General features: G+C 41.8%; 2 protein-coding genes and 1 pseudogene across 2 annotated transcripts; 1 reads left to right on the top strand and 2 right to left on the bottom strand.

The window, feature by feature from the left end:
- Positions 1-17,418: 17,418 nt before the first annotated feature.
- On the bottom strand, positions 17,419-23,155 carry LOC132605089 (uncharacterized). Its single transcript, XM_060318364.1, has 2 exons — positions 22,425-23,155; positions 17,419-17,701 (listed from the first exon to the last, which is right to left on the bottom strand). Exons 1-2 carry the CDS (start codon positions 22,987-22,989, stop codon positions 17,667-17,669), a joined length of 600 nt encoding a protein of 199 aa, XP_060174347.1. The 5' UTR covers positions 22,990-23,155; the 3' UTR covers positions 17,419-17,666.
- A 25,341-nt stretch (positions 23,156-48,496) lies between these two features.
- On the top strand, positions 48,497-50,161 carry LOC132607841 (uncharacterized). The gene has a single exon (XM_060321917.1). It carries the CDS (start codon positions 48,497-48,499, stop codon positions 50,159-50,161), a length of 1,665 nt encoding a protein of 554 aa, XP_060177900.1.
- On the bottom strand, positions 49,014-49,107 carry LOC132608470 (small nucleolar RNA R71; annotated as a pseudogene).
- Positions 50,162-72,089: the final 21,928 nt, after the last annotated feature.

Below are 72,089 nucleotides of genomic sequence, written 5' to 3'. Positions count from 1 at the left end.
AGAGGAGTTAACCCATGTCATTAGATGATAAACAAGTGATAATAATTATAACCCATCAAGTATAGAAGGCTTATTAGCTCTAGGGTTACTATTACAAATTCCACCATTGCATACCCATAAGGAGGATAATAATCATGAAGATGATACAGAATGATAGAAAGGGATAGATGAGACTTACCTCTTAAGAGTTTTTTTGCCCTAGCTTGGAATTTCACCCTAGGTGCTTGTGGGGAACTATGTTGGAGATTTATGAATAAAGAATGTGAGGCTGAGTATTTAAAACACGGGTTATTGCTTTCCGTCGACCGCTACGGCGGTCAAACAACCGCTGCAGCGGTCCCGCTATAGCGGCCAAGTGACTTGTATAGCGGACCCAAAGGAATCTTCTCACTGCCATGGCGGTATCGCCGTAGCGGGCCATCACCCGCCACAGCGGCCACAGGAAGAATGGATAGCTGCTGGAAGCGGTCCACCCACCGCTATAGCAGTACCGCCGCAGCAGTACTCCCACCGCCGTAGCGGTGCCATTTGGGTAGTGAGCTCAATTTTTTGTCCAGTTTTCCCCCCTTCCACTCGACATTTCATCCGAGGCTTCACAAACACAAACTAATCATGCACATGTACATAAAAACGTCATACGAATCCACTCGTGGCCTCGGAATTTCCAATAGAGTTCTAATTTTCTACGCCACTCCCGACAGACGAATACAATCAAATAACATCCGCAAACAAGTCAAATTTCAGCTCTTAAGCTTACAAAATGGGGTTCAACTGGCTTGTTCTACCCTTGGAAAGGGTCTGTTTGGTGCGGTGGTCCTACATTTCCCATAACGATTGGAAGGGTCGTTACACAAGATACCAATTAAAACAACATTCGTCCCTGAATGGACAAGGATGAGAAATCTAGGGGGAAGTTACCTGTCTCGGCGAAAAGCTGAGGATACTTGATGAGCATATCAGATTCTGTTTCCCAAGTAGCTTCCTCCACCAGACGATTCTTCCACTTAACTTTCACAGAGTCTATTTCCTTAGACCTCAACTCGCGAACATCCCTTTCTAAGATGGAAACGGGCTCTTCCTCATATGACAAATTTTCATCTATCAACGCCGAATCCCAATTGATTATGTACGAACCATCACTGTGGTACCTCTTCAACAACAAAACATGAACTACCGGATGAACGGCTGATAGACCCGGAGGCAAAGCCAACTTATAAGCCACCTCCCCCACACACTTGAGGATCTCAAACGGCCCAATGTACTTTGGGATAAGCTTGCCCTTCTTTCCGAACCTCATGAAACCCTTCATGGGTGAGATCTTCAACAACAATTGCTCTCCCTCTTCAAACTCAAGATCACGGACCTTGCGGTCAGCATACTCCTTATGCTTGCTCTGCTCTGCCAGAAGATTGGCTTGGATCACCTTCACCTTCTCTAGGGACTCTCTCAGAAGATCGATACCCAGGGTCTCACATCGAACACATCAAACCATCTAATAGGAGACCTACACATCCTTCCATACAACGCCTCAAATGGGGCCATATCAATACTCGAGTGGTAGCTATTATTGCATGCATATTCGGCCAGAGGAAAGAATTGATCCTAATGCCCACCAAAGTCTATCACACAGGCACAAAGCATATCCTCAAGAACCTGAATAGTCCGCTCAAACTGCCCGTCAGTCTGAGAGTGGAAGGTTATACTAAGATCGAACTTTGTACCCAACTCCTCATGCAAACACTCCCAAAACTTGGATGTGAACGTGGTGCCCCTGTCGGACACGGTGGAGATAGGAACCCCGTGAAGCCTAAGCACCTTACGAATGTAGACTTTAGCCAATTTCTTCGTATCATAAGTTATCTTCACCGGAATAAAGTGGGCAGACTTAGTCAAAATGTCAACAATAACCCAGATAGAGTCAAACTTCCCTAGCATCTTCGGAAGACCCACCACGAAATCCATGGCTATTATTTCCCACTTCCACTCAGGAATGGGCATCCTCTGAAGTGTACCCCAGGTTTCTGATGTTCATACTTCACCTGTTGGAAATTCAGACACTAAGCAACAAACTCTACTATGTCACGCTTCATCCTAGTTCACCAGTAATGTTGCCTCAAATTACGATAAATCTTAGTAGCGCCAGGATGAATAGAATTCCTCGAACTATGAGCCTCTGTCAGAATGGTCTTGATCAAATCGCCACACGTGGCATACATACACGCCCTTTCATTCGTAGCACGCCTTCCCCATCAATCACGGCCTCCTTGGCCTCACCATGCAACACCTTGTCACGAATTTTGCACAGCTTAGCATCTTCGAACTGCTTAGCCTTAATCTGCTCCAGAAATGATGACCGAGCCTCAACATAAGCCAGCACCCTACTTGTGTTAGAAATATCCATCCTTATAAAACTGTTAGCCAGAGTCTGAACCTCTCTAGCCAACGGACGGTTCGAAGAAATCAAACGAGCCAAACTTTCCATACTAGCCGACTTCCTGCTCAAAGCGTCAGCCACTACATTTTCCTTATCAGAACGATACAGAATGATGATGTCATAGTCTTTCAGCATTTCCATCCATCTCCGCTGCCTAGAGTTTAGATCCCTCTGAGTGAACACATGTTGCAAGTTGTGATGGTCTGTGTACACCTCACAATGGACACCATACAAGTAGTGCCTCCAGATTTTCAACGGAAACACCACCGCTGCCAACTCTAGATCATGAGTAGGATAGTTTTTCTTATGCACTTTCAACTGCCGAGAAGCATAAGCAATCGACTTTTTTTCCTGCATCAAAATAGCTCCCAAACCAGAACGTGAAGCATCACAATAAACAACAAAATCCTTGCCCTTCACGGGCAATGCTAGAATCGGTGTTATAGTCAACAATGTCTTGAGTTTTTGAAAGCTCTCCTCACACTCGTCGGACCACTGAGACGGTACCTCCTTCTGAGTTAAGCGGGTCAAATGAGAAGTAACAGAGACAAACCCTTTCACAAACCGACGATAGTAACTAGTCAGACCCACAAAACTACGGATCTCGGTCACTGATGTGGGCCTAGCCCATTCCCTGACTTCCTGAATTTTCTGAGGATCCACTATACTACCTTCATTCGAAATAACATGCCCCAAAAATGACACAAAGGACAACCAGAATTCACACTTGGAGAATTTATCATACAACTCCTTCTCCCGCAGTACCCCAAGACAAATTCTCAAATGTTTCTCATGCTCCTCCTTACTTCTAGAGTACACTAGGATATCATCAATGAATACTATTATGAAAGAGTCCAAATAGGGCTTAAACACACTGTTCATCAGATCCATGAACGCAGCTGGGGCATTAGTATGCTCGAAATACAAAACCAAGAACTCATAGTACCCATACCTGGTTCGAAAAGCTGTTTTGGGAACATCCTCCCCCCGAATCTTCAATTGATGATACCCTGACCTTACGTCAATTTTGAGAACACAAAAGCTCCCTGTAGATGATCAAACAAGACATCAATATGAGGAATGGGATACTTATTTCGGACAGTTACCTTATTCAGTTATGGTAATCAATACACATGCGCATAGAACTGTCCTTCTTCTTAACGAACAACATAGGAGCACCTTAAGAAAAGGCACTCGGGCGAATAATCCCTTTATTAAAAAGATCTTGCAACGGCTCTTTCATTTCTCTGAGTTCTGCTAGTGCCATTCTATAAGGTGGGATAGAGATAGGACGAGTCCCTGGGTCTAAATCGATCCTTAAATCAATGCCACAATCTGGTGGCATACTAGGAAAGTCCACGGGGAACATATTTACAAACTCGCGTACTACTGGAATCGAATCAATACATTGAGTATCTGCACTGGTATCACGAATATGTGCCAAATAAGCTAGATAACACTTCTCTGCTAGCTTCCTAGCATGAACAAAGGATATAACTTTCTTAGGGAGGGGACTAAGGTTAGTCTTCCACTCGAGTCTAGGTGCCCCGAGCATAGCTAAGGTAACAGTCTTAGTGTGACAATTATGAATTGCATAATGCGGGGACAACTAACTCATGCCCAGAATAACATCAAAATCTACCATGTCTAAGATCATCAAATCCGCCCAGGTACTATACCCCATAAAAGTAATTGCACAAGAAAAGTAGACGCTATCCACCACCATAGAATCCCTAACCAGAGTAGATACATAAATAGTGGCATCAAGGGTATCACACATCATATCAAGACCCACAGTAAAATATGTAGGCACATAAGAAAAAGTAGAGCCGGGATCAAATAAAACAGAAGACATCCGGTAATAAATTGAGATAATACTTGTGATAACCGCATCGGAGGCCTCAGCCTCGGGTCTACATGGGAAAGCGTACAAATTATTGTGCCCTTCTATATACTGTGAACCAATGTGATTACCATGACCAGTCTGAGCCCCACCCCTGCCGAGCAGATGTCTGCCTCTACAGCCTGGGGACCGCCTCGGTTAGGCTGGGCACCACCCCTTCCCGAGGTGTGGCCGCCTCGCCCTGCCGGTGCACCGTCTTTACCACCTCGATCTGGTGCAAACAGAGCTCTAAGTCTAGGGCAATACCTCCTAATATGCCCCATCTTACCACACTCGAAACAAGCACGGTCCAGCGTATGTCGCTGAACAGAAGCTGATAAATCAGTATAGCCTCCATACTGTCCGGAAGCTTGATAGTTTTCCCCTGATGGACCCCTAGCTGACACCTGCATCGCAGACTGAACTGGACGCCCTGAATGTACCTGCAAACTCTGACCCCTCGAGAAGGAGTTGCTAAAAATCCCACTCCTTCAGGACTTCTTCTCTACCTGCTTCACATGACTCTCCTACTTAATGCCCTCAACAACACGGACACGCTCCACTACCTCCTACAATGAAGCCTCAGTGGCTACAAACTGAAGTGATGATAGCTGAAATCCAGTGTTCAAACCCTTCACGAACCGCCGGATCCTCTCTCCCTTAGAGCGCAGCAACTGAAGAGCATATCGGGACATGGAGTGGAAACGGGACTCGTACATAGCAACAGACGAGTTCCCCTGATAAGTAGTAGGAAACTCATCCTTCCTTCAGTCCCTCAGAGCACGCGGGACATACTTATCCAAAAACATATAATAGAACTTAACCCAAGTCAACGGAGGAGACCCAGCTGGCCTGCACTCCACATATGCCCTCCACCATAGCTTGGCATCACTCAAGAACTAGAAGGTCACAAACTCTACACCGTACTTTTCCACAGCCCCCATCTTATGGAGCCTATCGTGACATTCGATGATGAACTCATATGCATCCTCTGACTCAGTACCATAGAACACAGGAGGATTCATTTTAGTGAACCTTAAAAATAGATCATGCTCCTCGCTGGTCATTACCGGCCCTGCAACTAGCCTCGAAAAGGCCTCAAAACTAGAAAATTCCTCCAAGCGAGGTGCCACTCCTGCGCCCTTACCTGCTAGACCGGCTGGTATTGCTCCGGCCTATGCTAACCCGTACAACCAATTTAGCACTTGTGCCATAGCATCTGGTATACCCTGAGCAGCTGCAGCTCTTGGTAGAACTGGTACTGCCGCTGGCTGAGCTGGTGCGGTATCATGCCCAAAAACCTACCCAGACGTGACTGGCATCCGACGTCATGGACAACATCGAAAGAACCTAAGAAATGCAATAATAATACATGAACCCATCACGTTCAATATTCGCCTCCAACAGTTTATAAAAGAAATGTAAACAAATCATGAATATATGAATTAAATCAGCGGAAGTCTTTATTAATCAAATACTTAGTCAAACATAATAACGTGCCCGAGAGTTAATAATAACTCAACAACTAGCCACAAGAATGTATGATATGGAGCTTCTAAGATAAAGGAATAATAGTTTGACTCATCGGGACGCAGCTCAGAAAAATAATATAATGAATAAACAAAAAAATAGGGTGTCCCATGAATGAACGTGTGGGCTCACCAAATCAGTAGCAATAGCAAGTCCTTCCTAAATGCCCGGAGTATCAAGAACCTGCTCTCCTCCGTTACTTAACATACCATAAAAAACAACAATGGTATGCCTGAGTACTTCGTACTCAGTGAGTGCCTCGGGGACAATAAGTAATAAGAAAATAGAGTACAATAATACATAAAGAAATCAGTCCTGAAAAACATGTGAAACCAATGTAAGAACAGTTATTTAGTTTTTGTATCTCAATAAGAATTATCAAAACCGATTATAAGGCCTCTTATTAAGGTACAACTTCAAATATGCCTTTCAATTGATCATAATTAACAACAACAATTCCATGAGAAAATAAGAATATCACATATGCCAATACAGGCTCGAGAATCAAGCACATCGAAGGGATGACCATAGAGGTTCCCTAGGGCCCGTTTGGATTGACTTATAAGTTGCTCAAAACAGCTTATAAGCTGTTTTCAGCTTTTTGAGTGTTTGGCTGGCCAGCTTAAAGTCATTTGGTGCTTAAAATATGTCCAAAACAATAATTAGGCCCTTTTGGCTTAACTTATCTAAAGCAGCTTATAAGCTGAAAACAGCTTATAAGCCACAAAAAATAAGTTGGGCTACCCTAACTTATTTTTTTTTTTGACTTATAAGCTGTTTTCAGCTTATAAGCTGCTTTTTTTAAGCCCATCCAAACAGGCTCCTAGTCACAGCGCACCACACCGGAACATGTAATTCTCGGTGGCTATCCTTCCTCCCGAATAGCTAGGCATAAACTTCACTTTGGGTACAGAACCCGGTAATGGCCACTCTTCCTCCTGAATGGCTAGGCAATTACCACACTAGGATCCATAGTGACTACCCTTCCTCCCGAGTAGCTAGGCCAAACACAACAACAAAGTTCATAGCATAGAAGCCGATTCACAATTTATCTCAAGGTAGTCACATCATCAATTAGCATTTAAGTTCATCATGTCATTACAAAGATACGTCGTTTCATTGATAATCTTGAAAACCTTTCCACTTCCTTAAACAAGGTTCAATTGTCATAGTTTCTCATGAAAACCTCATTACCAACCATTAACCCTTATTATTGATCATCTCTTATAGAGGAAAAACAGTTGGGATCATATATACATGAATAGGGTATAGCATAATTAAGGTCTAATGTGGGCTTGCCCCCTCACACACACCAACCATGATAAAAACCTAAATTAGGGTTTCAAAATATGAGAAGTTCACCTTTCTATTCAATAAAGAACTTCTGAAAAGAATTCATGCATTCCAAAATAAGATTTTCAAAAGAGACATACCTTAATTATGCCTTACGTAATTCAACAATTTACTTTTACAACGAAGAACACCCAAAACCCTAGCATGAGTCACCTTGAGAAGGATTACTTTGCAAACCTTAAGGTTTGGCGACTTCGAGAAAAGGTTTTCGTCCTTAGGGTTTATGAGAATGAGAAAAATTCATAAAATTAACGGAATCCCACTATTTATATACACAGCTGGCGGCTGGTGAAATACGACCAGGAATATGGACCGTAATTCAAAATACGGGCCCTATTCTGTGGCCGTATTTAACAATAATGAAAACAATGAGCAGTCTTAGGGAATAGGTGAAATACGTCCAGAAATACGGGTTATATTTCAAAATACGGGCCGTAAACTCTGGCCATATTTTACATTTGACAAAAACAGTAAAGTCCAATTCTCCAAGACACTTTCGTACTTAACTCGGATCTACGGAGTGTTACGTTATCCGCCCCTTATGATCATTTGTCCTCGAATGAGGATCGTAGCCTAGAAAGAATTCACTAAACCACAAGTTGTTTCAAACAACACAAAGATTCATCTACGAATAATTTGAATGCTAGCTCATACCTGCCATAGGGAACAAGTGAGGATATCTTTTCATCATGTCCTCCTCTGCTTCCCAAGTAGCTTCCTTAGTATTATGGTTTCGCCACAACACTTTAACCGACGCTACATCCTTTGTTCTCAACCTTCTAGCTTGACGATAAAAAATCTGAATTGGTTCTTCTTCATAAGACAGAGCTTCATCAATTTCAATATCTTCATGGTGCAACACATGGGAAGGATCAGGTTTGTACAATCACAACATCGAACTGTGAAACACTGGATGAACCATGGATATCTCAGCCCGTAATCTCAACTCGTAAGCTACGTTCCCAACCCTTTTTGTAATCTCGTAAGGACCAATATAGAGAGGACTAAGCTTGCCCTTTCTGCCAAAATGCATTACCCCCTTCATAGGTGACACTTTTAAGAAAAGCATGTCACCAACAGCAAATTCCAATTCCCTACGCCTCATGTCCATATAAAACTTTTATCTACTCTGAGTGATCTTCAGTCGCTGGACAATAAGATTTACCTTCTTAATCGCCTCGTGAACTGAATCAGGACCCAACAACTCTACTTCCGTTGGTTTAAACCAACCAATTGGAGACCGACAACGCCTCTCATAAAGAGCCTCATAAGGAGCCATCTGAATACTCACTTGATAGCTATTATTATAAGCGAATTCCACTAGAGGTAGGTGTTCATCCCAACTTCCTCCAAAATCGATTGCACAAGCACGCAACATATCCTTTAAAGTTTGAATAATTTTCTCTGCCTACCCATCAGTTTGAGAATGAAAGGTAGTGCTCAATTTCACTTTAGTCCCCAAACCTTCTTGAAACGTCTCCCAGAAAAGAGCAGTAAATTGCGTACCTCTGTCGGATATGATGGATGCCAGAATACCGTGCATCCTAACAATCTCCTTCAAATATAACTTGGCATTCTCCGTCGTGGCATATGACGTCTTCACAGGAAGAAAATGGGCAGAATTCATGAGTTCTATCCACGATCACCCGAATCGAATCATACTTGGCCCTTGTGCGAGGTAAACCTGCAACAAAGTCCATATTTATCATCTCCCACTTCCATTGAGGAATCTCAATGTTTTGAGCCAAGCCACCAGGCCTTTGATGTTCAGCCTTCACCTGTTGATAGTTTAGACACTTAGCCACAAAGTTAGAAATATCAACCTTCATGCTCTTCCACCAATAGTGTTGTTTCAAATCCTTATACATCTTGGTGGATCTCGGATGAATAGAATATTTCGAACTATGAGCTTCCATCGTTAATTCTTGTCAAAGACCATCAACATCGGGAATACACAATCTTCCTTGCAACCGCAGAACACTATCGCCCGTTCCAACAGTGAATGAAGTGTACTTACCCCTTTCCACTCCATCTCGCAATTTCGCCAAAAATTCATCATCATACTGCTTTGACTTGATCCTCTCCAAGATATCAGATCGCGCTGACGTGACTCCCACTAACTCACCCTCTTCGGTTTCATCAAGTCTGACACCAAGACTAGCAAGTCGTCGAAGTTCTCTTCCTATAGGCATGTCATGTGCACGCAAATACGCCAACGTGCCCATGGACTTCCTACTCAAAGCATAAGCAACCACATTGGCCTTGCCACGATGATACAAAATATTCAAGTCATAATCTTTTAACAACTCTAACCACCTCCTTTGTCTGAGGTTCAACTCTCGCTGCTTGAAGATATATTGCAGAGTCTTGTGATAGTAAAAACATCACAATACTCACCATGCAGATAATGACGCCAAATTTTCAAAGAAAAAAACACAGCAGCCAACTCCAAGTCATGAGTCAGGTAATTCTTCTCATGCTTTTTCAACTGTCGCGAAGCATAAGCAATCACCTTACCATTATGCATTAACACACAACCTAAACCAATTCTAGAAGAATCACAATACATTACATATCCATCAAACCTAGAAGGTAAAGTCAAAATAGGAGCCGAAGTCAATCTTGGCTTAAGCTCTTGGAAACTCTTTTCACAAGCTTCGGACCACTGAAACTTAGCAGTCTTCTCCATCAACATAGTCAATGGAGAGGCTATAGACGAAAATCCTTCCATAAAATTTATGTAATAATTTTCCAAGCCCAACAAACTATGAATATCAGTCACACTGGTGGGTCTAGACACCACATGACCTGAGAAAGCCACAGACTCAAGCCAGAATTCACACTTTGGGAATTTCGCATAAAGCTTGTTCTCCTCGAGTGTTGTCAAAGTTATTCTCAAATGATTAGCATGATCCTCACGACTTTTAGAATACACCAAGATATCATCGATAAACAAAATAATGAAGCGATCTAGATAAGTCTTAACCACATGATTCATCAAATCCATAAATGCAGCAGGCGCATTAGTCAACCCAAAAGACATCACTACAAACTCAAAGTGCCCATAACGAGTGCGGAAAGTGGTTTTCAAAATATCCTCCTCCTTTATCTTTAATTGGTGATACCCAGACCTTAAGTCAATCTTCGAAAAGAACGTAGCACCCTAAAGTTGGTCGAATAGATCATCTATCCTAGGCAAAGGATATTTATTCTTAATGGTAACCATATTAAGCTGGTGATAGTCAACACACATCCTAAGAGAACCATCCTTCTTCCTAACAAACAAGACAGGAGCACCCCAAGGTGAGGAACTTGGTCGGATGAAGCCCTTATCCAACAAGTCCTTTAACTGATCCTTTAATTCCCTTAGCTCCACTGGAACCATACGATAAGGTGGAATATAAGTAGGTTGGGTGTCGAGAATAACATCGATCCCAAAATCAATAACTTTATCAGGAGGAATAACAGGAAGATCTTCAGAAAATACTTTTGGAGAATCACTAACTATGGGAACAAATGCAAATTCATGTACTAGGGCTTTTGTATAAGTAACAACAACCAAATGGTAATTACACCCCTTAGTGGTCATTTTATGAGCTTTAAGATAGGAAATAAATTTTCCCTTGGTTTAGCAATTTCACCCTCCCACATAATAATAGGCTCATCAGGAACGGTGAAACGAACTAACTTATGGCGACAATCCACATTAGCATAACATGCGGACAACCAGTCTATCCCCATAATTGCATCAAAATCCACAATCTCAAGTTCATACAAATCAGCCACAGTCTCATGACCTTTAATCACAACAACACAATTTTTATACACTCTAGAAGCAATAACAGGAACACCAGAAGGTGTATCAATATCAAAGGGTTCCAACAAAGGTTCGAGTTTCATACCCATATCAAGAGTGAAATAAGGCATCACATAGGATAAATTTGAACCCGAATCAATCAATGAATAAGCATCATGAGAACAGATGGTAAGGATACCTATAACCACAGAGTCAGAAACCTCAGTTGCCTCCCTACGAATCAGCCCATAAAGTCGAGCTATCCTGTCACGACCCAAACCCCGTGGCCGCGACTGGTACCCTAACTGGGCACCCATACGTACCTACCTGATCGAACTCGAACCATACAGAGTTTTTTTTTTTTCCAAAACAGAAGTACAGAAGTAGGCCGATACAATTACGGCACGCGCGTAACTTACATATATATATACATATACCTGAACATACAGACATTTACAGATAAGCCGATAAGGCTAACATACAGACGAAACCCGTAACCCACATATCCATCTACAGGCCTCTACAGACATGCAGGATCATATGACGGGACAGGGCCCCGCCGTACCCAGAATATACATACATACGGAGTACACAGAAGACAGAAAATATATACCAAAAGATATGCTCCGAGTCAAAGGAGCTCTTCGAATGGCAGAGTCAGAACCTACACTGGCGGCGTGTCACCTGGCGCGTCTGTACCTGCGGGCATGTAGCGCAGCCCCCGAAGAACGGGGGTCAGTACGGAAAATGTACCGAGTATGTAAAGTAGAAACGTAACAGATATAAACATAGTCCGAACTAGAGTCACAGAAATATAACGGGCAGAATCATAAGTCAAACTAACGGACAGAGTTATGATCCAGACAGACATACAGAATCGTGTTACACACAAATGAACAGGATTATAGTTCGGACAGACAGACGGAATCATAATACGGACAGACGAGCAGAATCTGAATCCATACGGACATACAGAAGCAGAAGCCATACGGACATACAGAAATAGTTGTAACACAGACGGACAGACAGTAGTATGACGGACAGAATTATGCATGCAGAGTAGCACAGAGTCATACAAAATCATACAAAGGCGTGTGCTTTATAAATACAGATGGCACACACATATATTCATACAGATCCCGGCCCTGTCTGGGGGCGCGGTAACAGAACCCGGCCCTCTTAGTACGGGACGCGGTGGACAGACAGAATCAAATCAGATCATATGCCATCCTGGCCGCCATCCCCATACACAGATCATACAGACATACAGATCCCGGCCCGTACGCCGAGGGACGCGGTGAACAATGCAGAGAATTATGCACGATAACAGAACCTGGCCCGGGTCGCAGTGAAAGAATGCATTGAGACAGACACGAATCGATAAATGAGAAACCACCTACCTACAGACTCAACATACAGACTCGATCAAATTGAAGGGTGCCAAACGGCGAGCCAAAATCAGAATATCCAGATAGTATGCATAGTACGCGCCTATATCCTAGTTGGGAAGGCACGACAGATTATTATCAGAATGGGATTCTCAACTGTTCAGAAATCATATTGTATAAATTACACAAAAATAGCCATAATATACATAAAACAATAGTTCAGAAGTTTTTGGAGAACATCGGACCAAAACAGATGTATTTTAAAATCGTACCGGGAGTATCGGGCCTTGTGGGCCCACCTCGGACCCACCCGAGACTACATACGTAAATTATTGATAATTGACCTTATGAGGTCACCCATACTCATTCGGAAGTGTTCCGACTCCGTTTGGGGAAATTTTTGTGCAAAATCTCACTTTAAGGACAATTTGTAAGAAAATAGGTTCAATTGAATTGAAGGAATTGGAGCGGTTTTCCGTCTCGAATTCCGGGGAACGGAGTCGGACTTAAGGCTCGCGGTCGAGCCTACCACATCCAGAACATGCCTAGGAACGTAGAGAAGTGCTTCACATACCTCGATGGGGCCTTATGCTCTCTTGGCGTCAATCCAAATTTCGCCCAAAATCTGGAAATGGTCAAGTTTACCATTTGGTTAGTTCCATTCTTTCAATATTCTAACTTTACACATAATTGCCTACCGAAATTTCGGCAGCATTTCCTCTGTATATACGACATCCCCGAGACTTAGCTCGGCTCAATTTAGCAACACAACAACCCAGAGGAGACATCCAAACAACAACAAACATCAATAACCACTAAATCATACGCTATGGCATTATTAGCCACCCTTCGACACGACGAATCATCTTTCGTTTCAAGCTTACATTTCCAACCAAAACTTATTATTTTCATATCCATTATCCATCAAAATCATTACGACACACATCGGAGGAATCCATAACATGTTCACATAATATTCACAAGATATTCATAAAATTCACAAACATTCAACTTTCCATCAAGTCACTACTTTTCCAATCCCTTCCTAACTTTCAACATGCAAACTCATCAACACATTTTTATATTCCAAGTTCATTGTCATAAGCATAATTTGCCTCTTAACACTTTCATTTTCACTTATACACAAATCATAACAAAGTTCAATAATTTCCTTCAACAACTTAATAACCAATCTTCCATAACAACACAATTAACATGCTAACAAGATTCAATTCACCTTAACTCAATTAGCACACAACCAAAAATCAAATTCATATTTCATATCAAACCTAGCACCACACGGCCACCTCCCACACTCCCAATTTTTCACTAATTCATTCCACTTTCCTTTCTAATATAATTCCCATCATATTACAACTAGATTACAACAAGAATTCAAGCCATTAAAATCATGCAATTTCATGTACATATTCGGCCAACACACCCCTAGTTCCAACACACAAAATTTCAATGTTTTTCATTCATTCACACATACTACAACATACATATACCATTTATAACACAACAAAAGCATGAAATTCTCACCTTTCTTCAAGCCCTTCACTTGGAGGATGAAAGTGTTTTCTTGCCACAATATTTATACCAACTTGAAGAGAACCTTGAGCTTAGTACAAATCTCACAAAACTTGGATTTTTAGAGCAAAGATTTGGCTCCCAAAATTTTTCTTTCTTTTCTCTCTTCTTTTCCTCCTAAACCCGAAACGCCTCTTTTTTTTTTTCCTTTGGTTTTTGCTTTGCTTCTTGAACCTTCTTAGGATAAGTATACTTATAATTCCACATGGAAATTAATCACTTAAGGGGCTTGGACCCTTTGGCCGGTTGGGCCTCCCCTTGTTGGGCCTTGTTTCATTAATTTTTATTGAGCCCAAATTGGTGGTTACATATTGTAATTCATGGGGCAAGTTTCCAAAATTCCAATTTTTGCCCTTGGCCACCTTTCGTAATTCCACACCATTGTTTTTATACCCTACACATTCATACCAAGAAATGTCCAATTGTGGCCTTATCCATTACAAGTCAATTTACCTTGAATTTTTCGAATACACAAAAATGTCGGATGTAACATTCTCCCCCCCTTTAGAACATTCGTCCTCGAATGTTAAATTTACCTTATGGGGCGTCATACTACTTCGGGAGGGTTCTCTTTACAATCGTCCTTTACCGACTTTCCGACATGGCTTCTCTGCCAACATTATGGGGTAATTTTTCACATCACTGATTTAAATACCTTCATAATATATCTTCTCGTACCCCACGCAATCGTCGAACCATAAGCTATATTCTTGTAACTGACGAACGCTTTCCAGACGTCCTAGTCCGTATCATTTCTTGTTACACTCCGGAGATTTCTACCACACCAATATAATCCCACTTCATACCAGACACTTCTTACCAACAGATTCAGGACTGGAACCGGACGCGTAGAAGCATATCGGACGGATTCGTAATCGGAAGCAGACATGCCAAACTATGGCGGATAGATTCATAATCAAAAGAAGAGATACGGAAGTATGTCAGACAGATCTGAGATCAGAGTCAGATGTATAAAAAGGTATCGGACGGACTTCGAAATCGGAATCAGGCTTACAGAAATGTATCATACAGAGTCACACTTAGAATCAGACATGCGGAGATGTATCAGACAGATGCGTGACCAAAATTAGACGTACGGAGGCACACCAGACGGATTTATATCCAGAGTCAGACATACAGAGGTGTGTCAGACAGATTCGTAATCAGGTTTAATCGTACAGAGACATGTCAGACAGGAACGTATTCAGAATCAATCATACAAATCGTCTTGGGTGTCGCTTATCGACTTTTTCAAAGTTTCTGCTTACTCGCTCTACTTATCTCTCTCCTTCCCTACTATCCATACTCTCTTTCCTTTTACAACCATCGCCATACCAGACTAACTTATGATGTAATTGGGCTTTTTCTATCCCCTGACAACATTCGGGTCGTCGCTGACTGTTATCCAGATTCGCTAAGTTTTCCGAGTGGTATCGCACCTTTCCTTTTTGCCCATTTAACCCGCGTCGGTCTGTGTGGTATCTGTAAAGGCGCTAATTACTCCATACATTCTCTTTTCCTTTAGATTACCCCAAGTTTTCATTTATATCGGTCATACCTACACTTGAGCAAAACTTTGCATTACTTCCCAGGGGGTCACCCATCCCAGAATTGCTATGGCCTGAGCACGCTTAACTCCGAAACTTTCATGCATTTCGACACGTTAGGGCTAATATAATTTCGTCGATTGCCCCTCACGACCTTTGTCACGTAATTTTAGAGCAAATCGGGGTCTTCGCAAATTTTTGGAAAATTTTTGTAGCGGGTCCCACCCCCGGCTAAGTCGTACCACTACCATGTCGCCTTTCTGAATCTTAAACATTCACTTTCATACACATATACATATGATTACAGATAACCCACGGATTTAAGTCTTCGTCACACGAATTCCGCCTCCAAATAATCGGTGGAATCTGATAAAATGTCACCGCAAGGTGTTCTTCGGCCACCGACAGAAGGAACTAAAGTCTGACAAGTATCGCGGGACCTTTTTGTACTTAATCTACATGTTAACCTCCATATTCCTGGAAAAATTTGGGCAGAGTTTCCTCTGCATTTCTTACTATCCAAAACCTGTACACCAGAAATACCAATCATGCCTCACAGGGCCAACTCATATACACATACATACATATCATATCATATCGTATCGCAGCCACACGGGGCTGATAACTTCAAATGAGAATTATAATGTCGTCGACACTTACCACACGCGCCCAACTCAAACAGCATCGAAGGCACCTTCCTGTTTACCTTCATCCAGGATTTCTAGACTCACACTGACGGTGGGGACATCTCCGTCGCCCTTGCCTTGGGGTCACTAGGTCTCTAATTCCTTTAAATTTCCGTCGTCTTCATAGAACAACGTCTTACAAATATCATACACACATAGGAAGTTCTAAAAACTCATACACTTATAAATAATCAATATCGAGTCTGACCTGGGGAGCTGCCGTGAGAGGTATGCCCACTATCATCCACGCCTGTCTGCTCCCTACCTACCCAGTTTCCATTATCACCCGCATCTGAATCGGAGGGATATGGACGATCAAACAAATCCTGGCCCACTGGTGACCCAGGCCAAGAACAGGAGAAATCCATAGCACTCTCCGAGGTGGCCGGGCTATCAAGGTTCTCCCTAATAATAAGAGCTGGTGCATACTTGAAAATCTCCTCCTGCGTCATCCCAGAAGAATGCTCCGACGGGCCTGCCTCATGACTATCCTCCTCCTCGGAGGTAAGAAGCTACGGAGGGGTCATCGCCAAATCCTCCGAGATATCTGTATCGTAGCCATCCTCCACGGGATCCTCTGCTCCAGGGTTCGGGGTCTCTGGAGGAGTCGTAGATGGGTCCTCCGACGGATCCGTATCGTAGCTATCCTCCGGGGAATCCTCCGAAGGATCCGTCTCGATCGAGTAACTAGGGCCCTGCCTACTCGGCCCAGGTGACAACCTGGGGGCCTTCTTGGCACCCCCATCCTCATCGTCGGAAGCCGTCCTCTTCATTCGTCACCAACCTACAACTACCTGCAAGGAGAGGGTCAGAAACATTTTCCCGAATACCGACACTTCTGCTCCTTTGGAGCCCCGCTGTAGATACCGCAATTCGTAAGGGAGAATCATCCTAATCATACAGCTTTAACGCACGATCTAAGAATTCAAAGAAGGGTAACATCCTAAATGCCCTGTAGCTTCCTGTTTATAGATGTGGTGCACAACACATCGATAACCAAGACTCTACTAGACACGGCCTGTAGACATACCGAGGACTAACCGCTCTGATACCACTTTTGTCACGACCCAAACCCCGTGGCCGCGACTGGTACCCTAACTGGGCACCCATACGTACCTACCTGATCGAACTCGAACCATAGAGAGTTTTTTTTTTTTCCAAAACAGAAGTACAGAAGTAGGCCGATACAATTACGGCACGCGCGTAACTTACATATATATATACATATACCTGAACATACAGACATTTACAGATAAGCCGATAAGGCTAACATACAGACGAAACCCGTAACCCACATATCCATCTACAGGCCTCTACAGACATACAGGATCATATGACGGGACAGGGCCCCGCCGTACCCAGAATATACATACATACGGAGTACACAGAAGACAGAAAATATATACCAAAAGATATGCTCCGAGTCAAAGGAGCTCTTCGAATGGCAGAGTCAGAACCTACACTGGCGGCGTGTCACCTGGCGCGTCTGTACCTGCGGGCATGTAGCGCAGCCCCCGAAGAACGGGGGTCAGTACGGAAAATGTACCGAGTATGTAAAGCAGAAACGTAACAGATATAAACATAGTCCGAACTAGAGTCACAGAAATATAACGGGCAGAATCATAAGTCAAACTAACGGACAGAGTTATGATCCAGACAGACATACAGAATCGTGTTACACACAAATGAACAGGATTATAGTTCGGACAGACAGACGGAATCATAATACGGACAGACCAGCAGAATCTGAATCCATACGGACATACAGAAGCAGAAGCCATACGGATATACAGAAATAGTTGTAACACAGACGGACAGACAGTAGTATGACGGACAGAATTATGCATGCAGAGTAGCACAGAGTCATACAAAATCATACAAAGGCGTGTGCTTTATAAATACATATGGCACACGCATATATTCATACAGATCCCGGCCCTGTCTGGGGGCGCGGTAACAAAACCCGGCCCTCTTAGTACGGGACGCGGTGGACAGACAGAATCAAATCAGATCATATGCCATCCTGGCCGCCATCCCCATACACAGATCATACAGACATACAGATCCCGGCCCGTACGCCGAGGGACGCGGTGAACAATGCAGAGAATTATGCACGATAACAGAACCTGGCCCGGGTCGCAGTGAAAGAATGCATTGAGACAGACACGAATCGATAAATGAGAAACCACCTACCTACAGACTCAACATACAGACTCGATCAAATTGAAGGGTGCCAAACGGCGAGCCAAAATCAGAATATCCAGATAGTATGCATAGTACGCGCCTATATCCTAGTTGGGAAGGCACGACAGATTATTATCAGAATGGGATTCTCAACTGTTCAGAAATCATATTGTATAAATTACACAAAAATAGCCATAATATACATAAAACAATAGTTCAGAAGTTTTTGGAGAACATCGGACCAAAACAGATGTATTTTAAAATCGTACCGGGAGTATCGGGCCTTGTGGGCCCACCTCGGACCCACCCGAGACTACATACGTAAATTATTGATAATTGACCTTATGAGGTCACCCATACTCATTCGGAAGTGTTCCGACTCCGTTTGGGGAATTTTTTGTGCAAAATCTCACTTTAAGGACAATTTGTAAGAAAATAGGTTCAATTGAATTGAAGGAATTGGAGCGGTTTTCCGTCTCGAATTCCGGGGAACGGAGTCGGACTTAAGGCTCGCGGTCGAGCCTACCACATCCAGAACATGCCTAGGAACGTAGAGAAGTGCTTCACATACCTCGATGGGGCCTTATGCTCTCTTGGCGTCAATCCAAATTTCGCCCAAAATCTGGAAATGGTCAAGTTTACCATTTGGTTAGTTCCATTCTTTCAATATTCTAACTTTACACATAATTGCCTACCGAAATTTCGGCAGCATTTCCTCTGTATATACGACATCCCCGAGACTTAGCTCGGCTCAATTTAGCAACACAACAACCCAGAGGAGACATCCAAACAACAACAAACATCAATAACCACTAAATCATACGCTATGGCATTATTAGCCACCCTTCGACACGACGAATCATCTTTCGTTTCAAGCTTACATTTCCAACCAAAACTTATTATTTTCATATCCATTATCCATCAAAATCATTACGACACACATCGGAGGAATCCATAACATGTTCACATAATATTCACAAGATATTCATAAAATTCACAAACATTCAACTTTCCATCAAGTCACTACTTTTCCAATCCCTTCCTAACTTTCAACATGCAAACTCATCAACACATTTTTATATTCCAAGTTCATTGTCATAAGCATAATTTGCCTCTTAACACTTTCATTTTCACTTATACACAAATCATAACAAAGTTCAATAATTTCCTTCAACAACTTAATAACCAATCTTCCATAACAACACAATTAACATGCTAACAAGATTCAATTCACCTTAACTCAATTAGCACACAACCAAAAATCAAATTCATATTTCATATCAAACCTAGCACCACACGGCCACCTCCCACACTCCCAATTTTTCACTAATTCATTCCACTTTCCTTTCTAATATAATTCCCATCATATTACAACTAGATTACAACAAGAATTCAAGCCATTAAAATCATGCAATTTCATGTACATATTCGGCCAACACACCCCTAGTTCCAACACACAAAATTTCAATGTTTTTCATTCATTCACACATACTACAACATACATATACCATTTATAACACAACAAAAGCATGAAATTCTCACCTTTCTTCAAGCCCTTCACTTGGAGGATGAAAGTGTTTTCTTGCCACAATATTTATACCAACTTGAAGAGAACCTTGAGCTTAGTACAAATCTCACAAAACTTGGATTTTTAGAGCAAAGATTTGGCTCCCAAAATTTTTCTTTCTTTTCTCTCTTCTTTTCCTCCTAAACCCGAAACGCCTCTTTTTTTTTTTCCTTTGGTTTTTGCTTTGCTTCTTGAACCTTCTTAGGATAAGTATACTTATAATTCCACATGGAAATTAATCACTTAAGGGGCTTGGACCCTTTGGCCGGTTGGGCCTCCCCTTGTTGGGCCTTGTTTCATTAATTTTTATTGAGCCCAAATTGGTGGTTACATATTGTAATTCATGGGGCAAGTTTCCAAATTTCCAATTTTTGCCCTTGGCCACCTTTCGTAATTCCACACCATTGTTTTTATACCCTACACATTCATACCAAGAAATGTCCAATTGTGGCCTTATCCATTACAAGTCAATTTACCTTGAATTTTTCGAATACACAAAAATGTCGGATGTAACATTCTCCCCCCCTTTAGAACATTCGTCCTCGAATGTTAAATTTACCTTATGGGGCGTCATACTACTTCGGGAGGGTTCTCTTTACAATCGTCCTTTACCGACTTTCCGACATGGCTTCTCTGCCAACATTATGGGGTAATTTTTCACATCACTGATTTAAATACCTTCATAATATATCTTCTCGTACCCCACGCAATCGTCGAACCATAAGCTATATTCTTGTAACTGACGAACGCTTTCCAGACGTCCTAGTCCGTATCATTTCTTGTTACACTCCGGAGATTTCTACCACACCAATATAATCCCACTTCATACCAGACACTTCTTACCAACAGATTCAGGACTGGAACCGGACGCGTAGAAGCATATCGGACGGATTCGTAATCGGAAGCAGACATGCCAAACTATGGCGGATAGATTCATAATCAAAAGAAGAGATACGGAAGTATGTCAGACAGATCTGAGATCAGAGTCAGATGTATAAAAAGGTATCGGACGGACTTCGAAATCGGAATCAGGCTTACAGAAATGTATCATACAGAGTCACACTTAGAATCAGACATGCGGAGATGTATCAGACAGATGCGTGACCAAAATTAGACGTACGGAGGCACACCAGACGGATTTATATCCAGAGTCAGACATACAGAGGTGTGTCAGACAGATTCGTAATCAGGTTTAATCGTACAGAGACATGTCAGACAGGAACGTATTCAGAATCAATCATACAAATCGTCTTGGGTGTCGCTTATCGACTTTTTCAAAGTTTCTGCTTACTCGCTCTACTTATCTCTCTCCTTCCCTACTATCCATACTCTCTTTCCTTTTACAACCATCGCCATACCAGACTAACTTATGATGTAATTGGGCTTTTTCTATCCCCTGACAACATTCGGGTCGTCGCTGACTGTTATCCAGATTCGCTAAGTTTTCCGAGTGGTATCGCACCTTTCCTTTTTGCCCATTTAACCCGCGTCGGTCTGTGTGGTATCTGTAAAGGCGCTAATTACTCCATACATTCTCTTTTCCTTTAGATTACCCCAAGTTTTCATTTATATCGGTCATACCTACACTTGAGCAAAACTTTGCATTACTTCCCAGGGGGTCACCCATCCCAGAATTGCTATGGCCTGAGCACGCTTAACTCCGAAACTTTCATGCATTTCGACACGTTAGGGCTAATATAATTTCGTCGATTGCCCCTCACGACCTTTGTCACGTAATTTTAGAGCAAATCGGGGTCTTCGCAAATTTTTGGAAAATTTTTGTAGCGGGTCCCACCCCCGGCTAAGTCGTACCACTACCATGTCGCCTTTCTGAATCTTAAACATTCACTTTCATACACATATACATATGATTACAGATAACCCACGGATTTAAGTCTTCGTCACACGAATTCCGCCTCCAAATAATCGGTGGAATCTGATAAAATGTCACCGCAAGGTGTTCTTCGGCCACCGACAGAAGGAACTAAAGTCTGACAAGTATCGCGGGACCTTTTTGTACTTAATCTACATGTTAACCTCCATATTCCTGGAAATATTTGGGCAGAGTTTCCTCTGCATTTCTTACTATCCAAAACCTATACACCAGAAATACCAATCATGCCTCACAGGGCCAACTCATATACACATACATACATATCATATCATATCGTATCGCAGCCACACGGGGCTGATAACTTCAAATGAGAATTATAATGTCGTCGACACTTACCACACGCGCCCAACTCAAACAGCATCGAAGGCACCTTCCTGTTTACCTTCATCCAGGATTTCTAGACTCACACTGACGGTGGGGACATCTCCGTCGCCCTTGCCTTGGGGTCACTAGGTCTCTAATTCCTTTAAATTTCCGTCGTCTTCATAGAACAACGTCTTACAAATATCATACACACATAGGAAGTTCTAAAAACTCATACACTTATAAATAATCAATATCGAGTCTGACCTGGGGAGCTGCCGTGAGAGGTATGCCCACTATCATCCACGCCTGTCTGCTCCCTACCTACCCGGTTTCCATTATCACCCGCATCTGAATCGGAGGGGTATGGACGATCAAACAAATCCTGGCCCACTGGTGACCCAGGCCAAGAACAGGAGAAATCCATAGCACTCTCCGAGGTGGCCGGGCTATCAAGGTTCTCCCTAATAATAAGAGCTGGTGCATACTTGAAAATCTCCTCCTGCGTCATCCCAGAAGAATGCTCCGACGGGCCTGCCTCATGACTATCCTCCTCCTCGGAGGTAAGAAGCTCCGGAGGGGTCATCGCCAAATCCTCCGAGATATCTGTATCGTAGCCATCCTCCACGGGATCCTCTGCTCCAGGGTTCGGGGTCTCTGGAGGAGTCGTAGATGGGTCCTCCGACGGATCCGTATCGTAGCTATCCTCCGGGGAATCCTCCGAAGGATCCGTCTCGATCGAGTAACTGGGGCCCTGCCTACTCGGCCCTGGTGACAACCTGGGGGCCTTCTTGGCACCCCCATCCTCATCGTCGGAAGCCGTCCTCTTCATTCGTCACCAACCTACAACTACCTGCAAGGAGAGGGTCAGAAACATTTTCCCGAATACCGACACTTCTGCTCCTTTGGAGCCCCGCTGTAGATACCGCAATTCGTAAGGGAGAATCGTCCTAATCATACAGCTTTAACGCACGATCTAAGAATTCAAAGAAGGGTAACATCCTAAATGCCCTGTAGCTTCCTGTTTATAGATGTGGTGCACAACACATCGATAACCAAGACTCTACTAGACACGGCCTGTAGACATACCGAGGACTAACCGCTCTGATACCACTTTTGTCACGACCCAAACCCCGTGGCCGCGACTGGTACCCTAACTGGGCACCCATACGTACCTACCTGATCGAACTCGAACCATACAGAGTTTTTTTTTTTTTTTCCAAAACAGAAGTACAGAAGTAGGCCGATACAATTACGGCACGCGCGTAACTTACATATATATATACATATACCTGAACATACAGACATTTACAGATAAGCCGATAAGGCTAACATACAGACGAAACCCGTAACCCACATATCCATCTACAGGCCTCTACAGACATACAGGATCATATGACGGGACAGGGCCCCGCCGTACCCAGAATATACATACATACGGAGTACACAGAAGACAGAAAATATATACCAAAAGATATGCTCCGAGTCAAAGGAGCTCTTCGAATGGCAGAGTCAGAACCTACACTGGCGGCGTGTCACCTGGCGCGTCTGTACCTGCGGGCATGTAGCGCAGCCCCCGAAGAACGGGGGTCAGTACGGAAAATGTACCGAGTATGTAAAGCAGAAACGTAACAGATATAAACATAGTCACAAAAATATAACGGGCAGAATCATAAGTCAAACTAACGGACAGAGTTATGATCCAGACAGACATACAGAATCGTGTTACACACAAATGAACAGGATTATAGTTCGGACAGACAAACGGAATCATAATACGGACAGACGAGCAGAATCTGAATCCATACGGACATACAGAAGCAGAAGCCATACGGACATACAGAAATAGTTGTAACACAGACGGACAGACAGTAGTATGACGGACAGAATTATGCATGCAGAGTAGCACAGAGTCATACAAAATCATACAAAGGCGTGTGCTTTATAAATACAGATGGCACACGCATATATTCATACAGATCCCGGCCCTGTCTGGGGGCGCGGTAACAGAACCCGGCCCTCTTAGTACGGGACGCGGTGGACAGACAGAATCAAATCAGATCATATGCCATCCTGGCCGCCATCCCCATACACAGATCATACAGACATACAGATCCCGACCCGTACGCCGAGGGACGCGGTGAACAATGCAGAGAATTATGCACGATAACAGAACCTGGCCCGGGTCGCAGTGAAAGAATGCATTGAGACAGACACGAATCGATAAATGAGAAACCACCTACCTACAGACTCAACATACAGACTCGATCAAATTGAAGGGTGCCAAACGGCGAGCCAAAATCAGAATATCCAGATAGTATGCATAGTACGCGCCTATATCCTAGTTGGGAAGGCACGACAGATTATTATCAGAATGGGATTCTCAACTGTTCAGAAATCATATTGTATAAATTACACAAAAATAGCCATAATATACATAAAACAATAGTTCAGAAGTTTTTGGAGAACATCGGACCAAAACAGATGTATTTTAAAATCGTACCGGGAGTATCGGGCCTTGTGGGCCCACCTCGGACCCACCCGAGACTACATACGTAAATTATTGATAATTGACCTTATGAGGTCACCCATACTCATTCGGAAGTGTTCCGACTCCGTTTGGGGAAATTTTTGTGCAAAATCTCACTTTAAGGACAATTTGTAAGAAAATAGGTTCAATTGAATTGAAGGAATTGGAGCGGTTTTCCGTCTCGAATTCCGGGGAACGGAGTCGGACTTAAGGCTCGCGGTCGAGCCTACCACATCCAGAACATGCCTAGGAACGTAGAGAAGTGCTTCACATACCTCGATGGGGCCTTATGCTCTCTTGGCGTCAATCCAAATTTCGCCCAAAATCTGGAAATGGTCAAGTTTACCATTTGGTTAGTTCCATTCTTTCAATATTCTAACTTTACACATAATTGCCTACCGAAATTTCGGCAGCATTTCCTCTGTATATACGACATCCCCGAGACTTAGCTCGGCTCAATTTAGCAACACAACAACCCAGAGGAGACATCCAAACAACAACAAACATCAATAACCACTAAATCATACGCTATGGCATTATTAGCCACCCTTCGACACGACGAATCATCTTTCGTTTCAAGCTTACATTTCCAACCAAAACTTATTATTTTCATATCCATTATCCATCAAAATCATTACGACACACATCGGAGGAATCCATAACATGTTCACATAATATTCACAAGATATTCATAAAATTCACAAACATTCAACTTTCCATCAAGTCACTACTTTTCCAATCCCTTCCTAACTTTCAACATGCAAACTCATCAACACATTTTTATATTCCAAGTTCATTGTCATAAGCATAATTTGCCTCTTAACACTTTCATTTTCACTTATACACAAATCATAACAAAGTTCAATAATTTCCTTCAACAACTTAATAACCAATCTTCCATAACAACACAATTAACATGCTAACAAGATTCAATTCACCTTAACTCAATTAGCACACAACCAAAAATCAAATTCATATTTCATATCAAACCTAGCACCACACGGCCACCTCCCACACTCCCAATTTTTCACTAATTCATTCCACTTTCCTTTCTAATATAATTCCCATCATATTACAACTAGATTACAACAAGAATTCAAGCCATTAAAATCATGCAATTTCATGTACATATTCGGCCAACACACCCCTAGTTCCAACACACAAAATTTCAATGTTTTTCATTCATTCACACATACTACAACATACATATACCATTTATAACACAACAAAAGCATGAAATTCTCACCTTTCTTCAAGCCCTTCACTTGGAGGATGAAAGTGTTTTCTTGCCACAATATTTATACCAACTTGAAGAGAACCTTGAGCTTAGTACAAATCTCACAAAACTTGGATTTTTAGAGCAAAGATTTGGCTCCCAAAATTTTTCTTTCTTTTCTCTCTTCTTTTCCTCCTAAACCCGAAACGCCTCTTTTTTTTTTCCCTTTGGTTTTTGCTTTGCTTCTTGAACCTTCTTAGGATAAGTATACTTACAATTCCACATGGAAATTAATCACTTAAGGGGCTTGGACCCTTTGGCCGGTTGGGCCTCCCCTTGTTGGGCCTTGTTTCATTAATTTTTATTGAGCCCAAATTGGTGGTTACATATTGTAATTCATGGGGCAAGTTTCCAAAATTCCAATTTTTGCCCTTGGCCACCTTTCGTAATTCCACACCATTGTTTTTATACCCTACACATTCATACCAAGAAATGTCCAATTGTGGCCTTATCCATTACAAGTCAATTTACCTTGAATTTTTCGAATACACAAAAATGTCGGATGTAACATATCCCTCCACTAGAAATGCTAGCAACTTCTTTTTCTTTGCCATTATTACGAGCATTCTGATTATTATTGTTAGCATTACCAGCAGGCGGATTTCTAGTAGATGCAGGAACAGGCGAATCATTCCTTTGGTTAGACATAGAAGCCACCTCGCATAGCCATTTTCTGCACTCCCTCTTAAGATGCCCCCTAATACCACAGTGATGACAGATACGATCTTCCGACACAGCAGATAGACTACTACCCTGGGATTAACTAGTTTGGTTATTATTCTTTTCACCTGGCCTACCAGGACTGAGTAGGTGCCGAATACCCTTTACTCTAGCCTCCCTTATAATTATTACCACTGAAACCACCCGCTAAACAGGCCTTCTTATTCTGATCTGGATCCACCCACTACTCATTTTTGCAACTCTCTTATTGTTCAGCAAACCCAACCAAAGATGAGAAGGTACAAGTAGGAGACATAGCAACAGCAGCACATGCAAACTTGATACGTGCTACCAAGCCTTTCACAAAATGAGTCAACTTATCCTTTCTATTCGGAATCATGTATAAAGCATACTTTGACAAACGGGTGAACTCCAAACTATACTCACGAACCGACTTATTACCCTGTTCCAGCTTATCAAACTTCGTAGCCATAGCAAATCTTTCTTCATCGGACAAGAACCTTTCCATGAACGCCTCTTCAAATTTAGCCCACGTCAAAGCTAAAGCAGTATCACCCCTCTCAGATTCCCATATCCCAAACCATGCTTGAGCAACATCCTTCAACTGATAAGATCACAGCTTCAGAATCATGGGCATCCATTGCCCTCAATGCCTTGAAGGTCTCATCTAAAAGGTATTGTGGGTCATCCACCTCTCGTGACCCAAAGAACTATGGTGACTTTAAGTCTAGGAATTGCTTAAGTCTGCCTCCACCATAAGGTCCCACACCTCCACGTTGCTGCTGAGTCGCAACCAAAGCAGTCAACATTTGAATAGCATTTTGCATGGTACCAATCTCAGGCACATCCGCAATAGGAATAGCCGGAGCAGGCGGTGCTGGAGGTGGTGCTTGGCTTCCAGCATCATTTCTATTACCAACAATCGCGCCCCCAAGATTTCGGTTAGCTCACGCGGGTTGTGCTCGGTTACCGTTTTTGGATCGCGTCAGAGCCATTTTTGCAAGGCACGAATTAACGAGCGAATTAGAACGATCCTAAAAGGACTTCAAGCTCTACAACACTATCTAGAGTCAAGAAGAATAGGAAACACCTATGAATGTCGTGGGAGTTTCTCTGTCATGCAGGTGATTAGGCTGCACAAGGAAAACTCCACTAGACACAGCTCTACAGACACCAACAACAATCCTAGGACGTATTTAAACCTAGGGTCTGATACCAATCTTATCATGCCCCAAAACCCACCCTAGACGTGACCAGCATCCGACGTCATGAACAATATCGGAAGAACCTAAAAGATGCAATAACAATACTTGAACCCGCCAAGTTCATTATTCACCTCCAACAGTTTATAAAATAAATATAAACAAATCATGAATATATGAATTAAATCAGTGGAAGTCTTTATTAATCAAATACTTAGTCAAACGTAATAACGTGCCCGAGAGTTAATCAATGACTCAACAACTACCCACAAGAATGTATACTATGGAGCTTCTAAGATAAATCAATAATAGTTTGACTCATCGAGGCGCAGCCCGAAAAACTAATATAATGAATAAACAAATAAATAGGGTGTCTTACGAATGAACGTGTGGGCTCACCAAATCAGCAGCTACAGCAAGTCCTTCTTATATGTCCGGAGAATCAAGAACTTGCTCTTCTCCATTACCTAACATACCATAAAAAATAACAATGGTATGCCTAAGTACTTCGTACTCAGTGAGTGTCTCAGAGATAATAAGTAATAAGAAAATAGAGTACAATAATACATAAAGAAATCAGTTCTGAAAATCATGTGAATCCAATGGAAGAATAGTTATTCAATTTTTGTATCTCAATAAGATGTCACGATCCGACTAGAGGGCCATAACGGGTAGCCGGAGCTGACTACCGAGCACCACTCATTATGCTAGTCATCATACTCATCCTGGACACATATAATCTTGAAGGCAACACATGTATATATATATATATATATATATATATATATATATATAAGCCCTCACGGCTGCAAGAATGATATACAAATGTACAATGTAGTCATCATGGGACATCTACCACCCAGACATACGCATCTACGAGCCTCTACTAGAGTACTAAGATATAAGGACGGGACCGGACCCCGTCGTGCCCAATATATACACAAAATAATATCTCAAAATGGCACCTCCAAAAGAGTGGGGTGCTTCTGTAAATCTGCTTAGTAGCTCCTAAGAATCTAGGCCACCTGCCTGTCTACCTGTGGGCATAAACACAACATCCAAAAAAAAGGACGTCAGTACGAACATTGTACTGAGTATGTAAGGCATGGACAATAATAACATATCAAAAAGGTAAGGAAACATCGAGTAATGAAACAACATGTAGCTGAATGTCACTTAAGATGGAATAATGTATGCTAACTTACATCATAAACAACATCATATCAAGTACGTATATATAAGCTGCCCGGCCATAGCGGTGCGGTGTGATCATCCTTAGCCCGCATCCGGGGTAACCATCTCATGCCGCCCACTAGTGGTGTCTGCCCATGCCCTCTAGACATGATGTATATGTCGCCCGCCTTAGCGGTGTCTGGCCGGCCATATAGGCACGGTGTAATATCATCATCATACACTTATCATAAAGCATGCATAAGAACTCAAAGCCAAACTGTAACTCTATCGGGGGGATGTAAGGTCGAGAACCCCCGATTCCATTATGGAGTAACCATGATCATCATGCCACACCTTGAAGGGACCAGCATTTTGAGGTGAGTCTAGCAATAATAAATAACATCGATGAATCATTAACTTCATACAAATGTCATATCATAAGCTTTGGCATCTCTAGACTTAGACTCATCATCATCATTATCATATTCGTAACATATCTCTTATCTTTATCTCATGAAAATCTCTTTATAAACATAGACTCATAGTTTCCGGAATGTAAGAAGGTCATGGAAAAATAAGGGAAGTCATGTCATAGGGATCAAGCCTTAGAAAAAGAAGGGACTAGCGCACTTTATCATATGGGCCTTGGCCCATGTATCTTGGCCGGCCACCTTGGCCATTCATTAAGCCCACTTTTTTTTTTTTTGTTTTTTGTATCTAGTCTTGTAATTTATGAAATATAATTTTCCAAATTTCGAATTTGCCCTTAGCCTTCCATCCATATTTCCATGAGTCATCTTGCGAATTTCCATTTTTACCCCTACCCTTTCTTAATATTTCCACATCAAAATTTTTGTGAACAACTTATATGCCGAACGAGATAAAAAATATAGGCTTGCACTTAACTCCCCGCAATCTTCTTAAATTATCTGAATGCACAAAATGCGGGATATAACAGTTCCAAAGACTCTACTCTTAGATGATACCGGATCCATCGTATCTTTGATTTCTTATGCTCAAGTTCATGTCTTCTAAAGATCATGGTAATCTAGAGAAATCCTTAGTATAGCTTTCACGAGTCTATCATGCACTATATATATATATATATATATATATGTACATGTACTACTATTTTCTTACACCGTGCCTATATGGCCGGGCAGCACTACTACGGTGGGCGGCATATGGATGATGATAGTAACACCGTGTCTGTACGGCCGGGCAGCACCACTACGGTGGGCGGCATATGCATGATGATAGTAACACCGTGCGTGTATGGCCGAGCAGCACCACTAGTGGACGGCGTGAGATGATTATCATCCCCGGACGTGGGATTAGATGATACATGGATTGAGTCGTACGTTTCTCGGCATTATTACACGATATATTATATTACACACAGTACATGCATATTATATACCGCAAGGGTATTTTCATTCATACAAATGCATTCAGACTGTCAGTTGTTTATGAGTTTCAGATTCCTTTCATGACTCCTAGGTATATGTTCCTCTTATGCCTTACATACGCAGTACATTGTCCGTACTGACTCCCCTAGTTCTCGTGGAGCTGCGTTTATGCTCACAGGTACGGGTATACCGACAGGCGGTCCGGCTCCATAGGACATTCATCCAGCGGTGGTTAGCGTGCTCCACTTGATTCGGAGCAGCAGTTCATTTTGGTATGATACTTTTGAGATACAAATATTTATATGGGTATGACGGGGCCCTGTCCCGTCTTTTGTTCCATTCGAGGTCTGTAGATAGTTATATGTAGGTGACTTCTAATGTAGAGCTCCTATTCCTTTGTGTACAATTCATGTGACAGCCTAGTCGTCCTGCATTTTTATCTTCAATACATATATATATGCATGATGAATAGCCCCTGATATTGTTCTTCTATGAGTCAGTTTAATTTGGATTGAGTTGCTTGTGGGCCCTTTTGTCGATTGTTGTTTAGATATGCTTCTATGGGTGTTTGGTCACTAGAGATCAGGCACTCATCGCGGCCTATCAGTTTGGGTCGTTACAATAGTTGATCGAGAATCTGTAAGGATGAGGCACGTCTTCTGAATTACTTGGGGCAGTATGGATTGTGGTGTCGTTTTTTGCATATTTCAGGTGGGTTGTGGTTGTTGAGTACGCTTAAGGAAAGGAGTCTACAAAAATGGACTAAGTGATATGATGTAGTTTCGTGAGGTTTTGTGATCAGCGACTAGTGAGAAGAAAATTACGAGTAACTAGCATGTTAAGGCTTATGGGAAGTGGCTTGTGTGGTACCCAGTTAGGTAATTTCGTAGCACTCTTCCATGCAGGAGTTAGTGTGATTTAAAGGAAAGAAAATCAAGAAATCCCTATAACGTGAAAACTAGAGTTATATTTTGGGGATGAGACTGTATTCGTGGTAGTGTGTTATGTTGTGGGTAATGCTAATCGGATAGCTTGAGTGGGCATTTTTAGAATATTAAAGGACTAGAATTAGTCACCCCAGATGGGTGATAGGACTGTGATTGGTTTCGGAAAGTTTGGGTCTATTCGAGTGACTATTAGTGGTATTCGGGAAGCTGTACCTTTACTTCTAGGGGTTAGTTATTCGGACAGTTTTAATGGCTTATGTCGGGGCTTAGTAATTACTATGGTTGTGAGAAGTCTTTAGAGTGTTCAAATGGTTCTTTACGGGTTTGTCTTGGTGAGGTATTCAGTGGTATGTTTCCTATAGTGTGATTTGAAGGTTTAAGAACACTTGGAACTAGCCAAGTCAGTTAGGAGTAAGATCAGTTTTGACAGAATCGCGTATAGTTCTCAGATGGGGCAAGGATTCTTTTCTGGAAGAGTAAGTCATGGTTTCGGGCTTGTGGTGTGTGCTTATATGTTCTAGGAAATCGTGGTGCAAAGAACGACTTTAGTGGTGTGAAAGAAGGGTCAGCAAAATTAGAGTATGCTACTGGTTCCGAGTGGGCTATGATTGTGTCAATATCTAAAGGTTTGTGTTGTTTTGAGAAATGTTTGTGGGACCTATTGATCATGTTCAGAGGTATGGATTATAGAATAAGAGAATCTAGCAGAAACAATCCTTATATTCAGGGATCAGTTGTGAAAGAAAGTCGAGTATATGAATTATGGAAAATTGAATTTTTAAGCTAACTTAAAGAAGCTTGAGTGATAAGATGATCGGGCAGTGTTTTGGCCCACTTATTGCCGTAGACTCTTCCGGGTGGTTATAATACGAGTTCTTGGGTTACCGTCAGCCTTCGTACTCCCCTTTTTCGTTCAAATATGAACGATTGTTTAATTGGTATCTGATGCAATGACCCACTAGGTCGTTAGAGGTGGTTTGACCATTTTACCCCTGGCAGTTTGTTTTCGAGACTAGGAGCGAGTCTAGTGAGAACTTAAAGATTTAGAGTTTCAAAGCAAAGGCTTGCGATAGTATTTTGCGAATATGTTGTATTTTCGTTGGGGGTTGACTTAGTGAATTAGAACTCCGATGGGGATTCTGAGACCACGGGTGAGTCCGTAGCGAATTTTTACTCATGTATGTATGTATGGTTTGTGGGTGTAGGGCCTTCGATTGATGTCAGGATTTTGGGTGGAAACTTGGTGAAAAAACAGAGTTTCTGGTTCTGATGCGACCGCTACAGCGGACGGGGTCCGCTACAGCTAGTCAACCACAGCGGGGCGCTAATCGCCACCGTGAGGATTAGGAGTTAATGAGGTCCCCTGTAGCGGTGGGTCAGACCGCTATAGCGAGACCACTGCAACGAAAATACTGTCCGCTACATCGGTCGACGGGAGGCATAAACCCACTTTTGTATTGACAATTTCGAGTCATTGGTCCTATAACTCAAAAAATAGTTTCCAAGAGAGAAAGAGGCGAATATTCTATATAAATTTAGTGGATTCTCCATGAGGGTAATTCTTAACCATTACTTGTGCCTTTACCTCCATTCCTTAAGTTTCCATGGTTAGTTTTAATGTCCATTAATGGTGCGTGAAAGCACTAGAACCCTAAATTCATGAAACCCTTATTGGAAATTATGGAATATAGTTTATACTACTGTTTATATCATCTAGAAGTGTAGGTTATCACCTTCTAGGATGGGAATTTTGGTAATCATTGTGAAAATTATATATTGAGACGTGAAAATTATATATTGAGACTTAGGGTTTCACTCAAATTGGGGGTTTTGTCATGACCCGACGAGGGGCCATGATGGGTACCCGGAGCTAACTGCCGAGCACCACTCATTCTAATACTCATCAAACCTATCCTGCATACATTTATTGTCCTCACACATCTACTCATAAGGAAAACCATTTTCAATTTCAATCATATCTACATTTATATACATAAGCCCTTCGGCTATCAAAATAACATACACAGTGAGGAAAATCATGAGACTATATTACCTACACATACGTATCCACGAGCCTCTACTAGAGTACTAGACATAAGAACGGGACAGGACCCTGCCGTGCCCGAATATGTAAACAAAAGAATATCTCAAAATAGCACCTTCGGAATAATGGAGTGCTCCTGCAAATCTGCTGGTGGCTCCTATGGATCTACACCGTCTCCCTGTCTGCCTGTGGGCATGAACACAGCGTCCAAAAAAAAGGACGTCAGTACGAACATTGTACTGAGAATGTAAGGCATAAACAATAATGACATATCAATGAAATAAGGAGACATTGAGTGAAGAGAAATCTGTAACTAACTGTCACTTAAGAATGAAATATTGCATGCTAACTTACTTCATAAACATAAGCATATCATGTATGCATATATGTATAAGCTGCCCGATCATATAGGTACGGTGTGATCATCATTAGCCCGCGTCCAGGCCTCCCGCTTCCGGGGTAACCATCTTATGCCGCCCACTAGTGGTGTCTATCCATGCCATCTAGACATGGTGTATATGCTACCCGCCTTAGAGGTGTCTGCCCGGCCATATAGGTGCGGTGTAATATCATCATCATGTACTCATCATAATGCATGCATAGGAATTCAAAGACAACTATACTTTATCGGGGTGACATAAGGTCGTGAACCCCCGATTGCATTATGTAGTTTCATAAGCTTTCTGCCTCACCTTGAAGGAATTAGCATATAAGGTGAGTGTAGCACAAAGAACGACATAAATTAATCATAATTAGGATCATTAGCTTTGTATAACATCATGTCATGAACTTTAGAATCTTTAGACTTAAGCTCATCATCATCATTATCATACTCATAACGTATCTCTTATGTTTATCTAATATGGGGCTCTTCATGAACATAGACTTATAATTTCCGGAATGTAAGAAGGTCATGGAGAATAAGGGAAAATCATGTCATAAGATTCATGCCTTAGAATGGAAAGGACTAGCCTCACATACCTTTTTATTTAGGTACTCTATCACTTGAACGTTCCTCTTCAATATTCGCGTTTCTACCTCCAAGAGAGTTCAAAAATTAGATAATCGATAATGTAAACACGCTTGAACTAAAGCTAGAGAAAATTGGGCAGCATCTCCTTTGTTTATACAACTTTCCCCATATCATATATCAACTCCCAATCATCAATGATAACATTCCTAATATCTTAATCAATAACTTTTGTCAAGTTCATCATTATCCAACTCTCATAATTTCCTCTCAAGGTCATCCATAATCATGATCATAATACAACATTACATTCATCCTCAACTAATGTTTCTCCCCTGTTCTTAATATCATTTATAGCATAATCACAATCACAGCATATCAAGAATCATGATTCATTCTAAGCTACCACTCAAAGATGTCACTATTATCATATTTATGACCCCTCTTCCACCTCATCTCATAATCTAAGTCTTTCAACCTCTCACTACTTTAAACAACATGGAATGATCATAAAACTTACCTTTTATAGAGTGGAAATGAGCTTTGGGTGGAAACACTTCACTTGAGAAAAACCCTAGTTCCACTTCCAATAAGATTCCTTGTCTTAGATAAACCCTAGTGAGCTTCTTACACTTAATTCTCTTGGTTTGATGAAGTTGATCTTTAGTTTCTCTTGATTTCTTGTAGGAGAAGTGTGTGGAACTCTCTAGAAGCCTTGAGAGAGATGGAGAAGTGTGGGAAATGAAATTAGTGAAGTGAGTTCACATTTAAATACTTGAACTTAACTCAGCCCGTCGGGTGTTCTACAGACACTTATACGGTCCGTATAAGTGACCGTTGTTCACCATCGTGGAAATAATCTTCCTGTTGGGTGTTATACGGACCCTTATACGAACCGTATAATGTTATACGGTCCGTATAAGCGGTCATATAACCCCACTTCTCTGAAATTGTTTCCGTCGTTCGTTTGATCTCCAATCCTTATGGAAACTTCTTAACACTTGCTTAACACTTCATTAGCAATCTAAGGAGCATTATAACTCTTCTTTAAGACATCATTAAGTCAACATTAACTCGATACTTTACACATCCTTCTTCAAAATACAACTTGTGGTCAACATTCTTTAACGAACTTTCTTCTCTCACTTCCCACGTCTTTGGAATCTTAATTTGAATCGTTAAATAACCTCTCTTGCTTATAGAAACATTGCATACTCCTTACCCTGCGTTAGCCTATTAACTAGGCAACGACACGGAATTTTCCGAGGTGTAACACCCTTCCCCCCTTTGAAAATATTCGTCCTCGAATGTTAAGTTCTCGGGAATTCTACGAAAATTTCGCCAGAGTTTCCCCTGTAATATGGCGCTATCACCCTGTCACAACAGCCCACAATAAACATGCGTCATAGGGCTACAACACAATAGCAATAATTTTATTGCCACGCACGACCAAAAGCATGAAAAGGAAGTATACATACCTCATAATGTTATGTTTCATCTTGAATCTCTTCCGGGGTTTGAAATAAGTGCGGGTACTTGGACTTTATATTTTCTTCCGCTTCCCAAGTCATTTCTTCTCGGTTATTATTCCTCCATAATACTTTGACTGAAGCTATTTCTTTATTCCTAAGTCTCCGTACTTGCCTGTCTTGTATAGCAATAGGTACCTCTTCATAGGTCAACTTTTTTGTCACTCGAACATCATTTACTGGCATAATTCTAGTAGGATCTCCAACAGATTTTCAGAGCATTGAGACCTGGAAAATCGGATGGACTGATCCGAGTTCTGAGGGTAAGTCCAATTCATAAGCTACTTGACCCACCTTGCGAATAATGTTGTAAGGGCCAATGTATCGGGGACTCAATTTCCCTTTCTTACAAAATCTAATCACGCCTTTCATCGGTGATACCTTCAGAAATACCCAATCATCAATTTAAAATTAAAAGTCTCGCCAACGGTTGTCCGCATAGGATTTCTGGCGACTTTGGGTTGTCAACAATCGATCTCGGATAATCTTTACCTTTTCCACCACTTATTGAATCAATTCTGGACTCTTAAGGTACAACCTGGCATAATCCTCAGCTGAATATGTAGTCCTGACTGGAAGAAAGTGGGCTGATTTTGTCAACCTATCAACGATGACCCAAATAGAGTCATATTTTCACGAAGTGCGAGGTAAACCTGTGACGAAGTCCATATTGATCACTTCCCATTTCCAGGTCAGAATCTCAATCTCCTGTAATAGTCCCCCAGGCTTCTGGTGCTCGATCTTAACCTGTTGACAATTCGGACACTGAGTAACAAACTCTGCTATATCCCTCTTCATGCCATCCCACCAATACAAGCATCTGAGGTCATGATACATCTTCGTTGACCCTGGATGAACAGAATAACGGGCATGGTGTGCCTCTCCCATCACCTGTTATCGTAACCCTGCAACCTCAGGTACACATAATCTACTTTTGTATCGTAGCACTCCGTCAGGTGCGACCTCGAATGGGGTTTCTTCATTTTGAAGAGCTGCATCTCTATGATGTACAAAAATAGGATCCTCGTACTGGTGTCTCTTTTTCCCTTCTATGAAAGAGGACTCAGCAACTGCTCGAACAGAAACCCTGCCATTATCAGCATCAGCCAAATGGACTCCCAGATTAGCTAACTGACGAATCTCACGGACTATGCCCTTTTGCTCTGGTCGTACATCTGCCAAACTACCCATATATTTACGGCTGAGTGCATCTGCTACGACATTTGCTTTCCCTGGGTGGTATAGAATGTCAACATCATAGTCCTTCAGCAACTTAAGCCACCGCCTCTGCTGGAAATTCAGCTCCTTCTGCTTAAAGATGTACTGGAGACTCTTATGATCTGTATATATGTTAACATGCACACCATATAAATAATATCTCCATATTTTTAAAGCATGAATAACCGCTGCTAACTCCAGATCATGGGTGGGATAATTTCTTTCGTGCTTTCTGAGCTGTCGGGAGGCATAGGCTATAACTTTGCCATGCTGCATCAATACACAACCTAACCCAACACCGGAAGCATCACAATAAATGACATAGCCACCTGGTCCCTCAGGGAGAGTTAGAACTGGGGCCGTAGTCAACTTATCTTTCAGCAACTGGAAGCTCCGCTCACAAGCATCGGTCCACTGGAACTTAGCTGCCTTCTAGGTTAGCCTTGTTAAAGGCACTGAAATTGAGGCAAACTTCTCTACGAACCTCCTGTAATACCGTGCTAGTCCCAAAACACTACGTACTTCAGTAGGTGTTATAGGTGTAGGCCAAGTCTTCACCGCCTCGATCTTCTGTGTATCTACCCGAATGCCATCAGCTCCAATAATATGCCCTAAGAATGCTACTGCAGTTAACCAGAATTGACATTTGGAGAACTTAGCATACAATTTCTGGTGCTGAAGCACCCTAAGTACCGCCCTCAAATGATCTGTATGCTCCTCTTCTGATCGTGAATAGACCAGAATATCATCAATGAATACAATCACGAACAGGTCAAGGAATGGCTTAAACACTCGGTTCATCAAATCCATAAATACTGCTGGAGCATTAGTCAACCCAAAGGACATCACTCTAAACTCATAATGCCCGTATCGGGTTCTGAATGCAGTCTTTGGAATGTCTGCATCCTTTACCCGCACCTGGTGAAAACCTGACCGCAAGTCTATCTTCGAGAAACACTTAGCACCCTGTAACTGGTCAAATAAATCATCGATCCTGGGGAGGGGATACCTGTTCTTTATTGTTACTTTATTCAGCTGCCTATAATCAATTCACATCCGCAGCGACCTATCTTTCTTCCTTACAAATAATACCGATGCTCCCCAAGGCGATGTACTGGGCCTGATGAAGCCCTTTTCTAATAAATCTCTCAGTTGCTCCTTCAGTTCTGCAGGTGCCATTCTGTAAGGAGAAATAGATATGGGCTGAGTGTCCGGTAATACGTCTTTAGTGAACTCTATCTCACGCTCAGGAGGAAGGCTTGGAAGTTCATCTGGGAATACATCGGGAAACTCGCTAACTACCGGCACTGACTGAAAGGTCGACGCCTCTGCCTTCAGGTCGTGTACCCGTACCAGATGATAAATATAACCCTTTCTGACCATCTTCCTTGCCTTGAGGTATGAAATAAACTTACCCCTCGGCGATGCTGTATTTCCCATCCACTCTATAATTGGCTCTCCTGGGAACTGAAATCGGACTATCTTGCCTCTATAATAAACGTCAGCATAACAAGAAGCTAACCAATCCATACCCATAATAACATCAAACTCAGTCATATCTAACTCTATCAAATCTGCCTTGGTGCAATGACTATATATGATCACCGAACAATCTCTATATACTCGTCTTGCTATATCAGAATCTCCTACTGGTGTAGCTACCTCAAATGGTTCTATCAATTCAGGTTCTATCCCAATTCTACTAGCAACAAATGGAGAAATATACGATAATGTGGAACCTGGGTCTATCAATGCATACACGTCTTGAGAGAAAATCGATAGCATACCTGTAACCACATTAGGTGACGCCTCCTGATCCGGTCTACTAGCCAAAGCATATATGCGGTTCGAAGGACCGATAGAACTAGAAGCTCCGCCACGACCTCTACTACAGCCTGCTAGTACCTGGAAACCCTGCCCCATAGGGCGCATAGCCACAGAAGAAGATGAACTAGCAACTGACACAGTAGGCTGGGCTGCACCACCTGGATTACCTCCATAGGGACATTCCCTCATAATATGGCCTTGACGGCCACAAGAAAAACAAGCACCAGTAGCGAGACGGCAATTCCCAGAATGGGGCCTACCACACCTGTCACGACCCAACCCCGTAGGCCGTGACTAGTGCCCGATCTGGGCACTCAAACACATTCTAGTATATAGCAGAAGCCGACAAGGCTTTATTTCCAATTTAGATAATCTCCAGAAAAATTTCGGCACAGTTTCCTTTGTTTTACGGACTATCCCATATACCCTGCACGCAGAAAATACTAACAAAGGCCACACAGGGCCAACAAAGTAACATTTAAATATATGCGGACCGGCCGCCGCGGCGAATGGGATCGCCCAAACACAACATATACACACAGCTGTACAGAAAGATCCCAACCAACAAACATGTCTACAGACCTCTAAATGGACCAACAGAATCATATGGCGGGACAGGGCCCCGCCGTACCCATGAACGAGAATATACACATATAGAAGTGACAGACTGTACCAAAAGATGGCTCTGAATAAAAGAGCGCTCCAAAAATAGCAGAATGAGATCCTAAGCAGACGGATCAGCAAACCTGTCGTCGGTACCTGCGCGGCATGAAAACGCAGCCCCCGAAGAAAGGGGGTCAGTACGAAATATGTACTGAATATGTAAAGCCTGAGTTGCAGAAACAAAATCATAACTGGTGCAGAACATACAGAAAGTAAACGGAAGATCCAAAGTATCAGATACATTTCTCCAAAACATGCAGAGTGTGTACAGAACATATGTCATATCAAATCCGGCCCCTGCCAAGGGACTCGGCAGACAGAACGTGGCCACCCTCCCGACGCTGGTGCCACAACACAGAAGAATCAGAATAGGGGCATAACCCCGTAACATAATATGTCATATCAGATGGCCATCGTAAATCATATCAGAACAAACGTACATGGCACAGCATACTCCACAAACCCATGTACGCATATACCTGCCCCCTCACATCGAGGCACGACGAACAATGCAGGGGATTACGCTTGACAACATATCCTGGCCCGGGCTCAGTGTGGGAAACATTGGGGCATCCACGAATGGAGTAGTGAGAGACTAATGCAATTTAAAAATATCATAAATGTTTTCAAAGACTCGGTGAAGCGTATCAAAGCCAAACAAATCCAATGGAGTTGGACAGGATCATAATAGATGCATTTCGGATATCATAATAAATTTCAGAAGTATAACCTTCCTGAAGTCGTTCCGGGTGTCAAAATAATTTACAAGACTTAATAGGATATTTAAAACAATATTCGTTAGGTAATTAAAAGGGTAGTCGAAACATTTCTTTCAAAAATCGTTCAAAAAGGAAAGCTTTAGTACATTAAGGGCAAAACCGGGAATAGTGGGCCCGCCTCGTGACAAACAAGGCGGCGGGCTCAAATTGTGCCCTCTAAGCTTATGGGGTCACCTAAAAAGGTTCTACAAACATTCTATGACTTTCCAAGTAGTTTAGAGCAAAGTTGCATTATTTCATGCAAAGCGTACTGAAATGATTCAATTCTACTGAAGGAAAAACTGAAATTTTCTCTTGCGGATTCTGAGGGCCGAGAAGTCTTTCGAGGCCCGGATCCGACCCTAACACACTAAGGACATGCCAAGGGAAGAATTGGGGTTGCTTTACATACCTTTCAAGCTCCTTACGCCTTTCCAAACTCACTTCCCGTTTCGTCAAAAATCTGCAAATGGTCAAGTTTACCAATTGTAAGTTATAGATGCTACAAATTCAATTCAACTCTTATTTGTCTACCGAAATTTCGGCAGCACTTCCCCTATACATATAGCACCCCCGAGAATTCAACTCGGCTCACAATCATCAACAACAACCCAAACAACAACATCAACATCAACAACAAACACTAGAAGCACAATATGGCACAACTAGTTCTACTTGCCGACATAATGCCATAACCTTCATTTCAACTTCAATTTCCAACCAATTTCAATGATTTCACATACATTACCAAACTAGACCATCCCAACATAGATTAGAAGCGTTTCATATGGTTTCCTTAAATTATACACACGATATACATAATATACAAACTTTCCGCCAAAATCCTAACTCGTCCGAAACTTCTAATCTTTGGCATACATATTCATAACATGTTTCCATCTTCCAAATTCATCAACACCCATCATAATTTGCAACCTAATAACTTCATTTTCATAATGTTGTAAAATCATACTTAAGCGACATAAGTTTCTACATTCCATTTCAAAGCAAACTCATATCGTTTTACTTTCATTTACATTGCAAGAATCATAATAACACAACTAACACATTACACAAACTTGATCCATTTCATTCCATACAACTCCATACCACATGGCCAAATACTCTCTTTGCCAATTCATCCAATTTTATTCAACTTTCATTCTCAATATGAATTCCATCACATTCACAATTAGAGTACAACATAATTTCAATTCATCATTGGCATATCATACAAGCATACACACGGCCATACATATATACCATACACCCACTTTGCAAACTTCTATTCCTTCATAAAATCAACACATTTCTACATACTACAACACAAACAAGACTTCATAACACAAGAATAAGGGATAGATTCTTACCTTTTTACTCACTCTTCTTCACTTGAATATATGGTCACTTTGATGAAATAAGGCCTCCTTTATCCAAACCAACTACACCAAGTTAAAGAGGCTACTCAATTTAGTAGGAAAACCACAAAAGAAAATTTTTAGGAGCAAGATTTTTGGTGGTGAAATTTCCACACCAAACCCGAAACCCTCTTCTCTTGTTTTGCTTTGTTTTTTTTTTTTTGTTCTTTCTTCAATCTTCTAAAGGATGAAGATGATATATAATAAGTATACTATGGTCCCCTTAGTTAATTTATCACATGGAAAATTTATTTGGGCCTTGGGTTTGGGCCATAGTTGGCCGGCCACTCCATCTCTTCTTGGGCCTCATTTCATTTCCCATTTTGAGTCCAATGACTTGTGAATCAAATTTTGTAATTCCCGAAACTAATTTCCAAAATTCCAAAGTTGCCCTTAGTCTCCCTCGACACTTCCACATTAATATTCTTTCACAAACAACTCATGTGCTAAATGCAATCAATTATGACTTTATTTCATAAAAGTCAAGATTATTTCTAATTTTTCCAAAAGTGTGAAGACATGGGATATAACATCCTCCCCCCCTTTAGAACATTCGTCCTCGAATGTTAAATTAATCTTATAGGATTTGAAAAGGCTCCGGGGGAGTTTCTGTTTATAGACAGCACATTCGTTATTGAAATGGAATTTAACAAAGATTCGAGATTACCTGAGGGCATAGGGAACAAATGAGGGTATTTCTTCTTCATCTCCTCTTCGGCCTCCCAGGTCATTTCCTCCCTATTATCGTTCCGCCACATCACCTTAACAGAGGCTACATGTTTGTTCCGGATCTTTCTTACCTGGCGGTCCAAAATAGCTACGAGCTGCTCCTCATAAGATAACTGCTCCGTCATCTGAATATCATCCGCAGGAAATATTCTGGAGGGATCACCAATGCATTTGCGGAGCATAGACACATGGAATACCGGATGTACCGCTTCCAAATCAGATGGCAGATCTAACTCATATGCGACATTACCAATTTTTCGCACAATCAGATAAGGCCCAATATAACGCGGACTGAGCTTACCCTTTCTGCCGAACCGCATCACGCCTTTCATAGGCGATACCTTCAAAAATACCCAATCACCAACCTGGAATTCCAAAGGACGACGCCGTTTATCAGCGTATGATTTCTGTCGACTCTGGGCTGCCAATAGTCGCTCTCGGATAAGTTTCACCTTATCAACTGCCTGCTGGACCATATCTGGGCCGATTAATTCTGTCTCGCCAATATCAAACCAGCCAATAGGTGACCTGCATTTCCTACCATATAAAGCCTCGTACGGAGCCATCTGGATGCTGGAATGGTAGCTGTTATTATAAGAAAATTCAATCAATGGCAAGTGATCCTCCCAGCTGCCTCTGAAATCAATAACGCAGGCCCGCAACATATCTTCAAGTGTCTGGATAGTGCGCTCGGCCTGTCCGTCACTCTGAGGATGGAAAGCTGTGCTCAGGCTCAGCTGGGTCCCTAATCCTTCCTGAAAAGATCTCCAGAAGTTCGCTGTGAACTGAGCACCTCTGTCAGTGATAATAGATATAGGAACTCCATGAAGCTTCACTATTTCTTTAATATAAAGCCTGGCATAATCCTCGGCGGAATAAGTAGTCCTGACGGGGAGAAAATGGGCTGATTTTGTCAGCCTATCAACAATAACCCAGATGGAATCATACTTCCGTGGAGTGCGAGGCAACCCTGTAATGAAGTCCATAATAATGATCTCCCACTTCCACGTCGGAATTTCCATTTCCTGCAACAGTCCACCCGGTTTCTGGTGTTCAATCTTGACCTGCTGACAATTGGGACACTAGGCGACGAACTCTGCAATGTCCCGTTTCATGCCATCCCACCAGTATAAGCATCGGAGATCATGGTACATCTTCGTAGACCCAGGATGGACCGAATAGCGAGCATAATGTGCCTCGCACACAACCTGCCCCTGAATAATAAAGTCCCGTCCGGAGTGAACTCGAACGGAGTCTTCTCCTTATCATAGGCTGTGTCTCTGTATCGTGCCAAAACAGGATCTTCATATTGATGCCGTTTGATATCTTCCTTAATAGATGATTCAGAAACCCCTCGGACAAAAATCCGTGTACCTCCAGATTCGGCCAGACGAACCCCAAGAATAGCCAACTGATGAAGGTCACGCACTATCTCTCTCCTGTCCGGCTGTAAATCTGCCAAGCTGCCCATAGATTTCCAGCTAAGCGCATCTGCCATAACATTAGCCTTTCCCGGATGATACAGAATATCCACATCATAATCCTTCAGGAGCTCCGGCCACCTCCGCTGCCGCAAATTAAGCTCTTTCTGTCTGAAAATATACTGGAGACTCTTATGATCTGTATAGATATCAACATGAACGCCATATAAATAATGTCTCCATATCTTCAGGGCATGGATCACCGCTGCAAGCTCCAGATCGTGAGTAGGATAATTCTTTTCATGCTTTTTCAATTGCCGAGAAGCATAAGCTATAACTCTACCGTGCTGCATCAATACACAGCCCAATCCCACGCCAGAAGCGTCACAATAAATAACATATCCATCGGGTCCCTCTGGAAGAGTCAGAACTGGGGCTGTAGTCAGCTTCTCTTTCAGCAACTGGAAGTTTCGTTCACAAGCATCAGTCCACTGGAACTTGGCTCCCTTCTGAGTTAGCCTTGTCAAAGGCGCTGAAATCGAAGCAAACGTTTCCACAAATCTTCTGTAATAGCCTGCTAACCCCAGGAAACTACGTACCTCTGTGGGCGTCGTGGGTCTGGGCCAATTTTTCACGGCCTCAATCTTCTGTGTATCCACCCGGACACCATCAGCTGCAATAATATGCCCCAGAAATGCCACTGAAGCCAGCCAGAATTCACATTTAGAAAATTTTGCATATAATTTCCGATGCCGAAGTACCCCAAGTACCGCTCTCAGATGATCTGCTTGCTCTGCCTCGGACCGAGAATAAACCAGGATATCATCGATAAATACAATTACGAACATGTCTAAGAACGGCCTGAATACCCGGTTCATTAAATCCATGAATACCGCAGGAGCATTAGTCAGCCCAAAAGACATAACTCTGAATTCAAAATGCCCATATCTAGTCCGGAATGCTGTATTAGGAATATCAGCCTCTCGTACCCGTACCTGATGATAGCCTGACCGAAGATATATCTTCGAAAAATATTTGGCGCCCTGCAACTGATCAAACAAGTCATCAATTCTGGGGAGGGGGTATTTATTCTTTATAGTTACCTTATTCAGCTGCCGATAATCAATACACATACGCAGCGACCCGTCTTTCTTACGCACAAATAATACCGGGGCTCCCCAAGGCGAAGTACTGGGCCTGATAAAGCCTTTTTCTAACAGATCCTTCAACTGCTCTTTCAGTTCTTTCAATTCTGCCGGTGCCATTCTGTACGGGGGAATAGATATCGGCTGAGTATCTGGAAGCAAATCAATAGTAAAATCTATCTCCTGCTCTGGAGGAAGGCCTGGAAGCTCATCTGGGAATACATCCGGAAATTCATTAACCACGGGAACTGACTGAAGAGTCGGCGTTTCTGCTGTCAAGTCTTGTACCCGAACCAGATGATAAAAATAACCCTTTCTGATCATTTTCTTCGCCTTAAGGTATGAAATAAACTTACCTTTCGGCGATCCTGTATTACCGGCCCATTCTATAACTGGCTCCCCGGGAAACTGGAAACGAACTACCTTATTTTGGCAGTCAACATTAGCATAACAGGAAGCTAGCCAGTCCATACCCATAATAACATCGAACTCGATCATATCTAACTCCACCAGATCTGCCTTAGTGTCTCGGCCGCATATAATTACAGAACAGTCTTATCAACCCCTAGTCCTTGTCTGCGAGCCTGTCCTGCCACTAATCTAGTCAACCACTGAACTGCATCCCTACTAGCTCTATCCTCCGCCCCTGGCTGAGGAGCTGGAGGCTCAGGTGCTGAGAATTCGGGAGCTGGCGGTGGAGCCGCCCCCTGACCTGGAGGTATCGCTATTCTGGGTTCCTCTGGAGGTGACGATGTAGCAGAACTCGCGGACTGGAACCCAACCTCAGGCATAGACTGGCCACGAGCTCTGGTAAGTCTATGTGTCTGGCTAGTATTCCCTGCTATCGATTTGCCGTTCTGGGCAGCTGTTGCTTTCTTCGGAGGCATAGCTGTAAACATAGTAGTCTGTTAGAATGGGATTTTCCTGATAATATAGCTCTATCGCACGATCTAAGATAAGAAGGAAAGATGACATCCTAAATGTCCTGTAGCTTCCTGTTTATAGATGTGGTGCACAACACACCGATAAACAAGACCCTACTAGCCACGGTCTGTAGACACTACAAGGATGAACCGCTCTGATACCACTTTTGTCACGACCCAACCCCGTAGGCCATGACTGGTGCCCGAGATGGACACCCGTATACACACCTGTTAGCTATATGATCAATCAACACAAACATAGCATGGAACTTATGAAGGCCAAACCATAATCTCGGAGCTGTCACATAAAAGTATAAATATGTGCCGCAACCTGTCTCCTGAGGAGTCACAACTATCAACAGATAACGCAGTACGTACCCCAACAAGGCTGTCATAACATGTGGGAACGTCCCAACTATATATATATGCCAGCCGACAAGGCTGCCACTACGCAACAATAACACAAGTAAGCCGACAAGGCTGCCACTACGCAACAATAACACAAGTAAGCCGACAAGGCTGCTACCACAACATGACAACATATGCAAGCCGGCAAGGCTGCTACAACGATAGACCACGCGTACTGATCATACACACAACTGATCCCATCGAAATACAACCCACATACATGTCTACAGACCGCTAAGAGTTTCAACAATGAAATATGACGGGACAGGGCCCCGTCGTACCCTTAGACAACATATATATATATTTAGATCAAAAAGGATCTATACCAAATCTGGGCTCCGGAACAACGGAGCCCTCCAAGATAGCAGAAGGGAAGTCCTAAGCTGGCAGCTCACCAAAGCGAGTATCTATACCTGCAGGCATGAAACGCAGCCCCCGAGGAAAGGGGGTCAGTACGGAATATGTACTAAGCATGTAAAGCGGGAAATACAGTAAAAGGAGCATATCTGAAATAAGGAGTACATGAAACAAGTTCAATGTTCAGAATACCAAAACACTTGCCTTTGAAACATAATCATGCTTGTCAATATTGATATTTGGCACAAATATCTACATTTAGTGTCATTTACACTTTACTTCTTAGCGCTTTCATCGCAGTTTTTAATGTGAATTGTTGTATATGAGCTTATGTTGGTATGTTTATATGAATAGGTACAACAAGGACCAACGAAGGGTATTCCGGGCAGAAATAAGTGATTCTGAGGCTGTGTACGTCGATGGAATGCTGCGAAGGAAGTTCCAGAACTTGAAGGCAAAAAAATCAGACCACTGAAGGGTCTCATGCGCTGGCCATGCACCGCACAACCAGCGCACAAAAACACCATTCCTGAATCTCAGACAGACCATGCGTTAGTCATGCGCCGCACAAGAAGCACAAAAAAGGAAGTCATGCGCTGGCCATATGACGCACAGCAAGCGCACAAGTGGCGTCAGTTATCCTATTCAGATCGGGATTGGGCCAACTTATCCCATGTTTACCCTAGCATATAAATAGCCATTTTAACATTAGAAGGGCAGCTGGGATGACTTTTTGAGAATTGTGAAACTCTCTCTAGGTTTTATTCCTCGTCTCTTGTTTTTCTTTACATCAAAACCCTAAGTGATGATGAATTCTTCTTTGGCTTATCGAATCATGTGTAACTAAACACCTAAATTCTGGGGTTGTGGCGTAGCCATGAATATTGATATTTGACAAGTATTTCAATCTTAGTAGCTTGTTTGTATGCAATTTCTTCATTGCTTCTGTGTTTAATCTCTTGATTGTCTGCGCAACAGTTGAGTTCTATCTACTCATTGATATATGTGCTTGGGAAACACGTTCGTTTGGAGAAGAAGTAATGAGATTGTGATCTGAATATCCCTAGAGTTGGGCTAGGATTTGTGACTAGGATATGAATATACTTAGTTACCACAATCAATTATATATCGTGCTCTTATTGCATTCTTGATAGGTCAATACCATAGGAATATAGGAGGCGATTTATCTTGAATCGGCTAGTAGTGGTTCGGAAGAATACTACAAGATTACTAATCCAGTTGATTAGCTATTGTGAACAAAGTTGCTAAGTTGAGATACTTGATTGACTCAATAGGATTGGTGAACCAACCACGACCCTGGAATACTTCTAAAATCTTGATAAAAGCCATTCTTAATCACGTTCTAAGTACAAGTCCTATTTTACATTAGTAGTTAATTACATTACAGTATTTAGTTATAAAAGAACCAACACTTTTATTCTTCACTTGCATAGATAGTAAGCAATAGTTTATTCTCGTGAAATATTAGTCATAAGTCTCTGTGGGTTCGACATCCGATTTTACATAATCACTTTATTACTTGTACGACCACGTACAGTTGCGTGTATATTTGGACGCAACAAGTTTTTGGCGTCGTTGCCGGGGACTTAGAAATCAATTACTTTTTCCATAATAAATTTTATTGCTTCATTTTATCCAAGTGTTAACGTCTTGATCTTAGCTTTTTCCTGATTTCAGATACTTTACTCGAATGCGAAGGACTGCGAGTCAAAACAATCTTGAGGAATTCGATCCTGAGCCTAAACAGACTTTCAATCGGCGTAGGAGAGATTTGAACTTATTGCAGAACCCACAGGCTGTCGCAGAAGTACCTGTGGTCATGGCTAATCATCAACCGGCGAAAGTGAGAGAGGTTGCAGTGCCTCGGGTGGCAGATGTCACTTCAAGCATTGTCAAGCCCACCATCGAAGGGCACTTTGAGCTGAAGCATGCTATGATTCAACTTCTTCACTCTAGTGGCCAATTCACGGGAATGTCACATGAGGATCCTCAGCGTCACATCCATACCTTTCTGCAGATTGTGGATACTTTTGCCACTAGAAGGGTCACGAAAGAATATGTTCGACTGACACTGTTCCCCTTCTCTATATTGGGGAATGCAAGTAACTGGTTATTAGCAGAGCCCGCCAATTCTATCACTACGTGGGATGATTTGGAAATGAAATTCTTGACAAGGTTCTTTCCACCAGCAAAGACTGCTCGCCTCCGAAGAGAGATCATGTCATTCATGCAGAAACAAGGAGAAAATTTCTATCAGGCCTGGGAGAGGTTTAAAGGTCTTCTCAGAGATTGCCCTCATCACCATCAGATGAATGAAGTTCTGGCACACACATTTATTGAGAGTCTGGATGCCCAACATAAGTCATCACTGGACACTGCTGCAGGAGAGCAGGATCTCGATCTAAGCTATGAAGAACTATTCACACTATTGAACAGGTTTACTCAGAGCACTCCAGACTTGCAGGATGACGCAGCTAGCAGTTCAGTTAGGAAAGCATCGGGTGTCTATGAAGTAGACAATTTTACAACATTATCAGCACAGATTGATGCCATGCACACCGAACTCAGGAAGTTAGCTGTGGCACAAGCGCCACCACAGGTGCATGCAGTGCAGCAAGCCATAGCCTTATGTGATATCTGCGGAGAGGGTCATAACAGTGATGAGTGCCCTGCAAATCCCGCATCCATTTACTTTGTGGGTAATGCAGGCAAGGGGCAAGGAAACAACAATCAGTATGGAAATTCCTACAACTCAAATTGGAGGAACCATCCGAATTTGAAGTGGAGTGACAACTCAGGTCATCAGAAGCAGAACTATCAGTCAGCACCTACTCCCCAAGCTCCCACAAACAGTATGGAAGAGATGATGAAAAAGATGATGGGTGACATGCAGAAGATGATGATAGATCAGCAGAAGTTGATAGCAGATAATCAGAATCGCGATTTGGCTATACGGAATTTAGAGAGACAGATGGGACACATAGCTGGTGCTCAAAATACTAGACCACCTGGAGGACTTCCAAGTGACACAGATATGAATCCCAAGCCTTGCAATGATGTAACTCTGCGAAATGGGCGAGAGCTAGAGGAAGTAACTACAAAGAAAGCTGGTCGAGGAGAGGCTGAAAAAGAGAAGATTGCCACAGAAACGAGTGAAAAAGGGAAGGTTGTTGAGGAATCAGGATCAAAACAGCCACAGGCCGTGGTTGCAAAGCCACCGCCTCCATTCCCTCAACGTCTGGCAAGACAAAAAGAAGAGGCTACTTATAAGAAGTTTCTTGATTTTCTTAAGCAGGTAAACGTGAACGTCCACTTGGTCGATATGCTACAGGGTATTCCAAAGTATGCTAAGTAGATCAAAGATATTGTAGCAAATAAGAGCCGTTTCACAGAGTATGCCACGGTTGCACTCACTGAGGAGTGCACTTCTCGTATTCAGAACAGGTTGCCCACAAAATTGAAGGATCCCGGAAGTTTCACTATTGAGATTTCTATTGGGACACAGGTTGTTGCTCGAGCACTTTGTGACCTAGGTGCAAGTATAAATCTGATGCCTTCGTCTATCTTTCGGAAAATAGGTTTGGGAGTGTCCAAACCAACCACTATAGTTCTTCAGTTGGCAGACAGATCGTTAGCAAGACCCGAAGGCATTATTGAAGATGTATTGGTACAAGTAGGGTCATTGATAATTCCTGCTGACTTTGTGATACTGGATTTTGAGCCAGACCCGAAAGACCCATTTATTTTGGGGCGTCCATTCGTGGCCACAGGGAGAGCACTTATTGATGTAGCTGCTGGGCATCTTACCATGCGAGTACATGATAAAGTGGAGGTCTTCAATGCATACCAAGCTTTGAAGATGCCTGCAATCTATGGGGAGCTGTCCGCCATCACTGTTCTGAATGATGATACCCGAAGACCATTCATCACTTTTCATGATCCATTGGAGAGAGCCGTAGTGGAGGATGATATTTTTGATGACACTATGGCATTTGAGATGGTGCAGAATCTGGATATGGCAAGAATTTATATTCGGAGAGGCGAGTTTGAGCACTTAGACAGGACAATGGGGGTAAACCCAAAGTTATCAATTGAAGAGCCTCCGAAATTGGAATTGAAGCTGTCACACCCCGATCTTACTAGGGTGTGATGGGCACCCGACCCCATATTCAGAGCCGAGCGAACCCGCTGACTCTTATTACATACATAATCTCTTTGGACCTTTAAATCGAATAAGAATGAAATACATAGTAAAGCTTTCAGAAACTTTTCTTTCATCGTACTCAAATCAAGTATAGTCTGTAATCATAATGGATCTGTAACATAATACTATAAGACACATCGGCTGATAGAGCCGCTTACAAACTGACATTCTATGCCCACGACTCTGTCTGCAAAGTCTGTAACATTAATCAGAAATCATAACACATGTACTCTGACTCGGCAACACTCCGAAATGAAGTGGAGTTCGCCAATCCAGCTGAAGAATCTTCTAGCAATGTCCTTTACTCATCCGTATACACCTGCGCGGCATGAAACGCAGCCCCCGAAGAAAGGGGGGTCAGTACGAGTAATGTACTGTGTATGTAAGGCATGAATAGTAACATAGTGAGGGTTGTAAATATGAATAATAACCGAATGAAAATATAGAGCATATCATAAGATAAAAGAGTAACCTGTACATGTGAGTGCCTCTTAGGGCGGATGCCATGCATGCTTAGCTCTCTTTGAAAAACATTCTTGTTTATATATATACAAAATAGAACATATCATGTTGCCGAGGCGTCGGCAGCCGATCTATTTAACCACATATGTCCCGCGTCCGGGATGATGTCATGTCATATACAGATACATGTATCGTGTGCATATCCCAGCGTCTATAGCGCTCTGGCCCTTTTTCCCATCTTCCCCATATACATATGTATATTAAGCAGCATGCAGCAGAGCCCAAAGAATTTGAAGTACAGAACCTTCTACGAACGTTTGAGAAGCCATTTTTCGAAAATCATTCTTGTCATAGTCATCATAGAAATATTCTCATCCTTGATATCATCATTATCATTGTGAAACATATCCATCGTTATTGTCATAAGAGCTTACAAAATCATAAACCTCTGTTTTGGTAGCATATAGACACTTTGGAAAAACGTTTACGAGTTATCGGGAAGAGAATCATGCCTTGGAATCATAAACATCTAACTTTTGAAAACAAGGAAAATATGGAAGCAATTATGAAATCATAGCATCGGAATCATGCCTTGAAAGAAAGGGACGAGCCTTAACATACCTGCTCCACGTCCTATTAGCTACGCTTAATTGTCCAAGCTCGTTATCGCTAGTCTACATTCAAGAAGATTTACATAATCATTAGATTCATCGTCACACACACTTGTCTTAGTCTTTCAAATAAATTCACTTATGATCTGCCGAAATTTCGGCAGCATCTCCCCTGTAAATACACCATCCCCGACAATCTAACTCGTTCATCAATCAACAATCCGAGAATTAAACTCGGCCAAACTATCAACAACAATACCAATAATCATACCAGCAACATCAACAATCGATTCAAGACACATTCAAACATTAACAACCTTTGTCATACAGTTCAACGGTATTTCATTTATATTTAATTCAATTCACATAACATTCAAAACGACCCAATCAACATACTACTTCACCCGAGACCTTCCAAACTCAACGAGAACAATAACAACCTATTTTCTTCTTTCAAATTCAACCACAACAACCCAACTTACAATCTTCCAACACATGTCTCACTTCCAAATTCATGAATTTTATTTACAACCTACACATTGGCAATATCATTCCTACAAATATAAGTAACCATACTAATGTCACACTAACTTCTTCCATAATCCACAAAAAATCACAACTTCATTTCCAACCATTAAATCCTCATTTTACATCGTAGAATCTACCACAACAACAATCAAACTACTAAATAAAATTAATTCATCACATTCTACCAACATGGCCCTACTCGACCACAACCCATATACACATATTTCACGAATTTCATCCATTTCTACATACTATAACATGCACAAATCACCCCTAACACATGTGAAAGAAGATTGAATACATACCTTCTTCACTTAACTCCTTCATTCGTCTAAGCTTATGAATTGCCCAAATGAATGATTTGCTTGTTCCAACAACTACTCCATGTTAATAAGGGCCTTCCATTTAGTAGAAAATCTAGAAGAAATAATTTTTCCTGATCACTTTCCATGGCCTCAATTTTTTTGAGCCATGGCCGAACACTACTATATCTCTTTCTTTTATTTTCCAGTGTTCTAGAGTCAAAATGATGAGTTGCCCTTATTTTGGTCATCAATTATATATGTATATATATATATATATATATATATGGCTCTACCAACATAAGGTGGACACATGTCCCCTTCTTCCTTTTTCTTGAACTTTCTTAAAAATTAACAAAGAAGACTAATTGTCTTCTTATGTAAGCTTTAGTCCACACATATATATAATTAGTCCCCATTAAATAAAAATGTGGACATATACCTTTATGCTACGCGGCCAACATGGCCCCTTCAAGAACCTTCTTGAATATTTTGTGAAATTCCCATTTTGCCCCTAGCCTTTCACAATATTACCATACTAATAAACAACTTGTTCATTAAAATAATTTTGGTAAATAGTCTTGCCCTTAACTTACCACGACTTCCTTTAAATATTTGAATGTACGAAATATGGGATATAACATCCTCCCCCCCTTTAGAACATTCGTCCTCGAATGTTCAACTGGCCTCATGGGGTGTTATAATACTTCGGGAGGGTCCCTCTTATAGCTGTTCTTTCCTTCACGTCCCTTCCTTATATTTCACCCTATTTACTTTATAATCGAACTTCTTGATCTTTACTTGAGTCCTTACTCCGTGTCATAGGTTTTTCCAATCCACTGCGCCATCCCGTTATTCTTGTCCTTCCCAGATCATCTCTTCTCTGTTACTGTTTCGTCAAAATGTCTTAATAGAAGTCATGTTTTGGTATGTAACCTTTGCATCCGACGATCCAATATGTCCACAAGCTGTTCCTTGCCCTCATTTTATCTACAGTATTGCAGTCCAGTTGCACTTATGGTAACTTATGATCTGAGTTCACTTAACTTCTTAGCTCGCAACATCTTTGAGCTCTTGCCACAACTTTTCTTTACCTCCTTCCCTCACATTTCTCGACACAATTATACTTGTCTTTGATTTCTTTGTATTGGCGCTCGTTTCGTCCATCGTTATTCCTTGTTGGCTCTCCCATGTACATTCCTTACATTTCATTCCCAAATGTTCTCCTCTTCCTTCGCCTAATCCGTTAGTATGCCTTTTCTACTTTCATTCTTAACCCTCCTTGGGTTTCTTTCTACTCGAGCACCTTTTTCCTTTTGCCATTTGAGGCATCGGCTCTGAAGTTCGTGAAATATTCTTTTAAATGCACAAGTCTGTTCTACTCTTAAGTCATCCTTTCAGGAAAGATCCTCCATGTCCGAGGAAACCACATCAATATGGCTACACACTTATCCCTTTACATACCTTTCAAGGGCCTAAATCTCCTAGCATCGTCGCAACGCCTAAGCATTGTTTCTCTTACCTCACATTCCTTGTCGCAGTCACTATTCTCTTAGCCCCACTTATTGAAATTGGTTCTCGAACCTCACACATTCCTCTTTTGTTCCATATTACCACACTTTATCTTCTTCACACTCCTATCTTTGAGGTTTTACCCAAGTAGTCTCGTGCTTTGCCGGTAGTTTCTCTCGGGGGTTTCATTCACCGAGGTTTCTTACCTTTTTCCCTTTTCCGACATTTTGATCTCCTTGCGTTCCATTTATTTACACTCTTTCTTTTCCAAATATCGTTGTATTAGAACTTTCCAATCTTAACCTTTAGTGGAAATAATAGCAGCTTACCTCGTAACACTGGTACCACTTACTTTTGTTGTCACTTGAACTTCGGTACCCTTACTCGATTGATGCCTTCCATTCCGTAATGCCGGTTGCTGGGGTACACATCACATGCCCGCCAATACAATTACATATGAGATATCATACGCATTCATATATATATATATATATAATTACTATCAACTAGCCCACAAAATACTTCCAAACGCTATTCAAGCCTATCCAAATTCCAGAGCTGTAACACACTTTCTGTCTCTTCTCCAGTCTAGCCTGTCTCATCCTATGCGACCTTTTATGGTCTCCAACTATCCAGCACACTCTAGTTCCCCTTAGGTTACTCTAGCTTCTCATTTGCCTCTTATGTTTCAATTTATAGAACTTTTAGTTCACTTCCTAGGGGGTCACCCATCCTAAAATTTCTCTCACCTCAGCACGCTTAACCTCATAATTTCGATGGAATCCAGTGCCTTAATGCTGATATAATCGCGTCCACTTCCTCGCATGACCTTTATTACATGATCTGGAGCAAGTCGAAGTCTTACAGATTCCGAGACATTTTCGTAACACGTCCTTCCCTTTACAATTACTATTTTGCCCTTTTTCAATCCTCAATATTCACCTTTCACTTATATGTATAACCACCTCTCGTCCTAGATTCCTAGATTCCCGATGATAGTAAATATACCTTCATCGCCGTTACTTATGAATGCTTCGGGTATTAGCCCATTTGGATTTCCCACTCACCATCCATACATAATAATTTACAGGAAAACTAATTGTCAACTTTCTCTGAATCCTTCAGTAGACCTTGTTCTTACTAAACCTCGAATGTTATCTATTTTAATCCTCTGGACTGCTAATCGTCTCTCTCGCTGTTATTTTTCACGCCATGCCCAAATACGTAGCTCCTCTGAAATATCACATACCACTTATCGTCTGTTTATAGTATTTCCTTTCCACGCTTCTTCCTATTAGGCGTATCTCACTAAATGACCTGACTTCTGAACTATTCTGGAGGAATCTCCCTTATCATTCTTACTATTCAAAATCTGCACGCAGCAAGTACCAACAATGCCTCACAGGGCATACAGTCATACGACATACTCCAGCCACCCAGAGCTTCCAATTTCAGGTAACAGAACAAAATATCAAGGCTTACTTCTATAACTTCCCATATCATCACTTACCTCCTTCTGTCGTATGTAAGACTTATATAAGAAATCTCATTTTCCTATAACTTGGCTCTATCGCACGATCTAAGACAGAAAGAAGGTCAACAATCCTTAGATACCCTGCAGCCTCCTGTTTATAAATGTGGCCGGCTTCACACCCATAAACAGGACTCTACTGGACACGACTTTGCAGCCAACCTACTCTGATACCACTTTGTCACACCCTGATCTTACTAGGGTGTGATGGGCACCCGACCCCACATTCGGAGCCGAGCGAACCCGCTGACTCTTATTACATACATAATCTCTTTGGACCTTTAAATCGAATAAGAATGAAATACATAGTAAAGCCTTCGGAAACTTTTCTTTCATCGTACTCAAATCAAGTATAGTCTGTAATCATAATGGATCTGTAACATAATACTATAAGACACATCGGCTGATGGAGCCGCTTACAAACTGACATTCTATGCCCACGACTCTGTCTGCAAAGTCTGTAACATTAATCAGAAATCATAACACATGTACTCTGACTCGGCAACACTCCGAAAGGATGTGGAGTTCGCCAATCCAGCTGAAGCATCTTCTAGCAATGTCCTTTACTCATCTGTATACACCTGCGCGACATGAAACGCAGCCCCCGAAGAAAGGGGGGTCAGTACGAGCAATGTACTGAGTATGTAAGGCATTAATAGTAACATAGTGAGGGTTGTAAATATGAATAATAACCGAATGAAAATATAGAGCATATCATAAGATAAAAGAGTAACCTGTACATGTGAGTACCTCTTAGGGCGGATGCCATGCATGCTTAGCTTTCTTTGAAAAATATTTCTTGTTCATATATATAGAAAATAGAACATATCATGTTGCCGAGGCGTCGGCAGCCGATCCATTTAACCACATATGTCCCGCGTCCGGGCATCCCGCGTCCGGGATGATGTCATGTCATATACAGATACATGTATCGTGTGCATATCCCAGCGTCTATAGCGCTCTGGCCCTTTTTCCCATCTTCCTCATATACATATGCATATATCATATACATATATCATGTAAGCAGCATGCAGGAGAGCCCAAAGAATATTATGTCTCTATCGGAGTGACGTAAGGTCGGTAACCTCCGACTATATTACGGAAGACTTGATAGACAAGTATACTTACCGACACCTGAAGGCTCAGAAACAAGTTTCGGGTCAATCCGAGTTAGTATAAGAAAGTTATGAGCGTTTGAAGTACAGAACCTTCTACGAACGTTTCAGAAGCCATTTTTGGAAAATCATTCTCATCATAGTCATCATAGAAATATTCTCATCCTTGGTATCATCATTGTCATTGTAAAACATATCCATCGTTATTGTCATAAGAGCTTATAAAATCATAAACCTCTGTTTTGGTAGCATACGGACACTTTGGAAAAACGTTTATGAGTTATCGGGAAGAGAATCATGCCTTGGAATCATAAACATCTAACTTTTAAAAACAAGGAAAATATGGAAGCAATTATGAAATCATAGCATCGGAATCATGCCTTGAAAGAAAAGGACGAGCCTTAACATACCTGCTCCACGTCCTATTAGCTACGCTTAATTGTCCAAGCTCGTTATCGCTAGTCTACATTCAAGAAGATTTACATAATCATTAGATTCATCGTCACACACACTTGTCTTAGTCTTTCAAATAAATTCACTTATGATCTGCCGAAATTTCGGCAGCATCTCCCCTGTAAATACACCATCCCCGAGAATCTAACTCGTTCATCAATCAACAATCCGAGAATTAAACTTGGCCGAACTATCAACAACAATACCAACAATCATACCAACAACATCAACAATCGATTCAAGACGCATTCTAACATTAACAACCTTTGTCATACAATTCAACGGTATTTCATTTATATTTAATTCAATTCACATAACATTCAAAACGACCCAATCAACATACTACTTCACCCGAGACCTTCCAAACTCAACGAGAACAATAACAACCTATTTCCTTCTTTCAAATTCAACCACAACAACCCAACTTACAATCTTCCAACACATGTCTCACTTCCAAATTCATGAATTATATTTACAACCTACACATTAGCAATATCATTCCTACAAATATAAGAAACCATACTAATGTCACACTAACTTCTTCCATAATCCACAAACAATCACAACTTCATTTCCAACCATTAAATCCTCATTTTACATCATAGAATCTGCCACGACAACAATCAAACTACTAAATAAAATCAATTCATCACATTCTACCAACTTGGCCCTACTCGGCCACAACCCATATACACATATTTCATGAATTTCATCCATTTCTACATACTATAACATGCACAAATCACCCCTAACACATGTGAAAGAAGATTGAATACATACCTTCTGCACTTAACTCCTTCATTCGGCTAGGCTTATGAATTGCCCAATGAATGCTTTGCTTGTTCCAACAATTACTCCATGTTAATAAGGGCCTTCCATTTAGTAGAAAAGCGAGAAGAAATAATTTTTCTTGATCACTTTCCATGGCCTCAATTTTTTTGAGCCATGGCCGAACACTACTATATCTCTTTCTTCTTCTTCTCTTTTTTTTTCCAGTGTTCTAGAGTCAAAATGATGAGTTGCCCTTATTTTGGTCATCAATTATATATATATATATGGCTCTACCAACCCAAGGTGGACACATGTCCCCTTCTTCCTTTTTCTTGAACTTTCTTAAAAATAAACAAAGAAGACTAATTGTCTTCTTATGTAAGCTTTAGTCCACACATATATATAATTAGTCCCCATTAAATAAAAATGTGGACATATACCTATATGCCACACGGCCAACATGGCCTCTTCAAGAACTTTCTTGAATATTTTATGAAATTTCCATTTTGCCCCTAGCCTTTCACAGTATTACCATACTAATAAACAACTTGTTCATTAAAATAATTTTGGAAAATAGTCTTGCCCTTAACTTACCACGACTTCCTTTAAATATCTGAATGTACGAAATACGGGATATAACAGAAGCCATTGCCCGCCCATCTTAAATATGCATTCTTAGGTGAGGGGGATACCTTACCAGTGATATTGGCAGCAAAATTGACCACTGAAGAGGTTAATGTTTGCCTCAAAGTATTGAAGTCCCACAAAAGAGCATTAGGGTGGAAAATATCTGATATTCAGGGAATTAGCCCCGCACTGTGCATGCAAAAGATTCTTATGAAGGATGACCATAAGCCCAGAGCATAGCATCAACGAAGACTAAACCCTGTGATGAAGGAGGTTGTCAAGAAAAAGGTAATCAAGTGGTTAGATTCAGGCATTATTTTTCCCATTACAGACAGTAAGTGGGTGAGCCCGGTGCAATACGTCCCGAAGAAAGGAGGGATGACAGTTGTGACAAATGATAAAAACGAGCTCATCCCTACTAGAACAATCACTGGGTGGAGAATCTGCATGGATTACCGCAAGCTGAACGAGGCAACCAGAAAGGATCACTATCCTATTCCCTTCATAGATCAAATGCTTGACAGGTTAGCCGGGCAGGAGTTTTATTGCTTTCTGGATGGTTATTCTGGATATAATCAGATAGCTATTGCTCTGGAGGATCAGGAGAAGACCACGTTTACATGCCCGTATGGCACATATGCTTTCAACCGCATGCCATTTGGGTTGTGCAATGCACCCGTGACTTTCCAAAGGTGCATGATGGCTATTTTCTCAGAGATGGTTGAGGACTTCGTCGAAGTGTTCATGTATGATTTTTCGGTATTCGGGAACTCTTTTGAGGTTTTCTTGCAAAATCTAGACCGAGTGCTGGCAAGATGTGAAGAAACTAACCTGGTCTTGAATTGGGAAAAATATGACTTTATGGTCTGAGAAGGAGTAGTCCTTGGGCACAAGGTTTCAAAGAGAGGGCTGGAGGTTGATCGTGCAAAAGTGGAGGTCATTGAGAAGCTGCCACCTCCCATATCAGTCAAGGGTGTGCGCAGTTTCCTCGGGCATGCAGGATTCTACAGGCACTTCATAAAGGATTTTTCAAAGATCTCAAGTCCGATGTGCAAATTACTTGAGAAGGATGTGAAATTCCTATTTGATGATGCATGTATTAAGTCCTTTAAAGGTCTAAATAAGAGATTGGTAATTACACCAATAATCATTGCACCTGACTGGAACTTGCCATTCAAGTTAATGTGTGATGCAAGTGACAATGCTGTGGGGGCTATGTTGGGCCAGCGATGAGAGAAAGTTTTTCATTCTATCTACTATGCCAGCAAGATGTTAGATACGGCTCAATCGAATTACACTGTGACAGAGAAGGAGCTACTAGTTGTGGTTTATGCATTTGATAAGTTTCGGTCCTATCTTGTGGGAACACATGTTATTGTTTACACAGACCATGCAACTATTCGCTACTTGTTCAGCAAGAAGGATGCTAAACCCAGGCTGATTTGGTGGATTCTTCTGTTGCAAGAATTTGATATTGAGATTAAGATCGGAAGGGAGTGGAGAACCAAGTTGCAGACCAACTGTCCAGATTAGACAACCATACCCATTTTGTGGAGGATGTGCAAATTCGAGAGTGTTTCCCTGACGAGCAGCTATTTGCAATTCCTGTTCCTGAAGTGCCATGGTACGCTGATGTTGTGAATTTGATCGTAAGTGGGGTGTACCCACCTGAAGCCACTTCACAGCAGAGAAAGAAGCTATATCATGACTCACAGTTTTACATATGGGATGAGCCGTACTTGTTTAAGCAAGGAACCGATCAGCTAATGTGGAGATGCATTCCACAGTGAGGTGGGTCAAGTGTTGGAGAGTTCTCATTCTCCCCCATATGGGGGACACTTTCAAGGTGATCGTACTGCGGCTAAGGTATTATAGTCTGGCTTCTATTGGCACACCCTCTTCAAAGATGCCCATGCATTTGCTAGAAGTTGTGATCGATGTCAACGAACGGGAAACATCTCTAAGAGGCACGAGATGCCTCTGACGAACATATTAGAGGTAGAGATATTTGACGTTTGGGGCATCGACTTTATGGGGCCATTCCCACCATCCTTCGGTAGCAGGTACATTCTGCTTGCCGTCGATTATGTTTCAAAATGGGTAGAGGCAGTCCCTCTTCCAACCAATGATGCGAAGGTGCTGGTGAATTTTGTGCGAAAGAATATATTCGCAAGGTTTGGAACTCCACGGGCTATGATCAGCGATGGGGGAGCCCACATCTGCAACAGCTTGCTGAAGAACCTTCTGGCGAAATATTGGGTTAAGCACAAGGTGTCTACAGGTTACCACCCACAGATATGCGGACAGGTAGAAGTCTCAAATAGAGAGGTAAAGCAAATTTTAAAGAAAACTGCAAATGCTCAGAGGAAGGATTGGGCAATGAAGTTGGATGACGCTTTATGGGTGTGTCGCACTGCATATAAAACCCCCATCGGAGCTTCTCCTTACAGGTTAGTCTATGGGAAGGCGTGTCATCTGCCGGTTGAACTAGAGCATAAAGCATATTGGGCAATTAAAAATCTCAATCTTGATATGAGCTTGGCTGGAGAAAAGAGGTTGTTGCAGCTACACAAGCTTGATGAATTCAGACTGGGGGCATATAAGAATGCAAAGCTGTACAAGGAGAAAACTAAGCGATGGCATGACAAGCATATACAGCATCGTGAATTCGCCCCAGGGCAGCAGGTACTACTCTTCAAATTTAGGCTGCGGTTGTTTCCGGGAAAGCTTAAGTCCCGATGGTCTGGCCTATTTGTGGTATCGCAAATCACACACCATGGGGCCATCGAAATACAAACAATGGATGGGGTGCGCAAGTTCTTGGTTAATGGGCAGCGCCTCAAGCGATATTGGGGCGGAAATTTTGACAAGGAAAAGGAGCAAGTGCTCCTCGATGATGAGTAAACAAGGAAATACGTCGTGCCGCGACGTTAACTCAAGCGCTTCTCGGGAGGCAACCCGAGTTTGTAATGTAACAATTTTAAAAAAAAAATAGTGTCTTGCCACGACCTTAACTAAGGCGCTGGTTGGGAGGCAGCCCAATTTTGTAGCATATATGTCATGTGTGTGTTCATGTTGCATGTCCATCTAACGAGCAGGAGAAAGAAACGTGCAACGCAGTTAACGAAAAAGCTCCAGGTTTGTACGTGCTATTCACATGCGTCGCATGGAAATCGCACAAGGGGTAAGCAGGTCAAATTTTTGGCTAAGTACAAAGTTCATAAAGGGATGTATTGTGCGATTACTATGCGCCGCACGTCCATCACAAAATAAGCACTCAGAGCCAAATATTTGGCTAAGTATAAAGTTTAGAAAGGGGTGTATTGTGCGATGACGATGCGTCGCACGTCCATCACATGATAAGCACTCACAGCCAAAAAATTGGCTAAGTATAAAGTTCAGAAAAGGGGGTTCTGTGCGCTGAACATGCGACGCATGGGAAGCGCATGAAGGGTGATCAGAGCAAAAAATTTCTAAGTATAGACTTCAGAAAGGGGGACTGTGTGCGATTACCATGCGACGCATGGCTAACGCACAGGTCAGCCCAGTTTGAATTCTTTTAAAAAGAATAAGACACGGCCACCCCCAATTAACCTTCACTTCTCACAAAACAAATCCCCCTCTCTAAAAACCTGCCCCCACCCGGACCCACACCCAAAATGCCTTTCTCCCAATACCTTCCAACTCCAAGGGAAGTGGTGTCAATCATCTCCTCCACAACACAAGGTAAGAATTCGTGCGTTTTCTTCTTCTCCACAGATCCCATTCCTTCTTTCCCCTGTTTAAGAAATTAGGGTTCATGGGTTAGGGCGAATTCGTATGGGTGATTTGGTATTGTGTTGTTTGAAAAGCTTGTGGGACGCTAGAACAATGATTCCCAAACATGAGGGACGGTTTCACAACCCTCCACTGTTGCAAAACTTTAAAGGATAGTTCTATGCCCACAAGTTGCTTGATAAAATTCCTCAATGAATTGTCATGTGATTTTTGTGAAGTCTGGAGTAGCAAATAAACATGAAACAGCGTAGGGTACCGCCATGAACACTCATAGGGCATTCAACATGCTTTTTCATTGTTTTTTAGGATAGTCTTTAATTCACTAAGTTTGTCGTCTTAGACTGAAAAAAAAAATAGTTAACTTCTTCGTTCTGAGTTTTGTGTATCATAGTCGGAAGTAAGTGTGGGGTTGTTTCACCACCCCACTGGAGAGTCATTAACGACCATGAGTATTCATTGCCCAAACACACGGCTTGCAATAAGTGTGGGGTCGTTTCACGCCCCCACTTGGTTTAAAATTTGCTAACGAAGTTAGATGTTTGTGTTTTGAATCTCAACAGGTACGATGGTGAACAAAGGAAAGGGTAAAGTGGACGACTCAGGCCCGTCCCAAGGTTCCAAAAGAAGTAGAGGTGGCAAGCACAACGCCACAAAGAAAGGGGCAACGACTCATAGTGGAAAGCAGCCAGTGGTCCCTATCCCTCGGGCCTCTTCCCAGAGGCCTCGACCTACTTTTTATGGGACTGGGTTGGCAGAAGAGTGGTACAAAGAGTTCCCCTTGGCCGATGGATATGTGCACGAACGACCTGTCAACAAGGTGGCATTAAAGAAGAATTTCAGAGGAATTTATAATCAAATAGTCGGAATGGGCTGGAGGGTGGTATTTTATAACCCAGGGCCGGTAAACATTGACCTAGTTCTGGAGCTGTATTCCAACATCATTCTGGCAAGATCAGAGGGTGGCGAGCCTCATCATTCCGTGCAATTTCGGGGTGAATGGGTGTCGTTGACAGCCTCCACTTTGTGTGCACACTTGGGGGTTCCAGACCATCCTGTAGGCCCGTTGCTCAAGTTCATAAAAAGGCCTGACTATAAGGCCATTCGGGAAACCTTTTGTGGGCCTGACTCCATGGCGAATTAGGCAAGATACCGAGATGATCCGAGGAAGCATAAGACGATGCTAATGGGCGATTTTCTGAAGGAGGCACGAGTGTGGCTGCGGCTCCTAAATTACCGCATTATGCCTCTTGACCACTTCACCACTGTGCTGAAAGAGAGAGTGGCAATAGTGTACTTCTTCCTGACTAGGCAACCAGTCAACATTGGATACTGGATGCTTCAGGATATGATCCGCATCGGAGAGGGAATATCCCTCAAGCTTAGCTTTGGAAATACACTCACAGCATATCCGAGGAAGTTGGTCGCGCACTTGGAGAGCAGGCATGACAGGGTCCTTGAGTGCCCAGATAACCCGATCGATATCTCTAATGTCAAAGGCCCCGAGCAGAGCAAGTTTAACCTGACTCCAGCACAAGAAAGATCGGCTCAATCTACCGTGCTAACACAACTATACAAGATGGCGTTACTCGCTAGTGAGAAGTTTGAGCTAGATATCTCAAGCGTGTTTGCGGAGTGTCCTCATACCACTTACTCAAGAGTGCTCATTGGAGAGGAGGACAGACTGTCCGCTAATAAGGATTTGTGTTCTGCGGATCTCATAGCCGCTGACATGGAGGAGGGTAGTGAAGAAGAATCCGAGGCACAAGATGCTGATGATGATGAAGAAGAAGATTCCGAGCCGTCTGGTGGCGAGGCTGAGGATGATGAGGATGACGACTAGGCCCTAGTGGGCCTCAGGGAGTATTTCTTGCCTTACATTGTTTTTCCATCTATATGCTTCGAGGGCAAAGCATGATTTATGTGTGGGGTGGGAAATACGTCCCTTGTAAAAACATTTTGAGGTTAAGGATGGTGATCAAGTTGCCATAGGTTTTCTTTTTGTTAGTGTTTGAGTCTTTAAAAAAAAAAGATTTTCAATTTTTTGGTAGCTTCTTGAGTCCTTCGTAGTGGCACACACCATCCACCCCTTTGGCTTTTCTTATGACCTCGGTTCTTTCCTGAGGGGGAACTTTTGAACCGGGTTAGATTTTTTAGATTTTGTAGCAAAGTCATTGGAGTCAAGCCTGTCAGACCACTCGAATGTTAGGTGTTCAAGTTAGGTGGAATGTGGAAACCATGAGTTTTTCTGGAAGATCTTTAAAAAGCATGCTTAAATAATTAGGCGACCTACCTCGAAATATTGCTGTAGTAGACTGCATTGACTCATTATGACCCACTTGGCATGATTTGTGATAGTTGCTTGATGGGATGGTTGTATGAATCTGGTTTGTGTTGATTATGCGCTATGTGTGATGTGAGGAAACTCTGGTATGATCCACGCTTGATAATGATGACTAGAACTTGCCCGATGTGTTGGTGAAGCGAAATTGAGTGAGAAGTTGAGGAAGTGATCTAGGCATTTCTTTGTTAGCCAAAGTTTTAAGACGTCGCTTGCCTACCCTTTGTGTATGTATATCCCTAGTAAACCCCGTTGAGCCTTTAGCTTTTCTTTCTACAACAGCCAAGTAGCCTACCCCCGTTGTTCTTATTGACCTAGTTGGATCCCTGTTTTACTCCTTAGGCACTTTTAATGGTTATTGATTGAATTGGAGTTAGGAGGTGAAGTTAAGGAAAGGTGATGGTTAGTGGGAAGTAAAAAAAAAAAAAACTGCTGCAACATAGGAACTATTTAGTTTGTCATCTGCGTTGTTAATATCGTTTCCCACTAGGCTGTCAAAAGAAAGAGGATGCTTAAACTTAATGACAATAAATGGGTGTGGATAAGATAGAATGGGTAGCATGTAGATGAATGCTTTGGTTGATGAAGGATGGTGCAAAAATTGAACTATGATTGTAAGGTATTAAAAGTGCTTAGGGAGGTTAGTCCCTATCTTCCAAAATATATCCTACCCGTCCCTAAAGCCTATGGTTCGTCATGTTTTTAGCATTGGATATTCTTTGTGAGAGTGAGCGATATTGTTGCATCTTATGTCCATTGAAATAAGTCGTTTACCTTGTGTGAGCCATGGACAACTCTCTTTTGGGTGAGGGCACATAATTAATAGGAGATGGATGAAGTACTCCCGTTCGGTCAAGTAGGTTCGTTGTGTTTTGAGTGGTGTCTGGAGTCATATGCATGTTTTGAATGTATCGTTTCTAGAGAGGTTTGGTTGCTGAAATTTTGAAGCATAAGAAAATGGTGGTTTTGAAACAATGGCATGACTTTCAAGAATTGGCCAAATGTGTGTGTTAATGCAATTTCGAAACGTGCATATCCACCAGATCTTGATGTAGACTTGTTTGAGTGGCATGGCTAAGTATAGTACTAGGGAATGTAGGACAAGTGGTTGCTCGAGGGCGAGCAAAGTCTAAGTGGGGGGTGTTGATATTTGGCACAAATATCTAGATTTAGTGTCATTTACACTTTACTTCTTAGCGCTTTCATCGCAGTTTTGAATGCGAATTGTTGTATATGAGCTTGTGTTGGTATGTTTATATGAATAGGTACAACAAGGAACAACGAAGGGTATTCCGGGCAGAAATAAGTGATTCCGAGGCTGTGTACGTCGATGGAACGCTGCGAAGGAAGTTCCAGAATTTGAAGGCAAAAAAATCCGACCACTGAAGGGTCTCATGTGTTGGCCATGCGCCGCACAAGCAGCCCACAAAAACACCATTCCTGAATCTCAGACAGACCATGCGTTGGTCATGCGCCGCACAAGAAGCACAAAAAAGGAAGTCATGCACTGGCCATGCGACGCACAGCCAGCGCACAAGTGGCGTCAGTTATCCTATTCAGATCGGGATTGGGCCAACTTATCCCATATTTACCCTAGCATATAAATAGCCGTTTTTAACATTAGAAGGGCGGCTGGGACGACTTTTTGAGAATTGTGAAACTCTTTCTAGGTTTTATTCCTCGTCTCTTGTTTTTCTTTACATCAAAACCCTAAGTGATGATGAATTCTTCTTTGGCTTATCGAATCATGTGTAACTAAACACCTAAATTATGGGGTTGTTGCGTAGCCATGAATATTGATGTTTGACAAGTATTTCAATCTTAGTATCTTGTTCGTATGCAATTTCTTCATTGCTTATGTGTTTAATCTCTTGATTTTCTGCGCAACAGTTGAGTTCTGTCTACTCATTGATATACGTGCTTGGGAAAGACGTTGTTCGTTTGGAGAAGAAGTAATGAGATTGTGATATGAATATCCCTAGAGTTGGGCTAGGATTTGTCACTAGGATAGGAATATACTTAGTTACCACAATCAATTATATACCGTGCTCTTACTGCATTCTTGATAGGTCAATACCATAGGAATATAGGAGGCGATTTATCTTGAATCGGCTAGTAGTGGTTCGGAAGAATACTACAAGATTAATAATCCGGTTGATTAGCTATTGTGAACAAAGTTGCTAAGTTGAGATACTTGATTGACTCAATAGGATTGGTGAACCAACCACGACCCTGGAATACTTCCAAAATCTTGATAAAAGCCATTCTTAATCACGTTCTAAGTACAAGTCCTATTTTACATTAGTAGTTAATTACATTACAGTATTTAGTTATAAAAGAACCAACACTTTTATTCTTCACTTGCATAGATAGTAAGCAACAGTTTATTCTCGTGAAATATTGGTCATAAGTCTCTGTGGGTTCGACATCCGATTTTACATAATCACTTTATTACTTGTACGACCACGTACACTTGCGTGTACATTTGGACGCAACAAATATCATATATCATATACATATATACCGTACCCGGCCCTCTAGTGAGGGACTCGATGAATAAAGTCATTATATGCCCTCCTGGCCGCCATAACATGTCATTATATCATCATATCATCATCTCATCATCATGTCATCATATCATCATATATATATACCGTACTCGGCCCTCTAGTGAGGGACTCGGTGAACAATGCAGTGAAACTGTGCACGATAGCATACCCGGCCCGGGACTCGGTGAAAGATATATTGAGGCATGCACGAGCAGAGTAGTGAGAAACCATATGCAATTTTAAACATTATCAAGACTCAATGGAATACTCAAAACGAACTATTATTTGCAAATTCAAATAATAATCCTATCAAGTACCTTCGGATGTCCCTGTGGATTTTATCAAAATGGAACTTTGAAATCATATGTACATATCAAAATAATAATAAATAAAATTCTGAGAATCAAGAACATTAGCCATCCTAGTGGCTCTAAGAATAGGAACTTCTTTGGAACCATATACATTTCGTCTATTCGTTTTGTAAGGATCATGCCAAAAAAGAAAGAAGTGTTAACTTTACATACCTTTGGCGTTTATTCGTAACACAACACGTATACGCTGCCCAAAGTTTAAACCTATATTAAGACGTCAAGAATTATGGTTAAGCTACGGGGAGATTCAAAACGTTTCCCAACGTTAGCAACTCCTGTCTAGACAATTTAGACGACGGTTTCCTTACATCCCAAACTAATTACATACTAGTCAAGCTAACACCAATAATTATACGTTTAAGTGCTATATCGAGGCTATTCAAGACAACATTCCAAACAGTCCACGCAATATTCCAAACAGCCAACGTTCACAATATTCAATAACGATTCACATACGACTACTACGTCTTCAAGTTATTCCAAATAGTTCGTAACCTTAACGTTTTCATGTAACCAACTTTATAACAGCCCAACCAACATAAAACACAATGCATAAACTTAATTATCATCAATCTTCCAAGCTCAATAAGAACAACAATGACACATCCAAAACAGCCCCTAACTTTCACACAAAAGATGCTCGGAATTCTTGCAAACGCTTACGAACATACTAAGCAAAACACATACGATTCTTACACATTATTTCATATCTTATTTTTATATAATTTCAGTGAGATACGACCAGCAGCCACACGACAACTACATCATCAATTCATACGCAAATAAGCTACATTATTATCACTACAATCCTTACAACAACCCACAACAATTTTAGCTTCAACTCTAACCATTAAATACCTTCATTTCCATCATAAAATTCATGACAACAACAATCAAAATACCAAGTAAAATTAGTTCACCACCTTCTACACAAAACAGTCCCTACACGGCTTCAACCATGCTTCAACATCAATACACATAATTTCATGGATTCAATTTATATTCATATCAACACAACTTCACCTTTAACTTTCTAATTCTTTTCATCCTTTTAATATGTAATTTATGATAGCAACAACCATAATTACTAAATAAAATCAGTCCACCCATTTCAACTAAAACAGTCCCTGCGGCCACATTAGCATTCCAACACCAACATTCATAATTTTATACATGCAATTCATGTTCACCAAGTTACAACCATACTTCAACATCAACACATATAATTCCATGGCTATTTTCATGCTCCAACATCAACACACCTAATTGCATGGATTCAATTTACATTTGCACATTTACAACACGTCCAAATCCTTACTAAAAACGTGTAAAAAAATGATCAATTCTTACCTTAACAATCTAACTTCTCAACTTGGCTAGAATTTGATGACTTGAACTAATACTTGTTCTTGTTGCTCCAATGGCTACTCCACGTTGCTATGCACCTTGCTAAGGGTTGAAACACCTTGGAAAATATTTTTTTTGAATCAAAATGGAGAGCTCAAATCTGGCCGTGAGCTTATAAGAGGTTGCATGGCATGTTTATGGTTTCTCCTTCACTTGAAACATAATGGTGAATGTGTCGAACACTTTAGGGGTTTAATGGTAAGAAAAAAATAGAAGGGATGGCCGTGCTTGGTGGTGGAACTGCCATGGCTGGCCGTGGCTCTCTTTCCTCTTCACTTGGTGAAGATGAGAGCCTCTCTCTCTAAGTTCACTTTGTGGGGTTGGGAAATGAGTTGTGGCTGCAACTTGGTCAACAAAGTGGACCATTTTGCTGCCCAAGAGGGTCTTACACGTTCCCCAAACTAAAGCATGGGCCAAAATCTGATTTGGTCATGTAGCAGTGGGGCCCACATGGCCACTAGTGTATAATTAGTGAATATTTAAGTCTTAATCCCCACTTAATAATCCAATCATTGTTAATTAATCCCTAATCTCCATTAATATGTTTACACTAAGTAAAATTTATAAATAAATTTATGTTCTAATAAAATTTTTTGAAAAATTAAGGATTTCTATTCCGTGTCCGGGAAGGGTTCCGTCTTTAACTCACGCCAATTCCTTCGCGAATAACTCGACGTATAAAAATATGGGGTCTAACAGTCACCAACTTTCCAGTCCATTCCGGTAGTGAATGAATTTCCGGATGTATTTCCAGATGAACGTCCAGGCCTTCCTCCAGAGAGAGAAATTGATTTTGCCATTAATGTGTTGCCGCACACCAAGCCTATTTCTATTTCTCCGTAATGAATGGCTCCGGCAGAATTGGGAGAGCTAAAGTCACAGTTGAAAGACTTGCTTGAGAAGGGGTTTATTAGACCTAGTTCATCACCGTGGGGAGCACCAGTCTTGTTCTTGAGAAAGAAAGACGGTTCCCTACGAATGTGCATCGATTATAGGCAATTGAACAAGGTGACTATAAAGAATAAATATCCTCTCCCAAGGATTGATGATTTGTTTGATCAACTACAGGGTACCAAGTGGTTTTATAAAATAGACTTGAGGTTGGGTTATCATCAAGTGAGAGTTAGAGAAGAAGATATTCCCAGAACAGCCTTCAGAACACGATATGGCCATTATGAATTTCGGGTGATGTTGTTTGGGTTGACTAATGCTCCGACAGTGTTCATGAATTTGATGAATAATGTGTTCAGGCCACTCTTGGATTTATTCGTGATAGTATTAATCGATGATATTCTAGTATACTCTCACACAGAATCAGAACATGCAGATCATTTACGTATTGTTCTTGGAATTCTTCGAACCCGAGAATTATATGCAAAATTTTCAAAGTGCGAGTTTTGGCTGAATTATGTAGCATTTCTGGGCCATGTTATTTCAGATGATGGCATTCGAGTCAACACTCAGAAAATTGAAGCTGTGATGACTTGGCCAAGGCCTACAACACCTACAGAGGTCCGTAGTTTTCTAGGATTGGCAGGCTACTATAGAAGATTCGTAGAGTGATTTTCCTCTATTTCAGCCCCATTGACGAAGCTAACCCAGAAGTCAGTTAAATTTCAGTGGAATGATGCTTGTGAACGCTGCTTCCAAGAGTTGAAGGAGAGATTAACCTTAGCTCCAGTCTTAACACATCCAGAAGGGTCAGATGGTTACGTGTTGTACTGTGATGCTTTCGGTGTTGGGTTAGGATGTGTGTTAATGCAGCACAGTAGAATCATTGCTTATGCTTCGAGATAGCTGCGGAAACATGAAAAGAACTATCTAACTCATGATCTCGAATCGGCTGCTGTTATTCATGCATTGAAAGTGCGGAGACATTACTTGTATGGAGTGCATGTCGATATTTATACAGATCACAAGAGTCTTCAATATATTCTCAAACAGAAGTAGTTAAATCTGCGGCAGAGGCGGTGGTTAGAGTTATTAAAAGATTACGATTTGAATATTTTATACCACCCCGGAAAAGCAAATGTAGTAGCCGATGCGCTAAGCCGCCGATCAATGGGTAGCCTATGTGAAGTCCCTCCGGAAAAGAAAGAGATGGTTCATGAGCTCCACCAATTAGCTAATCTTGGAGTGCATGTAATTGATTCGGGTAGTGCAGGGATTGGTATTAATGATCCCACAGTTTCATCCCTGAATATGGAAGTGAAAAAGCGACAATATGAAGATCCTCATTTGTGCCAATACAGAGACACATCTCATGAAAAAGAGAAGTCCCCATTTGAAATTTCGGTGGATGGAATTCTTAAATACCGAGGCAGGCTATGTGTTTTGAATGTCGCAGGATTGCGTCGTTGAATTCTAGAAGAAGCCCATTATTCTGGGTATTGTATTAACCTAGGTGCAACAAAGATGTATCACGATCTTAAGTTAATATATAGGTGGGATGGCATGAAAAGAGACATAGCAGAATTTGTAGCTCAGTGTCTAAATTGCCAACAAGTGAAAATCGAACATCAAAAACCAGGAGGATTATTGCAAGCAATGGAAATCCCTACTTGGAAATGGGAAGTGATCAACATGGATTTTGTTGTGGGGTTACCTCGTTCTCGAGGCAAGTATGATTCTATATGGGTGATCGTGGACAGACTCACGAAAGTAGCTTATTTTCTTCCAGTCCGAACCACATACTTAGCGGAAGACAATGCAAGGTTGTATCTCA

The sequence above is a fragment of the Lycium barbarum genome, chromosome 8 (assembly GCF_019175385.1).
Source record: "Lycium barbarum isolate Lr01 chromosome 8, ASM1917538v2, whole genome shotgun sequence".
Taxonomy (NCBI): domain Eukaryota; kingdom Viridiplantae; phylum Streptophyta; class Magnoliopsida; order Solanales; family Solanaceae; genus Lycium; species Lycium barbarum.
The sequence above is the reverse complement of the archived record's forward strand: the minus strand, read 5'-3'. Positions and strand labels throughout refer to the sequence as shown.

Bases quoted from the DNA above. Each gene is read 5' to 3' on its own strand.
- LOC132605089 (XM_060318364.1), bottom strand. From the start codon at position 22,989: ATGAAGAGGACGGCTTCCGACGATGAGGATGGGGGTGCCAAGAAGGCC. The intron at 17,702-22,424 runs GTCAGACTCGAT...ACATGCCCGCAG, and splicing joins CTCTCACGGCAGCTCCCCAG to GTACAGACGCGCCAGGTGAC.
- LOC132607841 (XM_060321917.1), top strand. From the start codon at position 48,497: ATGCGAAGGACTGCGAGTCAAAACAATCTTGAGGAATTCGATCCTGAG.